Source organism: Trichoplax adhaerens, genomic scaffold, assembly GCF_000150275.1.
Source record: "Trichoplax adhaerens TRIADscaffold_3 genomic scaffold, whole genome shotgun sequence".
Taxonomy (NCBI): Eukaryota; Metazoa; Placozoa; class Uniplacotomia; order Trichoplacea; family Trichoplacidae; genus Trichoplax; species Trichoplax adhaerens.
In genome coordinates, this window is record NW_002060945.1 from 781,945 (window position 1) to 854,033 (window position 72,089).

General features: G+C 33.8%; 12 protein-coding genes across 12 annotated transcripts in view; 7 read left to right on the forward strand and 5 right to left on the reverse strand.

The window, feature by feature from the left end:
• The window catches only part of TRIADDRAFT_23332 (uncharacterized protein), a gene marked incomplete at both ends in the record, with an annotated part of 3,544 nt that extends 3,264 nt beyond the window's left edge, over window positions 1-280 (forward strand). The window contains 2 exons of the mRNA XM_002110232.1: window positions 72-119; window positions 197-280. Of these exons, the coding sequence (XP_002110268.1) occupies window positions 72-119; window positions 197-280 (132 nt within the window). The remainder of the gene's footprint in view (window positions 1-71; window positions 120-196) is intronic.
• Window positions 281-4,699: 4,419 nt separating this feature from the next.
• TRIADDRAFT_54093 (uncharacterized protein) lies at window positions 4,700-7,573 on the forward strand (the record flags this gene model as incomplete). Its single annotated transcript, XM_002110233.1, has 3 exons — window positions 4,700-4,790; window positions 5,332-7,218; window positions 7,512-7,573. The coding sequence occupies 3 exons, from the start codon at window positions 4,700-4,702 to the stop codon at window positions 7,571-7,573; spliced, it is 2,040 nt and encodes a 679-aa protein (XP_002110269.1).
• Window positions 7,574-8,076: 503 nt separating this feature from the next.
• Window positions 8,077-9,145, reverse strand: TRIADDRAFT_54094 (uncharacterized protein; the record flags this gene model as incomplete). The annotated part of the gene is made up of 5 exons (XM_002110767.1): window positions 8,077-8,174; window positions 8,216-8,305; window positions 8,347-8,436; window positions 8,621-8,696; window positions 9,101-9,145. The coding sequence occupies 5 exons, from the start codon at window positions 9,143-9,145 to the stop codon at window positions 8,077-8,079; spliced, it is 399 nt and encodes a 132-aa protein (XP_002110803.1).
• Window positions 9,146-14,439: 5,294 nt separating this feature from the next.
• Window positions 14,440-22,813, forward strand: TRIADDRAFT_22292 (uncharacterized protein; the record flags this gene model as incomplete). Its single annotated transcript, XM_002110234.1, has 7 exons — window positions 14,440-14,548; window positions 17,413-17,517; window positions 17,826-17,954; window positions 21,131-21,241; window positions 21,330-21,440; window positions 22,284-22,400; window positions 22,542-22,813. Coding segments are annotated over 7 exons (954 nt in total), but the record flags the coding sequence as incomplete, so codon positions are not given.
• Window positions 22,814-25,583: 2,770 nt separating this feature from the next.
• Window positions 25,584-32,167, forward strand: TRIADDRAFT_54096 (uncharacterized protein; the record flags this gene model as incomplete). The annotated part of the gene is made up of 22 exons (XM_002110235.1): window positions 25,584-25,740; window positions 26,113-26,324; window positions 27,003-27,212; window positions 27,383-27,786; window positions 27,898-28,026; window positions 28,101-28,203; window positions 28,331-28,418; window positions 28,843-28,898; window positions 28,995-29,059; window positions 29,174-29,228; window positions 29,346-29,434; window positions 29,708-29,825; window positions 29,908-30,006; window positions 30,131-30,304; window positions 30,405-30,491; window positions 30,584-30,661; window positions 30,808-30,907; window positions 31,098-31,182; window positions 31,275-31,401; window positions 31,470-31,544; window positions 31,850-31,999; window positions 32,135-32,167. 22 exons carry the CDS (start codon window positions 25,584-25,586, stop codon window positions 32,165-32,167), a joined length of 2,694 nt encoding a protein of 897 aa, XP_002110271.1.
• Window positions 32,168-33,720: 1,553 nt separating this feature from the next.
• TRIADDRAFT_22905 (uncharacterized protein) lies at window positions 33,721-39,815 on the forward strand (the record flags this gene model as incomplete). The annotated part of the gene is made up of 23 exons (XM_002110236.1): window positions 33,721-33,906; window positions 34,142-34,416; window positions 34,774-35,005; window positions 35,253-35,509; window positions 35,595-35,741; window positions 36,050-36,181; window positions 36,283-36,385; window positions 36,475-36,562; window positions 36,767-36,822; window positions 36,903-36,967; window positions 37,069-37,123; window positions 37,229-37,317; window positions 37,413-37,530; window positions 37,658-37,756; window positions 37,925-38,098; window positions 38,197-38,283; window positions 38,383-38,460; window positions 38,537-38,636; window positions 38,729-38,816; window positions 38,915-39,041; window positions 39,141-39,215; window positions 39,414-39,485; window positions 39,573-39,815. The coding sequence occupies 23 exons, from the start codon at window positions 33,721-33,723 to the stop codon at window positions 39,813-39,815; spliced, it is 2,946 nt and encodes a 981-aa protein (XP_002110272.1).
• Window positions 39,816-40,188: 373 nt separating this feature from the next.
• TRIADDRAFT_15044 (uncharacterized protein) lies at window positions 40,189-41,569 on the reverse strand (the record flags this gene model as incomplete). Its single annotated transcript, XM_002110768.1, has 2 exons — window positions 40,189-40,457; window positions 40,930-41,569. Coding segments are annotated over 2 exons (909 nt in total), but the record flags the coding sequence as incomplete, so codon positions are not given.
• Window positions 41,570-43,019: 1,450 nt separating this feature from the next.
• On the forward strand, window positions 43,020-45,233 carry TRIADDRAFT_54099 (uncharacterized protein; the record flags this gene model as incomplete). The annotated part of the gene is made up of 7 exons (XM_002110237.1): window positions 43,020-43,048; window positions 43,612-43,787; window positions 43,913-43,997; window positions 44,272-44,411; window positions 44,519-44,756; window positions 44,867-44,976; window positions 45,115-45,233. The coding sequence occupies 7 exons, from the start codon at window positions 43,020-43,022 to the stop codon at window positions 45,231-45,233; spliced, it is 897 nt and encodes a 298-aa protein (XP_002110273.1).
• A 4,654-nt stretch (window positions 45,234-49,887) lies between these two features.
• On the forward strand, window positions 49,888-50,280 carry TRIADDRAFT_22373 (uncharacterized protein; the record flags this gene model as incomplete). The annotated part of the gene is made up of 1 exon (XM_002110238.1): window positions 49,888-50,280. The coding sequence occupies one exon, from the start codon at window positions 49,888-49,890 to the stop codon at window positions 50,278-50,280; it is 393 nt and encodes a 130-aa protein (XP_002110274.1).
• A 1,124-nt stretch (window positions 50,281-51,404) lies between these two features.
• On the reverse strand, window positions 51,405-52,489 carry TRIADDRAFT_54101 (uncharacterized protein; the record flags this gene model as incomplete). Its single annotated transcript, XM_002110769.1, has 3 exons — window positions 51,405-51,644; window positions 51,745-52,055; window positions 52,267-52,489. 3 exons carry the CDS (start codon window positions 52,487-52,489, stop codon window positions 51,405-51,407), a joined length of 774 nt encoding a protein of 257 aa, XP_002110805.1.
• Window positions 52,490-56,664: 4,175 nt separating this feature from the next.
• On the reverse strand, window positions 56,665-58,986 carry TRIADDRAFT_54102 (uncharacterized protein; the record flags this gene model as incomplete). Its single annotated transcript, XM_002110770.1, has 2 exons — window positions 56,665-58,313; window positions 58,593-58,986. 2 exons carry the CDS (start codon window positions 58,984-58,986, stop codon window positions 56,665-56,667), a joined length of 2,043 nt encoding a protein of 680 aa, XP_002110806.1.
• A 3,535-nt stretch (window positions 58,987-62,521) lies between these two features.
• On the reverse strand, window positions 62,522-66,976 carry TRIADDRAFT_54103 (uncharacterized protein; the record flags this gene model as incomplete). The annotated part of the gene is made up of 2 exons (XM_002110771.1): window positions 62,522-66,679; window positions 66,764-66,976. 2 exons carry the CDS (start codon window positions 66,974-66,976, stop codon window positions 62,522-62,524), a joined length of 4,371 nt encoding a protein of 1,456 aa, XP_002110807.1.
• Between the last annotated feature and the right edge of the window lie 5,113 nt (window positions 66,977-72,089).

The window sequence follows — 72,089 nt, forward strand, 5'->3', positions numbered from 1 at the left end:
GTGTATTAAATAGTTAATTTTTAGGGATATACTGATACTACGATCAATACTGTTTTCATGTATTAACGTAGGTCATACATTTTGATTTACCGACAAACATCCACGAGTATATTCATCAGGTAACGTTTACCTATTATCATTAGTAACCACATTACTATAGATAGTTTAATTGCAATTTTTGGATACTTCCAACCAGGTTGGTAGAACTGGCAGACTTCATTCATTGGGATGGGCTATTAGCTTGATTAATAACGACAGTAAAGATATCCTTTTACTATAATATCTAAAATTGTAGTAATTTCTTCATTTCGATTTTAACGACATGTGCTACCAACCGCTTTGTTTCCTTAACATCACTATAAGTATTTTCAAGGACCTTGTGGATCTCATGCAACCCCTAGATGTTCGTTTACCTCATGAACTACTAAACTCCCCTTATTTGCAACAAGCTCGAAAGAAAAAGAAGAGAGTGCAAGATAAAATCATCGATAGGTACATAGCTTCCCTGATATGACTAAATTTTTCTATAACATAGTTTGAATAGACGTTTTCTTTAGTAATGAAGTGAAAGATATTGGTTAATAAATACCCTACAGGGCCTTTACGTAACGTTACTCTAATAAAATCAATAATTCTATTTCTATCTACTTCTGATAACTCATAAACAGTCAGAATCTTATGGAACTAATAAGAAATTCAAAGAAGCGCAAGTATCATAAGAAGACGTAATATAACAAACTATCATAAGATTGGCTGCAAATAGTTGTTAATAGAGAATTTGTAAGGAATTTGCACTTTTTATTGTATAATATATGATAACGCATGCATCATCAGAAGATGTAATGTATTAGACCATCACAAAATTCATTGTACATAGTCATTAATAGAGAATTTGCTAGAAATTTATATTTTTTTTGTATAATATATGCAGCTTCCATCATAAGATTTTAAATGATTTAATCTTGTCTAGCTCTGATTATATTTTGATATTGTACACCAGATTGGAACTGATGCTACGCATTCATGAAATAATTTGATATACAATTGTCAACACTGCTGCATAGATGATCATTTACGAAAGATACAAGAATAAAGATAATTTATGTTACTATGATGTAAATTATCTCTCTAACTGTACAGTAAAGGAAATAAATATTTATGCTCTTTGATTTCCTACGATTAAAAATACAAACCGTTAATAACTTATCAATTATTCTATACTACTTTCAAGTTGTGCTGCATTAACAAAATAATAGATAAATCTGTAATGTATAGCACTATAACTCTTCTAAATGTAAGCCATTTAAATATTAATATGATATATGTATAATGATCTATCTGTTTAACTCAACTCTTACGTTGGTTATACGCCGTGTTTACTATCATTGGTGATGATGTACGGCGCGACAATAGCAAATCTAATCAGTGATAGTAAATAAGTCTTATGCGGGAGTAAATACCCTATAGATGGAGAAGGTATCAGTTATGAATTACTTGAATTACTAACACAAATTTAGCTATATATTTACTAATTATTAATCGTACGATTGCAGAAAAACTTATACGGCAATAAAACTTTAACGGACCTAATAAATAAGTTAGATCTCCGAATAGTTGCACAACAAACATTTGAAATACACTGTACGCATTTTTTCAGGTAATCCTATTGCAGGTTAATCATATCAATTATTATTACCGAAATAATGCTCATATTAGCTTAGCTTTTAAATACTAGTATGAATAAGATCAATCAATTTAATACTATATTAGCACAGTAGTGTATTGTCTGCCTACTCTGGCGTTAGTAATGTTATCAATAGTCCCAAGAATAATCTTGGCTGGTATAGTTTGAGTTATCAAACTTACAATGGTAAATAAGTAAGTCGAGCCTATATAATTCCGATGGCATTCATATAGGCCATTCTTTGTAACCCATTACCTCTCGTATGGTATTACTCAAAGGCATATAAAAGCGTTAGGAGAAGGAGCTATATACGCATATACAAACGTACAGTCAAAGCTGATCTTGATACCGTGAAATAATTTTATTAGTTTATTGCGTATCAACAGATCATTTCGGCGCCTGGAACGGGTAGAACGGATACAGATAAATAGCTACGTGAAAACATAGGTAATCCCATCATTATCAAGCTTGTAAATATGTTGACCAATTATAAGAATGGAATCTCTTAGAAAGTTAAGGGTGTTGTTCTGTTATAATAAAGACGATGATGGCGTACAGTAATTATTAACAATTTTACACCATAACAATAATGAAGCATATCATAGTCGATGCTATTATTTCAGTAACCTCGTGAGGTGTGTTCCATTTCAGAAGTACAATTGTAATCATTATCATAACATGCTGAATTATTTTATAAAAACATCTTTTGATGGATAATTGTTTACTCTTCTCTGTTTATTTCATAATTGTTAATAAGGTATGGAAAACCATAATTTAAGTTAGAATCGTCATATACATGGGTACGGTAAATATCCGTTCCCTGAATTGTCAATTTAGGTCACCAAAAACAGTGTACATAGAATCAATAAATCGTTCCACCATTCTTATTCGTAGGGAACCTGGTACGCTAACAATCACGCGATAAGCAAATTTCTGCAAACTAAAGAATGCTAGTTATTTAATAGGGTAGTAGGTACCTGTTGTAAAAACTCTATTGAGACCAAAGTTGATTGCAATCTTAAGAATTAGGATCAATTACTTATCATGAAAATTTTATGTCGTTATAATATTTCCTTAACGGCAATTGATGGAATACCATATACTGCAGTGAAGATTAATTACTCTAAACACATAATTTTTAACACATTTGTGTCGTGTCTGATTTTTGTTCCTGATTTACCTTGTATTTTCTTATCCTGAGTTACTGACTTATTGTCATCATTTAGCTAAGAAATAGCTAGCTAATTATCTCGTTTTTAACAGTCATTATTGCTTTGTTAAGAGGCGGAGATTGCGTTAATTACTTGCGTGATGTTGATATTGGTATGAATAATATTATCTCGTTTTTAACAGTCATTATTGCTTTGTTAAGAGGCGGAGACTGCTTCAATTACTTGCGCGATATTGATATTGGTATGCGTAATAGTATTTACTTAACTAACGATGGAAAGCTATGCTAATCAAATAGAGTAGAATATTTTTCATAACAACCTATGACATTGATGAAAAGAAGGGCGGTGGCGGTTATTATCTTAATTGCGGATGATCCAATAATTGAATTACAGGGAAATTAATAATAATAGAAAAGATAATTTCCCTATTTAATCAATAGAAATGTAAATTATAATCCTCTTAATTAAATATGGTAATGAATTAAATTTACCAAAATATTCTGCTTATTAGTCACCTTACCAGCTACTTAATTGGCCGTTAATGCAACGCCCTGATTGAGTCAAGTTCATTTCGATCATCGACGAAGAAATAAGTGGAAAATCTCGAAGAAGTTATAAGTAAGTTCATTTAAATCTTGTCTTATTTCAAATTTTTAAAATAAATCTTTCATGCATGGCCTGGAAAATTGTCATGCATATGACTCTATAGTTTATTTTAGTAGAGAAATTTCTTTTTGAGGATTAAGATAACTTTCACAGCAGCTCAGAATGTCTCTATCATTCCCTGCCGTCTAGTCTTATACTTTTATATCCGCTAATTAGCGGATTAGAAATTATAGCAACGCCTTAGATATTATGTAATAACTCTCGACATTATTACCTTGATAGATTAATTTCTCATACCTATAATATACTCAGAATTTGAATATCTATTTGATAAAGTAATAATTAATTAATTGATAACAGAAAATATTAGACTGTTAAAGTTTTTCAATCATGATCTTCAGAGCTCTATTTTTGTTGTATTTCATTCTACAAAAGCACGTTGCAACCTAAATTATAATTATCATGCATATGTCGTCCGACCTATCTACATAATAAATTATCATCAGGCTCAGGATGTTACAATTTGAGGTGATAAATAAAAGCAGAAATATATGGGGCAGCATACGCTCTCGATTAAGACTAAATTTTCTGCAAAAATGCACCAAACAATTATTACATGAAACGGGGTGGCGCACTCCTGCAGCTAAGGTTGAATTTTTCGCCTTTTTTGCATTATTTGCCATCATTTCGCATCAAATTTATTATTAAACTCAAAGTAACAGATGGTGGAGTTCATCGAAACTTATTACGTGTGCGATCGAAATTCGATAACTTAATACCTCTACCTTTGCAAAGTAATTTTACGGAAGACCAGTTTTATCCTATCCTTTTTCGATTTCTCAGCTGAAAATGCAGTCAAATTTTATTAACATTATTAGGTGGACACTGTCAAAACCCATCATAGCTTTCAATTCCGATTAGACGTAAAAAGATATAACCTACTTTTAAGCCGAAAAATTCAACAACTTTAAATTAGCCTTCTTGAACACCTTTTAGAGCAATATTGGTCACGTAATGACACAATTGATTAAATAAATAAGAATAAGCTGTACATTCTACTCTATCTCTAATCGCCGTATTTGCATCTTGCTATCGTTAAATTAGTAGTTAGATATTGAATCGTAACAGTTGCAACGATTACTATCCATGATTGTATTTTAAGTTCGATTATTCTTTCATAATTTTAGAGAACTGAAATTTTGACTCAAATAAGAATACTTGATATTCTGTTGAAGATATGGCTTTCCAAAGTCATTTGGTCAAGATTGCGATTTTCTTGACACTGCTAATCAATTTAAATTCTTCCTTAGAAAGTTTTGGAAAAGCAGGTAACTGTAATAATACTGTCGTACTAATATTACTACTGAATATTAAGACGATTGGAATCGTATACAAATCCTTGACCATAATTTAGTGCTCGATCTTAATTTTATCATCTAATGAGGAAGATAGAGGAATAAAATTGCCTTCAAATGTTTTAATAGTGAGCTTGATTGCCTTACTTTACCTACTGCAAACTCGATATACCGTGTCTATTGCCGTAAATAAGTTTATCAGATATCAAAGTACAGAAATATAACACATAAACCAGTAATATAATTCTTCTATAAACAGTTTGATGATACTATGATTGATATGAAATGACCTATTTTAAAATTTCATCATTGGCGATACGTTATCCATAAATTGATACTTTCCGCAATTTACGGTAACAGTGAGCTTTATCGCTACCTTAATCTTATATCATTACTTCTACTAAAGTGGTATAAATATGAAGTATATTCTAAGAATGATGATAGTGTAGTATAGTATAATCAAAATAGATACTTGTTGTATTTCCAACTTTAAACGTACTTCTAATATCTGTAGGCGATCCAAACCAGGCAACTAGCAATTATGGTAAAACTTTCTATGTTACATTTAATCATAATCCTGGCTCACTGGGTTATCCCATCCTTACTCTTGCTGCCGAAAGTCGTCAGGCTTCCGTAACTGTACGGTGCTTGGATGTTAGTTGTATGTTTCAAGTATCAGTAAGTTCAAAAAATACTACAGATGTTTCACTACCATCGTCAATCCAAACTAAAGGAATGGGTTTCACGAATAGAGTAGTTCAAGTAACATCGACAGAAAATATTGCAGTATGGGGAAATAATTATCGATCTGGAAGTATCGATAGCTTTCTAGTTCTACCACGCCAATTATATGGTAAACGCTATGTTGTAGCTGGTTATAGGCCAACATTGAATTCTCAACTTTCAATTGTAGCAAGTGAACAAGATACACAAATTAATATTACATTCCCAGCTCCGATTACCTATAACGGAACTCATTATGATTCTCAAACACCATTGATGATGATGTTAAAAGCTAAAATGGCATTCAAATATTTTCATCAATTCGAAGATTTAACTGGTACTATGATTACATCATCACAAGATATAGCTGTTTATAGCGGTAATGAATGTGCCAATGTCCCATTTGGGCAACCATTCTGTGATCATTTAATTGAACAACTTCCATCAGTAGACGATCTTGGTACACGTTATATAGTAGCCGGTTTTGGTGGACGCTTAGGTCATGATATTGTACGAATTACATCAGCTATGCCTTATACTATGGTATATTTAGGTAACGGTACATCGAAATCGCTACCAACTCGAGGCAGTCACTTTGAGTTCGAAGTCAATAGCGGTACAGCTATGTATCTTAATTGCAGCCGTCCATGCTTATTAACACAATATACTAAAGGACGATCAGTAGATAGCACTAATTCTGATCCGATGATGATTTATATACCAGCTATTGATCAATACTCTAAAGATTATCTCTTCCGACCAACATTAATGCTTGGTACAGAGATTGTCCATTATATTACAATAATTATCGAAAAAGATCAAGTTAGTGGATTAACATTAGATGGAAATCCAATCAATTCATCGATATCATGGGTACAAGCTATGGGAACTCAATATGTCGCTGCAGCTATTCAAGTTAGCGGTTTAGATCATCAACTTCGTCATAGTAATCCATTAGTGACATTTGCTTTATTAATCTATGGTCATGAACGAGTATCTGCTTATGGTATGCTCGGTGGAGTAAGTTATGGCCATCATTGCAATTTTGCTGGTGTACCAGGTGATCTAATTGATAATGATTGCGACGGACGTACTGATGAAGAATTATATAACGGTATCGACGACGATAACGACGGACGAATTGATGAGGATTTGTATCGACCATTTCCAACGTTGTATTTACCTCAAAACTATACTACCATTACATGTCAACCGATGCAATTTAATGCCAGTACTGAGATTACTGGCATGGCATCAGTAGGCAATATCGATCCTCAATGTAATAATGATACCGATATAATACCCTACTATGATGATACGATGATTATCAGCCCTTGTGGTGTTCAAATATTGCGAAAGTGGTCGGTTGCAGATTCATGCGGTAATGTAGTCTCCGGGCAGCAAAGTATTATTGCTAGAATGGCTGGCCAACAATCCTATCAATTCCCCAATCACACTAGTGGCTCATGTCCTATTAATAGCTCTCTAGCTCTTAATGGCCAACCCATAATTGAAGATCCAACCGATTGTCCAGAAATTCAAATACCCCAACCTAATGTTACCTATCAAAGTATTTCTGTTTTCCGATGTGCTTACTATGTTGAACGTATTTGGACTATCACTCCAGAACTATTATGTGGTCCACGCGCTCAATTCAAACAGTTAATAAGGGGCTACGGTAAGTGTTCAAATAGAGTACAGCCATGCTTTCAATTCAATTCTAGATTAGAACAATTGCTACTGCTACCGCTGCAGAACAACTGTAGCACACATTTGTTGGTTGTATTATGCATCTTCTTCATACGGTGGCCAAAAAGAACCACTGCTCCACAATGCAAGATTTCTTTGCAGTGCAACGTGCCTGCTCCATACCTTCATCTACCCAGTTCGTGATCCGATGTGAATCGCTCGGACTAATGCTGATCACTGCAGCTTTTACGATGAGGCAATTTCGTCTAATCCATACTTTAGACAGCATAGGATGGGTCCTCTTCTCTAGTACGTCTTGGTTGATGTCCCGTTTGAGCTGGTAGTTTGTAGTAGAATTGGAATCAAAATTTGTTGCTGATTGTAATGCCGAATTGGTGCTTTAGACGGCATAGAATGGGTCCTCTTCTCTAGTACGTCTTGGTTGATGTCCCGTCTGAGCTGGTGGTAGTTTATAGTAGAATTGGAATTAAAATTTATTTATTGATGATTGTAATGCCGAGTTGGTGCTTTAGACGGCATAGAATGGGTCTTCTTCTCGAGTACATCTTGGTTGATACCCCATTTGGACGGGTAGTTCCTAGTAGAATTCTATTGATAATTTCTAATCCCAAATTGGTACTTTAGACGGCATAGAATGGGTCCTCTTCTCGAGTACATCTTGGTTGATTCCCCATATGGACGGGTAGTTTGTAGTGGAATTGTAGTAGAATTGACAGTCAGCACTAAGGATCATCTTGAACTGACTACAGGCCAATAATAGCAGTCGGCTATTACTGTTGATCGCGGACTACCTCGAACAGTTTCCATTCATTCATGATACTCAGTGTCACTCACCGCCCGTCTCACTTGACCACGGCTCCAATGATGCTTCACTTCCATGACCAATAATAGGAGTCGGATATGACTGTTGATCGCGGACTACCTCTAACAGTTTCCATTCATTCATGATACTCAGTGTCACTCACCGCCCGTCTCACTTGACCACGGCTCCAATGATGCTTCACTTCCATGACCAATAATAGGAGTCGGATATGACTGTTGATCGCGGACTACCTCTAACAGTTTCCATTCATTCATGATACTCAGTGTCACTCACCGCCCGTCTCACTTGACCACGGCTCCAATGATGCTTCACTTCCATGACCAATAATAGGAGTCGGATATGACTGTTGATCGCGGACTACCTCTAACAGTTTCCATTCATTCATGATACTCAGTGTCACTCACCGCCCGTCTCACTTGACCACGGCTCCAATGATGCTTCACTTCCATGACCAATAATAGCAGTCGGATATTACTGTTGATCGCGGACTACCTCTAACAGTTTCCATTCATTCATGATACTCAGTGTCACTCAGCGCCCGTCTCACTTGACCACGGCTCCAATGATGCTTCACTTCCATGACCAATAATAGGAGTCGGATATGACTGTTGATCGCGGACTACCTCTAACAGTTTCCATTCATTCATGATACTCAGTGTCACTCACCGCCCGTCTCACTTGACCAACGACTCCAATGATGCTTCACCCATGGTCGGATGTTACTGTTGATCCCTGACTGCCTTACAGTTTCCATTCATTCATGATACTCAGTGTCACTCACCGTCCGTCTCACTTGACCAACGACTCCAATGATGCTTCACCCATGGTCGGATGTTACTGTTGATCCCTGACTGCCTTACAGTTTCCATTCATTCAGGATACTCAGTGTCACTCACCGCCCGTCTCACTTGACCACGGCTCCAATGATGCTTCCCTTCCATGACCAATAATAGGAGTCGGATATTACTGCTGATCGCGGACTACCTCTAACAGTTTCCATTCATTCATGATACTCAGTGTCACTCACCTTCCGTCTCACTTTACCACGGCTCCAATGATGCTTCACATCCATGGTCGGATAGGAATCGGCTATTACTGTTGATCCCTGACTGCCTTACAGTTTCCATTCATTCATGATACTCAGTGTCACTCAGCGTTCGTCTCACTTGACCACGGCTCCAATGATGCTTCACTTCCATGGTTCAATCGGCAGTGTTCGCCAAGCGCATTCATCAGCGATGCGTCAACTTGCACATTTACAGTCAGTATATAGCATAGAGGTGAAGAAACATGGTTGATCTCTTACAGTACATTCACCACACTGACCGTCTGACTCACCAACTGGCCAAACGATGATTGACTTGAGTCGTTCAATGTACGCTTTGATGAAGCCAAATGCTAGCAATGAATTTTTCTCTTACGTCAAAGTCACTGATACTAGTGACTAAGGACTTGGCAAGGAGCATGGATCCAGGCCCTGCTACCGAAGACTAATACAATTACTCTTACAAGTTCTTGCAAGTAGTGTGTCAATCAGCTCGATACCATTGCATCATCCATGATGAATCTTGTACTGTTGACCAGCCATGTCACTTGCAGTTGAATGACTCACATGGCTAGGGTGACTCGTTGGCGGTCAGATGGTTTTTCCCCGGCATAACCGCGATTCCTCTACCAGACTTGAGTCGTTGAATGTATGCTTTTGAAGAAGCCAAATGCTAGCAATGAATTTTTCTCTTACGTCAAAGTCACTGATACTAGTGACTAAGGACTTGGCAAGGAGCATGGATCCAGGCCCTGCTACCGAAGACTAATACAATTACTCTTACAAGTTCTTGCAAGTAGTGTGTCAATCAGCTCGATACCATTGCATCATCCATGATGAATCTTGTACTGTTGACCAGCCATGTCACTTGCAGTTGAATGACTCACATGGCTAGGGTGACTCGTTGGCGGTCAGTTGGTTTTTCCCCGGCATAACCGCGATTCCTCTACCAGTCCATCTTCAACGGTAGATTTGAACTCCTAATAACTTAGAGTCCATCATACTTATTCTTAGAGGGGTGCCATTTTCCAACAAGAAACTTGAATTAAATGCAACTAAAATCAGTTGACAACGATATCAAATCGATCTTAGTAGCCTACAGACGCTGGTGCATCCATAGAATATATCTTGCTACAAGCTGAAATGAAAGTTATTTCCAATGGATTGATTGTAATTGTGAGCTGTCAATACACCCCACGTCCATTGATGTTATTCAAATCTCTGATTGCAATTGCTTATCATGATCAAGAGTGTAATAGTCGACACTGATTTTGATGTTGTTATTTTATATTTCTTCAACAGACGAAAAAGAATGCCCTAAGCAGTGCGTCAATGGCGCATCTTGCGTGGAAACTTCAACTGACTTTCAATGTTTATGCGCTCCTGGCTATACTGGACGTTATTGTACAGTAGGTAAGTTGGTATCAATTGCCTATGCCGATAGTGGATGCTGTTGCTTGGAAAAAATGGATTGATTGATTGATTGATAATTACAATCCAAGTTGGCTAAGCTCTACTTTAACATGGATTCTTACCTTACTGTATGCATGCATTACCAACAATGCTTTTATAGTCTTGCACTTGAATCTATTATGGTCAGCAGCATCTGGTCATATTACCGTAAACGGGAGTAAAACCTCTCTTCAATTATACCAGTATAGTGTGCACATTCTGAGTATCACGTTGATCCTACTAGCGTCCAGTCGATCACATTCTAGTACACATTAATACTCAAACTTTTCTATTCACTGTTGCTAAATGATCTACTGTATTTTGGTTATATTGTACGTTAATCCATTCGACATGAATGACTCCAATACAGATGAGATGATTTTGATAGATATATTTTAGATATTACAGGATATTTCGCAATCTTTGCCTGATTTACAGCACTACGTTCTACTTTTTACTTACTGGAGATATTTAAACTGAAAATTTCCCTATTTAATCATGCTAATTGTAAGGAATCGTATTTTTTTTCAATACGATATTGATTGAATCCAATAGATATTGATGAATGCGCATCCAATCCATGTCGAAGCTACGGCCCTGACGCTATGGCTAATTGTACCCAAGGTATTAACTTATATACTTGCTCATGCCCAGCGGATACCTCTGGAGAATCATGCGAACAAGGTATTTATGTAAATAGAAATATGCCAATTATGGACGGTAGATCAACTCTTAATTTTACTGATTGTTCATAACGGGCGGAATGGAAAATCAGCCTGATCGCAAAAAACTTTGAACTAGATGAATATAGAGAATGACACTCTTATACTGTATATAACCATTTTCTTTTAAATTAATGAATAAAAATTGAATTAATTCATAAATAACATGAATGATTTTAATGGATAATTTTTATGCAGATCTTAATAGCTGTTTCAGTAATCCATGTCTTAACGGAGCTACATGTATGAATGATGGTCCCAACAAATATAATTGTACTTGCGCTTATGACTTCTTTGGTCACAATTGTGCATACAAGAAAGGTAAATGAGTTTTATCTGTTATCGCATTGCTTTCTCCTGTAGATTTTCGATGATGACATTATTCGTATATCTTACTCTTAAAAACTCGAATTTTTAGTCGCATACAGTAGAATTAGCAAGCCAATGTCAATGAGAATATTGCACTACAAGTTAATTATGTTACATTAGTTTATTTATTTTTCATTATTAAGTTAGTAAAGATTAAAATATGTACAAACTGTAATTGCCGAGATTGATTGATATAATTATACATAGAACTATTACTCTTATTAATACATATTTTACGCGTATCTGTTATTATTTTACTTAAAGGTGATGCTCATCATATTGGAAAAGACTTCTACATTGCTTTCATGGAAAATGTAGCCGTTTTAGATACTAAACTCAGCGTTACTATCTCATCACAAATGGCTACCACTGTTAGTATTACTTGTGCGGCTTGTCGACCAATCTTTCAAACTACCCAAACTATTAGTAATGGCACTACAGTTACTATTCAACTACCTAATACTCAATCTATTTATGGCGTTACATACAGTCATCGCATTTTCAATATTCATGCTGATCAGCCTATTACAGTCCGTGGTTATACTGCAGCACCAAGATCTACTGAAAGCTACCTCGCATTACCTCTAACCTCATTAGGTCTCCGCTATATTGTAGCATCCTATCCTTCTCAGAGTTCGGAGTTTGTTATTATCGGTACAGCAAATCGAACAAAAGTCACTATTAATTTCCCTACCGATATAAGCTTTGGCGGTTCCAATTATTCACGTAATCAAAATTATACCATCACACTACAACAATTACAAGCTTATCAATTCCAAAGTGATAAAGATCTAACAGGAACTATCATTAATGCTAACCAACCTATTGCTGTATTCAGCGGTGATAAATGTGCTAATGTAGAAGTTAATGCAAGAGCTTGCGATCATCTCGTCGAACAATTAGTTCCAGTACGTAATTGGGACACTCAATACGCTAGTATGTACATTTATGGACGTAAAAATATATCAGCATTATATCGTGTCATCGCGAGTGAAGATAACGTAGATGTTACTATTACCGGTAAAAGTGTAAAAATGATGCAAATTTCTAAACGAGGCGGTTTCATCGAATTCTTGGGTGATGTTAATACACCAGTCGTTATCCGCTGTAGCCAAGTTTGCTCTGTTTATCAATATAATCGTGGAGGAGAATTAGATTTTACACAATATGATCCATTCTTAACAACTGTACCCGGTTTTCAACAATTTTACAAAGATTACCTGTTTAATGGACCAACCATGAGTGGCACTAGCTATATGATATATATCAATATTATCGTCGATACTCAACTATTACAAGGATTACGTTTAGATGGTCAAGCGTTAATGATATTAGATCAAAGCCCTATTCCTGATACTAATTTCACTGGTTTAATTATTAGAGCAACACGTAGTAGCCATTCTCTACGTCATATAAATCCTAACGTATACTTTTCAGCAATGTATTACGCATTCTCTTATGCAGAAAGTTATGGTATGCCATTAGGTATTAATGCAAGGCGCCAATGTGTCATGTACATGAATTCAATGGCTGGAAACGGTATTGACGATGATTGTGATGGTCGAATTGATGAGGAAAAAGCTAACGGTATAGACGACGATGGTGACGGTAGAATCGACGAAGATTTAGCTACAAATCCACCGAAACTTATTATGCAAACTTATGTCGATATTAGAGCATGTCAAGATCCTAACACGATCAATATAAGCGTTTCAGTCATTGGTCAACCTCAAGTTATGACCGATCCAAGATGTAATGTAGCAATGCCGCCATCCTTTGTCGATGTTGATGGCATATCTAGCGTATGTGGCCGTACTGTTCAGAGATTATGGACTGTAAGCGATACGTGCGGAAATAATGCCTCCGCAACACAGACCATCGTAGTCGGTTATCCCGGACAAGTCTATCAACCACCAGCTGATTTCACTTATAAGTGTCCAGCTAATCTTGATCCTGCTAGTACAGGCCAGGTTCAAGTGACCGCGAAAGCACCATGCAGCTTTACTTATCCAGCACCAGTGATTCAATACTCCGATGAGAATATCAATAATTATTGTAGCCCTAGTTATAAACGTACATGGACAATTACACCTACAGCTCTATGCGGAAATGTCACTAAACTTGTACAATACTTGAGACCTGAGAATGTTAACGCGGGTAGGTTGCAAAATACAATCTACGTTCCAAAACATTAGAATATAATGATTTTTTCTCGAAATTAAGTCAGCAATTTAGATTATATACTGTATATCTGTGAATAGGGAAAACTAATATTAGCGAAAATATCTAGATTAATTTACTAATCATCATAACTCTGCTTTATTATTTAGCTCCCGGCAGTTGTCAAACATTATGTAATAATGATGCTCTTTGCTACTATAATAATTCCTATAATGCAAGTAGTGCCGCGCCTTTACTACAAAACTACAAACCTTATGGTTCAAGTAATAACAATTATACCTGCTTCTGTGGTCCAAAATCGAGTGGCTTACAATGTAATACAGGTATGTAGGTCGTCGTACTCTAACTTATTGATATTCGCTAAAATTAATTGAGCAGATTACTAGCAAGTAAGTCTGATATATTGAAGTACTTGAAGCTTTTGTAGTACTTGTTAAACTACTTTAATGAGAAAGTAGCGTAAAGCAGCAACTAATATTTTAAAATAATTTTATAAATAATTTTAGTAATAATAACAGATAGAAATAGTAAAATACTTTTAAATCATTACTTGTGTGTTAAAGAAATATTATCTATCTCAATATAGAGATCCTTGCTTGTCAATCAAATCCATGTGTCAATGGCACATGTATTGAGACATCTCTTGGGTTTGCTTGCCAGTGTTCACCTGGTTACCAAGGGGTACAATGTCAAATGGGTATGTATTGTTGTTATATAACTATTTTCTATACTTGAACTGTTTAAACGTATACATTTTAGCCTATTTCAATACGATTAATTATTAACAATCATTATAACTAATTTTAATTCTATAAAATAGTGAACAGATCTGATATACACAATAGATTTCAATATTTGTCAGTCTTCGGGTAAAGTTGTAATATAAAAAACAAAATATACAAATAGTTAAAATTATCCTACGTTAAAAAATGTTAAATTGCAACGTCATGTTAAATTGCAAAGTCATACGATTTTCGTTTTATATTGAATAATGATATGAATATAAAAATCTCTTAATAGCAGCAATACAGGATTCATTAATTCTCGGTCAGGATATAATCCCATGAGTTAATAATGTTATCTCGTATTAAAAATAAAATACAATTACTCATAAATATTTTTAATAGTGAGCTTGCGATAGTCAACGTTATTTCTATGGTTATTATCCGATACATCTAATACTATAAATGTATCTATCAGATCTTAGTTGTATTGGTATAATATATCTAAAGTAGTGGTTTGCCTTTTGATAAAAATACCAACGATGTTTAATTTGTACGAGATTGAAAAACATATATTGAAATAACCATACTGTAATAAATGTTAGTATAAACCGCAATCTCTTAGGATTCGATAGTTTAGATCATAATGCACTATAATCTCTTGATTCGAAATTATTATCTTTTCTTTTACTAATGCATTACGAATATTAATATATTTCGTTTTCTGATGTATCATAGGTGATTCAAACATACCAACCAGTAATTATGGTAAAACTTTCTATGTTACATTTAATCATAATCCTGGTACAGAGGGTTACCCCATCCTTACTCTTGTTGCCGAAAATCGCCAAGCTTCCGTAATTGTGCAATGCTTAGATGATAGTTGTATGTTTCAACGATCAGTCGGTTCTACAAATACCACAGATGTTTCACTACCACCGTCAATCCAAACTAAGGGAATGGGCTTCACGAATAGAGTAGTTCAAGTAACATCGACAGAAAATATTGCAGTATGGGGAAATAATTATCGATCTGGAAGTATCGATAGCTTTCTAGTTCTACCACGCCAATTATATGGTAAACGCTATGTTGTAGCTGGTTATAGGCCAACATTGAATTCTCAACTTTCAATTGTAGCAAGCGAACAAGATACACAAATTAATATTACATTCCCAGCTCCGATTACCTATAACGGAACTCATTATGATTCTCAAACACCATTGATGATGATGTTAAAAGCTAAAATGGCATTCAAATATTTTCATCAATTCGAAGATTTAACTGGTACTATGATTACATCATCACAAGATATAGCTGTTTATAGCGGTAATGAATGTGCCAATGTCCCATTTGGGCAACCATTCTGTGATCATTTAATTGAACAACTTCCATCAGTAGATAATCTTGGTACACGTTATATAGTAGCCGGTTTTGGTGGACGCTTAGGTCATGATATTGTACGAATTACATCAGCTTTGCCTAATACTATGGTATATTTAGGTAACGGTACATCGAAATCGCTACCAACTCGAGGCAGTCACTTTGAGTTCGAAGTCAATAGCGGTACAGCTATGTATCTTAATTGCAGCCGTCCATGCTTATTAACACAATATACTAAAGGACGAACTGTAGATAGCACTAATTCTGATCCGATGATGATTTATATACCAGCTATTGATCAATACTCTAAAGATTATCTCTTCCGACCAACATTAATGCTTGGTACAGAGATTGTCCATTATATTACAATAATTATCGAAAAAGATCAAGTTAGTGGATTAACATTAGATGGAAATCCAATCAATTCATCGATATCATGGGTACAAGCTATGGGAACTCAATATGTCGCTGCAGCTATTCAAGTTAGCGGTTTAGATCATCAACTTCGTCATAGTAATCCATTAGTGACATTTGCTTTATTAATCTATGGTCATGAACGAGTATCTGCTTATGGTATGCTCGGTGGAGTTAATTACGACCATCATTGTAACTTCCCTGGTGTACCAGGTGATCTAATTGATAATGATTGCGACGGACGTACTGATGAAGAATTATATAACGGTATCGACGACGATAACGACGGAAGAATCGATGAAGATTTATCTATACGATATCCAACATTACACGTACCTCAAAACTATACTATCACTACATGTCAACCGATGCAATTTAAGCCATCTACTGATATTACTGGTATGGCAACAGTCGGTTATGTACACCCACAGTGTAAATCCAATGAGACAAACATAAAAGTGACTTACAACGATACAATGATGACTACAGCATGTGGCGTTCAAATCTGGCGAAAATGGTCGGTTGCAGATTCATGCGGCAATGTAGTCACACGGCAACAAAGTATTGTTGCTAGAATGATTGGTCAACAATCGTATCGATTCCCCAACCACACTAGTGGTTTATGTCCTGTTGATAGCTCTGTAGATGTAAATGGCCAACCGACGGTTCGAAATCCAACCGACTGTCCAGCAATTCAAATACCCCCACCCAGCATTACTTATCAAGATGTTTCCGTTCAACGATGTGCTTTCCATGTTGAACGTACATGGTCGATTACTCCTACGCCACTATGTGGCCCAAATACTAAATACACGCAATTAATACAATCAAGTAAGATGAGAATATAGTAATATATTTTAAGTTATAAAAATTCTGATGTAAACTATATATCTTATATATATACACACACATAACATTAATATCACAATAATATTTACTATGCTAAAATCAGTATTATCTGTAAATTAGGAGCTAATAGATAGTCGTTGGTAACTGATGTAGATATACAGCAGCATTAATTTTAAATAATATTATATTACTTTAATAGATCAAGCAAGTTGTGCTAGACCATGCATTAATGGCGGAACATGCTTGGACACTCCAACAAGTTTCCAATGCTTATGTTCTCCTGGCTATACTGGACTTCATTGTCAATTTGGTAAGTCGATATTGCAGCATAACACGAGTTCGTATTTAGTATGATTCTAATATTAGATGATTTTTGAAAGGACTTAACTCTAATCTACATAGATTAGCTTTATATATTGCGTTTTCTACTAGACGGGATTATTTCTTATGACTTCATAACAGGATCGAGTGTTCGCATAATTTACTTCTATTCAAATCATTACTTTATTACAGATTTTATTGCATTAACAGCCAATTTTTATATCTACAAAGTATTCGAACTTTTTTAATTATACAATACTAACTAAACTACGCTTTTTACATTTTTATTCCCGTTAGATATTAATGAATGCGCTTCTAATCCATGTAAAAGCTATGGTCCAGGAGCGATGGCTAATTGTACTCAAGGAATTAATTCATATACTTGTTCATGTCCATTAGATACCACTGGAGTATCATGTGAACAAGGTAATTATGTAAATACAATATATCGCTATTGGAATATCTCAATCTTTATCATTTACTGATACTTCAACATACTCTATAAAATTTAAAAAATCAATCTGATTAAAAATTGGTATCACAAATCATCTATTAATAATATAATATATGTATTTTCTCTCATATAGATCTTGACAGTTGTCGCAGTAATCCATGTCTCAATGGAGCCTCCTGTTCGAATGATGGTGCTAATAAATACAATTGTCTTTGTGCTAACGGCTACTTTGGTCGTAACTGCGCCTACAAGAAAGGTAAAAATCAGCAAATACTATTAGATTGCTATCTACTACATTTTCACATGTTTTTCTAAATATCTATTTATTTAAGTTAGATAAAACAATATGATTATAAATAGTGTAGAAATCATATAAATTTTACGTAACCGATTATTTATACAGTATATCACACAACCCTTTACGATTTTTAGTGATAAAATGATGGATAACTTTATGCAATAAATTCGTTCGAATAAATATGGTTAAGAATATTATAGTTTAATGGTTTAATTATATTAAAGTTAGAGTTTTGGTTTATCATTTTTAGCGTGTAAAGATTAAAATAAGATATATACTGTAGTACCTACTACTAAAACAATTTACTTATAATATGTCTTAATACCCTACTTTAAGGTGACGCTCATCATATTGGAAAAGATTTCTACATTGCTTTCATGGAAAATGTAGCCGTTTTAGATACTAAACTCAGCGTTACTATCTCATCACAAATGGCTACCACTGTTAGTATTACTTGTGCGGCTTGTCGACCAATCTTTCAAACTACCCAAACTATTAGTAATGGCACTACAGTTACTATTCAACTACCTAATACTCAATCTATTTATGGCGTTACATACAGTCATCGCATTTTCAATATTCATGCTGATCAGCCTATTACAGTCCGTGGTTATACTGCAGCACCAAGATCTACTGAAAGCTACCTCGCATTACCGCTAACTTCATTAGGCTTCCGCTATATTGTAGCATCCTATCCTTCTCAGAGTTCGGAGTTTGTTATTATCGGTACAGCAAATCGAACAAAAGTCACTATTAATTTCCCTACCGATATAAGCTTTGGCGGTTCCAATTATTCACGTAATCAAAATTATACCATCACACTACAACAATTACAAGCTTATCAATTCCAAAGTGATAAAGATCTAACAGGAACTATCATTAATGCTAACCAACCTATTGCTGTATTCAGCGGTGATAAATGTGCTAATGTAGAAGTTAATGCAAGAGCTTGCGATCATCTCGTCGAACAATTAGTTCCAGTACGTTATTGGGACACTCAATACGCTAGTATGTACATTTATGGACGTAAAAATATATCAGCATTATATCGTGTCATCGCGAGTGAAGATAACGTAGATGTTACTATTACCGGTAAAAGTGTAAAAATGATGCAAATTTCTAAACGAGGCGGTTTCATCGAATTCTTGGGTGATGTTAATACACCAGTCGTTATCCGCTGTAGCCAAGTTTGCTCTGTTTATCAATATAATCGTGGAGGAGAATTAGATTTTACACAATATGATCCATTCTTAACAACTGTACCCGGTTTTCAACAATTTTACAAAGATTACCTGTTTAATGGACCAACCATGAGTGGCACTAGCTATATGATATATATCAATATTATCGTCGATACTCAACTATTACAAGGATTACGTTTAGATGGTCAAGCATTAATGATATTAGATCAAAGCCCTATTCCTGATACTAATTTCACTGGTTTAATTATTAGAGCAACACGTAGTAGCCATTCTCTACGTCATATAAATCCTAACGTATACTTTTCAGCAATGTATTACGCATTCTCTTATGCAGAAAGTTATGGTATGCCATTAGGTATTAATGCAAGGCACCAATGTGTCATGTACATGAATTCAATGGCTGGAAACGGTATTGACGATGATTGTGATGGTCGAATTGATGAGGAAAAAGCTAACGGTATAGACGACGATGGTGACGGTAGAATCGACGAAGATTTAGCTACAAATCCACCGAAACTTATTATGCAAACTTATGTCGATATTAGATCATGCCAAGATCCGAACACGGTCGATGTAACAGCTTCAGCCATTGGTCAACCTCAAGTTATGACCGATCCAAGATGTAATGTAGCAATACCGCTATCGTCTATCGATACTGCCGGTGCTTCCAGTCCATGTGGTCGTACTGTTCAAAGATTATGGACTATTAGTGATACGTGCGGAAATAATGCCTCCGTAACACAGACTATCGTAGTCGGCTATCCCGAACAAGTCTATCAACCACCAGCTGATTTCACTTATAAATGCCCTGCTAGTCTTGATCCTGTTAGTACAGGTCAGATTCAAGTGACCGCGAAAGCACCATGCAGCTTTACTTATCCAGCACCAGTGATTCAATACTCCGATGAGAAAATCAGCAATTATTGTAGCCCCAGTTATAAACGTACATGGACAATTACACCTTCAGCTGTTTGTGGAAATGGAACTAAATTTGTACAATACTTGAGACCTGAGAATGCCAACATGGGTAAGTTTGAAGTGCATTCTTTTTACCAATATAATCGAATATAACTATTTAAATGTTTTTCATAAATGTTAATTAAGAATAGGAAATAGTAAGCATTAATATTTAGCAAAAACTTATTTGTTAAATTGCTTTATAATCTTTGTCACGTTTCTCTATTATAATTATTTAGCTCCTTATAGCTGTGAACCTTTGTGCTATAATGATGCCCTTTGCTACTACAATAATTCCTATAATGCAAGCACTGTTGCGCCTTTATTATCAACTTATAAACCTTACGGTTCAAGTGATAGTAATTATACTTGCTTCTGTGGTCCAAAGTCAACTGGCATGCGTTGTAATACAAGTATGTTGGATTTAATTTTGAAATTTATTGTTACGCTTATTTTAAAAATTAATAGAGCAAAGTATTGGTAAATAAATCAGAAATGGCAACGAATTCGTACCTTTAATTTAATTGTTTTGTTACAAATTCAGTGCAATGGAATTATGCTCGCTATATTTCTAAACAATATTATAAACATTTATTTATAGATAATTATAACAACGATCACTGGTCGATATAGTGTTAAGCAGGTTTTAACGATAATTTGCACCCTAAAAATTATTATTATCTCAATACAGCAATCATTGCTTGCCAATCGAATCCATGTATCCATGGTACATGTAGTGAAACTGCTGCCGGCTTTGCTTGTCAATGTTCACCTGGCTATGAAGGAGTACAGTGTCAATCAGGTTCTGAACTTGTACATGTGAAATGTATTCTGTATCGACTACCTAAGATTTAGCTAATATTAATGTAATAATTCTTACTCTAACCTAGAAATAAACGAATGTGCTTCGAACCCTTGTTCTAATGGCCAGTGTATTGATCTATTCAGCAAGTTCGTGTGCCATTGCAATTACGGCTATTCAGGACCATTATGTAATCAAGGTAATAATTTATAAGTCGTATTTGTAGAAATTTTACCAAGGAATATTTAAAACGATTCTATCATCAACAATCGAATTATTCACTCCTTATTCGCTGAAATATTAGCGATTTCCTGTTAATACTATTATTTCGGGGATTATTACATGTAATTACAAGTAAATACGGTAGTTTCCTTAAACTCAACTGGTTTATTTGTTATTGATCAAGTTTTTATCTTAGCATTATTGGAACTTTGTTAGCGAATACTACTTCTGTACTAATACAAATTTCATTTAAATATTTTCAAAATAATTGACTAATTTGTTTTTTCTATACTTAGAACAGTTTGAAAATATCATAAATGTTTTTAATTACATGTATATGACAAATTCTCTGCAGGACCGGCCTATACACAATCCATTCGACTTATTAATGGTGGCAGAAATGATACAGGAGCTGTTCAAATCTTTTACAATAATGAATGGGGAACTGTTTGCAATAAAGGTTTCGATACACTAGATGGCAATGTTATTTGTCGCCAGCTAGGCTATCGAAGGATGCTACAGCAATTAAACACTAGCGCTCTTACTAGTCCTGTTACAGGACGTATTTGGTTAGCTGGACTGACCTGTTACGGTTATGAAGTACAAGTCACAGAATGTGGTCATGGTGGATTTGGTCAAACTGGCTGCCTCCATGATCGCGATGTCGTTTTGAGATGCTACGGTTAGGATGAATTTAATAGACTACATGACGTTGTTTAAAAATAATACAGTCGGATAATATCATTGCATTCAAGATTATAATAAGTGTATATGTGTAGTAGGCACGTATAAGATAGATATACCTCTGTTTCAATCTTAGATTATAACGAATGCGCATCCAATCCTTGTGTCAATGGCTATTGTTCTCATTCTCCAAATGATAATGGTTATACGTGTTCATGCTTTGGTTCATATACTGGAACTAATTGTGATGCACGTAAGATCAATTTACTATAAGTGTTAACGAGTGACTGCTTACTATAATAATTTTGTATGAAAACGAAAATTCATTCCCGTACATTGTACAGGGAGAATCGCCAACGTATAATATCTCTAATATTTTTTTAATCGTTGTTAGCCCTATCCAATTGCAATTCGACTTTGTGCACTTTCGGAACTTGCATTCCTACCGCCAATTCCTTCACTTGCAATTGTGCAAATGGGTTTAGTGGCCAACTTTGTGATACAGGCAAGATAGCAGATACATTATTTATTTCAATTCTACATTATGACAACAACTTTTTGAATTTTAATATATTATCACCTTCAATGTGTAGTAGGGATCGCTTATGCTTAATAATTAACAGTTTCTCTAGCGTTCCACCCTTAAAAAGCATGTTATTACCATGATAATGATTGCAATCATTCTTGCTTACATTTTAGCAATATGGAGCGAATGGGAGGAAACAGCTTGTAGCGTTAGTTGCGGTCCTGGATTCAAAAATAGAACACGATCGAAATGTGCTTCGCCCAATGTACCGTCCAGTTGTGAATATCAATCTCAAACGTTATCCTGCAATTTAGGCGCTTGTCCAACTACGCTACCACCACCTACAACGGCATTACCAACAACTCAAGCCGTAACCCCTACAACAAGCGGTAAGTGAAGTGTTGCCTTTACTCGACCAAATTTTAACCTACATGATAATATCACTTTACCCTTAACTTATTTTCTATACTTTGTCTAATCTTTAGGTACAATCTCAATTCATATGTGGTATAGTCAAGGAATGCTCTTGATGTCATTCATACTCATAGCGCTCATATTAGCTATCTAACATTTATACTGCGTAATGAATGTCCGATCTTTAGATAAGATATCTTTAACGTAAATTTAAAAATACTGACGCTTATGTATATCCTACGAAGATATACTACGTCATCGTTATCCCTGTAGATTACTAGTTTTATCAAATATAACGTATTCGTTAAGGTTAATTTACTGAGTTGCTGTTTGCTATTTAGTTTTATTATACAGAACGTAGGTACGTACATACGTACATACTATTTAGGCAATAGCCGCCTATTGATGTTTTACCGAAAAAAATCAATACAATACTATATTGCGACACTTTGAAATGGGCAATATTTTTAGATCAATATTTTTGATTTTGTATTGAATTTTGTTAAATAAACGGTTTTAACGATATAGCGATCAAAGTCTGAGAGTAGTCAATGTGCCGTTATATAGTGTGCCATGTTGTGACCGTATGGACGTAAAATTATCGGGAATAATATAAAATTATGAATTTGGCGTAGTATCTTTCTTCGCCGAGGGAATATGTGTTCAGTTGCTTGGAGTAACTATTATTGTCAATAATTTGTATTTGCTGCATGGGCTACAGTATTTAGTGAAATATATTCTTGAATTTATTGCGGTATTAGCATTTGATTTCTACTGGAATTCGCTAAAATCTAAGGGATGAGAATTGTTTTGTATGAAACGTTGAAATAGGTATCCTCTATCTGTGGATAAATTCCATTTAATTGTTTAATACCAGTTATGAATAGAGCCAAGCACGCTAATAAAATATAATTATAATCATTGCTAGGCTGATTAGCTTTGCTAAAGTAAATCGCCCACGTATTACTCCAAACATTTTATACAGTTTAATTAATGCAATTAGAACTCTCGCATAATTCACTTTTGTAACTACTGACGCTGTTATCTTGTACCGACTAGAAATATTATTTTCCTAACCGAGTCAATAGGAGCGGAATATGCAATGATTTGAGGCACGTAGAATGGTTCACGATCATGCTAAACATGGTATTACAAGTAATTACACTATAGTTAACGCTCCTTGATTCAGGGATTTATTATTAGGCGCTTATATGATCTTGAAATTGGGAAGCCACGTGTGTCCGCTTTCAGTTGATTATTACCATCTCTATCACCATGTATATGTATCAATCATTATGCAAGATTGGATAGAAATTGCATCATCAGCTATTGTACAGTATTATCGTTGATATACAAACTGCAGTAAAAGTTCGTCCTACTCGCTGGCATGGACCACTAGAAGAATAAATACCTCGTGGTTCAAGTCTCTGACTGAGGACTTGTTAGCTAATTAAACTGTGTCGCGTATATATACGAATAGAACGAAAGCACAAATTTAAATACGGTACGATAGTCTTTCTAAAATATTAGTGTGCAGCTTATTATAATTAAAGGCTATCAGTATCTGAGGTGATTTTTAGTTATTGCATCTAGCTCTGTTGAAGCACGGCATCATGATAATTATCCGTTTTATGGCCTGTTTATAAGCTACCACTACAGTGCTAATCTATTGGAAGGGCCTGGCCTCAAGTGCTCGTCGGTGGTGCATTCTGTAATCGTGTGTTGCAAGGCTGCAAGCTATCCATTAGGTCATCGCATATTGTAGAGTCAAAATTAAGGGAAATTTGCAAGATGTTACCTTCTAAGATTTAAGTAGTACTGGTGCTATAAACATTAAGATGAATAATGAAGGTACGATCTTACTCCATTTCCTCTCAAAATCAACTCTTGCAGCGGCGTCAGCAAGCAACAAGAACAGGAGTGATCTGTTCATTGGAGCATTTCCAGCATCTTTCTGTCTGTATAGACACATCCTACAGTACATGGTACATTTGTACTGTACAATGTAAGAGCTGCTGCCGCGACCCTAGCTAATGTCCCTAGTATCAGTATGTACAGTGTACAGTACTAATCGTGGAAGGCGTTTTGTACTGTACGGCATGCTAGAAATCCCTGCGTGATTGAGTTCATTCATGTGCAAGCGGAAACCAATCGAGGGCGCACATGCTTTGAGGCTTTACAAGATGGAGAATATCAGTAATGGACGGTTGAGAAAGCCATTCGCCACGGCTAGTAGCTAAATTAAAAACCGTTAGAATCCAGTTGAAGAGATAGAAGCCCTTACAGAGGGTCAATTGAGAATGACAAGTGAAATTGTGCATGTCAAATCATCATGAGTCGTATTATGTTCATGAGAAGCTTGAGCTGTGCATTGACCAGCAGATCTGCTCTGGCCAGTGGCCATATCTGGCATGATTATTCATTAATAGCGCGTCGATATTCCATGCTAATCAAATATCCAGCACATTTACTCTATCCAAGTCTTGTTTCCACCCAATGGGTTGGCTTGAATATGTTGCAAAAGAGAGAAAGAAGTGGAAAAGGGAAAAATCGTTTCTTGAGAAGATCCGATATGCGTCTGTCAAGAAAAGTAAAGAAAGGAGAAAAAAGGAAAAACCAGGAAAAGGCCAGAAAGCAACTCGAATTAAAACAGGTAAGATACCAATATGTCCACTAGGTGGTGTGTCAATTTGTAGTTTACTAGCAGCATATATATATATCTTATCCGTTGTCAAGTACACTGACTGCCTCATTCTCTGCAATCCATTCTCAAAACATCGACATGCAGATTCATCTGCTTGCTCAAATGAATTCTTTTTGCATTTCGCTCATCTGTAGTGGATTTTCAGCTTGTTATAATAGATTAACTGTTCCATCAATGATACCTATTAGCTTTTCTTTAAAAGACGTGACCTATCAAGTCATGTGCGTGTGATATTGTCTACCAAATAAATAATGTACGGCTAATCCATGGCTTGTACTTTTTTACCTTTCGCTACCCTACAGAGACCACTAATTGATCTAGATACGAGAAAACAAGAAGTTATTGCATCTCTCATTCATCAAGTCAAAACTGAACGCAACAGTAATAGACAACACCTTCATGACAGTGTAGTCAATGATATCCATCAAATTGTAAGAAATAGTCGATCATTGCAAAAACGTCAGCGTCTGGACGATTTGTATAAAGAGCAGCTAAACGAAACCCGAACTACTCCACATTATCAGCAACTTTTAGTAAGTATTCCTTACCCTTTAAGACATTATGATGTGCAATATTTACAGCGTATTGTATTGGCTTCTCCTTATTAGTGAAATTGAAGTAATTCATCTGTTCAATAGCCTCAATATTTATACAGTGTATACTACGAAGCAGACTACTTATTAATGTAATATATTGACATCATTTTATTCGATAATCCAGTATTAGATTTACATCCTGTCTAGACCTACCGTATAGATGCCCATGCATAGATACGTCGTTTTTGATATATAAAAGTCATGAATGAATATGATAAATATACTGTACCAGAAAAGTCAACGTACAAGCTTGATAAAAGTATAAAATCCAGAATCAGGATAATATACTGTATATGCCACCTGATAAACATATCCTTGGCTCAATATTTTACTGTACTATCGATATAACTACGTACTATAGTTTATCTTACTTTAATTTTTGCCACCTTGATAAAGTAGACATAGCAGTGCCTAATGTAATATATGTTCTATGTCTAACTCTAATTATATATATATAGTTCTGTGCAGTGATAATCTCTTCTTGCCTTCTTAAATTTAATAGCATGCCTGATTGCTACTACACTTATTAATAGACAATCACAATGAAAGTAGACATAGTCCCTGAATAATGCAATATGGTATTGTTGTCTATGATTGATATTTTGTTTTATTTAGGATGTTAGAAAGAAACTTCCAATATTCAGTATGCAAAATAAAATCCTCAAGTCTATTCGTGATAACCAGGCTATAGTAATAAGTGGCCATACCGGATGTGGTAAAACCACGCAGTTACCACAATTTATACTTGATGAAGCTATTGATAATAACAATGGGTCGTTGTGTAAAATTTTATGCACACAGCCACGACGAATTAGTGCTATATCTGTAGGTAGCAATAAATGATATATTTCATTGATTAATTATAATTCTTATAATACAGTATATTGAGCCCTTAAACTAATTAATATCTGGCTCCGTTAAAGTGACAATTTTGATTCATATAGCCTTTATCAAAAGCAATTAATAATATCATGAAGTTCATTTTAAATTCTTAGGTAGCCGAACGTATTCAAGATGAGCGTGGAGAGAAAAAGCAGCCAGGTTCTAGTGTTGGCTATCAGATAAGGCTTGAAACTAAACTACCGCGACGTTATGGATCAATAATTCTTTGTACAACTGGCATCTTATTACGTAAATTACAAAGTGATCCGCTACTTTCTCAATACAGTCATCTCATTATTGATGAAATTCACGAAAGAGACGCTATGTCGGATTTTCTGCTGATATGTTTACAAGATATATTAGTTAAAAGGCCCGATCTAAAGGTTATCTTGATGAGTGCTACCCTAAATGCTAAAAAATTTTCACAATACTTTAACAATTGTCCTATTATTGAAATTCCTGGAACTCTCTATCCTGTTAAACACTACTATTTAGAAGACATTATCACTTTCTTGAAGTAAGTGTCAACTTAAACAGCAGAAAAGCGTGATAAGATTACAGCTTGAATTATTTATGCTGTGATTATATCTTCAAATATAATGTTAATTTTAAAATCTGTTCATTGCAGTAATAGAAAAAATTATTATCAACCAAAAGTAAGAAATCCACAAGACAGTGGTGAAGACAAAATGAACAATGAGATCATTTCTTCGGAGACTGATGCATGGTATAAATATTTAGAAACCACCTCGAATAAGTAAGTGAATGGCAAAATTACGCTCTATTATTATCCTGATAGATCGTTAAGTTTGGATAATGTCTATTAATTAGGTATTCTCCAACAGTGGCCAAATCGATAAAGCAAATGGCATTCAAGAAATTAGACTTTACATTAATACAAGATTTATTAATTCACATTAATAGTAATATGGAGGTATAGCATGGCTATATTCTATGTTCATCTTTTCTTTAAAATATAAGCATTGAATACGTAAATACGGTATTTCTGCATGTTCTGTTGTACAATTTCGATCGAGTTAGCTAACTATCCAATTTTATAGGAAGGTGCAATTTTATGTTTTGTTCCTGGATGGGATGATATTCGTAAGTTGTATGAGACATTGATAGGAAATCCACGTTTTTCATCAGGTTTGTAATATCAGAGTAGAAGGTAGTTAGTTACTTTCGGCTATATTGACAAAGAACATAATGAAAAGATCATAACACAGAAAATATCGATAATATTATGTACGAGTATTGATGTATTCGCGCTTTGAATCTTAGAATAAACATGACTTACAGTTAATTCTGTTCTGGCTGTGCTTAAAGTAGTAAATCGTCCAATAGGATCTGTGCATTCTCCTTTCATTACGGGATATGAAGCTAAATTTTACTAGTTTATTGGAGAATATGAAATCCTGTATTTCGCAAACGCCGCTTCGATAGTTTACTTCTATTTTATACGCTTCTGCGGATATAATTCTTATAATGTATCGGCACATCCAAGTTTACAGTATTGTAATTATCTCTCTTAACATAATATAAAAGTTTTGTTATTGCATTCTTTTAATAGATCAATATGTAATTCTTCCATTGCATTCGCAATTATCGACTGCAAATCAGCGTAAAGTAAGTTCTATCATGCATACACCAAAGAAAGTGATAGTGTTGACTCGCTTTATAGGTAACCGAAGATATTTTAATCCGACTTATATTTTTAATAAGATTTTCGATAAGCCGCAACAATCAGTTCGAAAAATTATTATTGCTACCGATATCGCCGAAACAAGGTTTATATCGTAATCGTTTAATGATGTTAGCACTAATCACAGAAACTTTTCGGTTAGAGTTCTAATCGATTGAATTGACGCGTATGTAATGCGACGGCATTTTTTAAATTTTAGTATTACTGTTAATGACGTATGCTTTGTGATAGACTGTGGAAAAGTAAAAGAGAAAGTAAGTGATAGTAACTTTGTTGTAAACTTGAACGTATTTCATATTGATCATTATGTCAAAGGAATTAATGTTAAAAATGTCATTGACTTAATCATGCTACGTGCATACGATTAATAGCTCTATGATGCGGTCGGCGGCTTTGAAACTCTGGCTCCGGTTTGGACTAGTAAATCATCGGCACGTCAACGGGCCGGTCGGGCTGGAAGGTGCAATAGTATTCCCAACTAGTATCGTGCCGTTAATAATTAAATATGAATTTGATAGCTGTCACGCTTACTCATAGATGTTACATTATTACCGTTACTAACTTCTTATCATACATTATTATGCTGTAGAAAATTGACAGTAGTCTACTAATAAGTTCATTAACAAAAAATAGGTTTACTAACAAAATTTGTATCATTTCTAACAGTAATATTTATAGATTTGTATGTCTTAATTCTAGTTTTAATACATTCGATTTTGCTTTGTTCTTACAGAGTCCAACCAGGCCATTGCTTTTACCTTTATCCGAAATTCATAGCACAGCATATGCAAGAGTACAACTTACCCGAAATACTAAGGACTCCTTTGGATGAACTGTGTCTACAAATAAAAGTTAGTCTATACACGATGAACATATCATTGGTATCTATATCATTGTATGCTGAATAATAACACGAGGTATATTTTTACGAAGAAACTTAACCTAGGCATGATATCACCTTTCCTATCAAAAGCGTTGGATCCTCCTGATGATGGAGCCGTTGCAAGAGCGATACATCTATTAAAAGATTTGGTACTACAACTATTAGTTTAGCTATTAGTACTATCAAATACACAGAAATAAAATAGTAATTGTTATAAGAATGGAACCTTGTATAACATTTGCGTACTAAATTATCTATCTTTACGAATGACAGAACGCTATGAATAGTGATGAATCATTAACACCTCTTGGCTATTATCTTGCTACATTGCCTGTTGATCCCCGAATTGGAAAGATTATTTTATTTGGTGCTATGTTCTCATGTTTATATCCTGCGGTTGTCATTTCGGCATTCTTAGCTACCAAAGATCCATTTATCTTTCCCATGGTATGAGTTTGTTATAGCTATTATTAGTCTGATAGGCAAATTATGATTTGATTTTAAGATAAAAGTAACGCACTATTAATTATAAAATTATAATTTCAAGGATCGTAAAGCTGAAGTGTACAAAATTCGCAAAAAATTTTCTGGCAATTCATTTAGTGATCACTTGACATCAGTTGTTGCATTTTACGTATGTGACAAATTGTGATATAAATTGTGATTCTCAAGATAGTTTATTCAACTACTCTTTCTTATTGATTCAAATTTATACTATCCTCTTAGACATGGGAAAAGGCTATGCAAAGGAAAACTGCAGCTGAATTCTGCCGGGACAATTACTTATCTCAAAGCGGCCTTCGAGTAATGTTAAAAGCGATTAGATATTAAAAAATATTCTTAGTTAATGTATCAATGACTTCTTGCATTTCCTAGAACTACTCTTAATCACTTTGGATATCGCACTGAACTAATATTTGATTACTTGTATGTGCACTTTTAAAATATAGACTATTCTTGGATTAGCTCAACAATTTTGTAATCTCCTGTATGAAATTGGTTTTGTTGACACGAAAAACATTAGATCGCAAAATTATAATTATAACTCAAGTATGGGCAGCGTTTTAATTTTAGAGTTATTAAAATAACTACAATAGGCTTTAAGTATGACATATACTTTAAGAATTATCTTTCAAGTATTTATTTATCCTTCTGGGACATTTTAAATTATTATTAAATCTATTTCTGCTAGATCACAGTAGTTAATAAACTGATTGACTGATACTGTAATCTATGCTAGGCAATGAGAAACTTCTCAAAGCAATAATATGTGCTGGTCTATATCCTAGTGTTCTCCAGATAAAGTATAGAAATAATAAGAGAAGGTAAATTTTATGTAAAATTTTATTTACTAACATCTTAGTTTCAAATTTTGCGTCAGCTATAATAAGATTGAACGATCGCCGTATTGTCGTAGGTCGCCTAGATTTTATACTCGTTCCGGTGAGCAAGTTAATTTGCATCAAAGTTCTGTTCTCAGTAATTATAGACGGTTTGATAGCGATTGGTTAGTCTATCATAAGAAAATGAAATTAGGCGAACAGGTAAGGATACCATTGCTTGCGTGACTTAAGACCGCATTGTATTTAAGGACATGACTTTTGGATTAAAGGTTCATGTATTTGACACGACGATGGTTTCTCCTTTATCATTACTCTTTTTTGGAGGTGATATTGATGTAAAGCAGGTAATCAGTTAAATCTATTATGTTTTATAGTACTGACAAATGAACTGCATGAAAGAAAATAATTTGATCTCTTCTATTTAAAATTTTACATTATTGGACTACATATGGCAACTCATCAAGGTTCATGTTATTTTTATCATTTTAGTCAGAAAGTAATATTTCTATTGACTCTTGGATCAATTTCGAAGCTAATCCGAGCCTAGCAAGAATTATTATGGTAGCACTAAATATGATACTAGATTGATTAATACTGAAGCCGAAAGTTAATTATTTCAATAATGTTTTATGTACATTTGTCTCGGTAGCAATTAAGACGTCAATTGGATAATTACTTGGAACAGAAAATTAATCAACCGTCATTAAAACTAACAGCATCAGAAGACTCTTCTGATCTTAAAGGGAGATTATTACATGAAATCATTTCCCTCATAACTGAAGAAAATGTATCTGAGCAGGTTAACTTTCACGATTAAGTATATATTTAACATTCGCATTTATTATTATATCTTTATATTAAAAGTTCTCACTTTACTACATAGTTCAATGGTAACCCTATAACTTGTAATATAAATTTTATCTTATTAATTTAGATTAAAAGAAGGAAAATTTATGAGCCAAACTGAAATCATCAATATTAAAGTTGATGTTAAAACTATAATTCCATATGTTATTATCTTTACAATAAGGCTATTAATTCTATTAAATTAAAGAACAAATTTCACGCTTTACTGATCGCTACTACTGAATATTTATGCTATACTATACAGTATAATATCGAATTATTAGTATAAATCATTAAAGAGGAAGACAGTGTTACTAACGTAGCAAAAGATTTTTATATATCAATGCTTGATCTAGTCTAGAAATCTGCTTTATTCGTATTTGTTATTGTTTATAAAGTTTCTCCTTGTAAATCATATCCGAATTGCGAATATTTTACGATCTCTCGGAAGTATTTTATTACTCAAAACTGAATGCAATACTTCTTGTAAGAATGCAATCGTTCAATGATCGATTAGCTTTTTTTCTGACTGCTATATTTGAATGTACCGTGCAATAATATTGATGAATTATCTCTATGTTGTTCAGTCATATGCTAATAGCTGGTACATACATAGATTTAGCAATTTTTTTTGGTAGTACAATATTTTACTTTTATACTTGTACTTATCGTATCAAAGTCGATAATTTACCGAACTGCTAAAGTAATATTACATTAAGATTGCATAAGTCATTTTCGGCATACTGCACGGATTAAACCCTTGCTACAGCTTGTAATAAATACTAAGTCTATATCTGGTAAGAATGCTCATGATGCGGAACTAGTTATTACTTATTCAGTTGAATTAACTAATGATTAGTTAGCTAATCTAACAACTTAGCATACGGGATGTGATTAAGGCACAGCAGTACAGTATACTGCACCCTGTAGAACACTTTTTTTTTTATCTATAACCACTGCTGCATACAGCAATTCGGTAATTATAAAAGTATGAATGCAAATGCATCCAAGGTAAAGCTTGCTGATGCTCAGACAATTTTAAATATGACTATGCAGATAAAATCTGTATCGACTGCTGCAGTGATCCACTTGCTTATCACAGATACAGCGAATGCTTACTGTAAAAACTTGTATTATTATTAATAGCCCCTACAGGAGCCTTTGTTGCTCTATCATTCCACTGGAAAGCAGAAATTATTGTATATTACTGGGATAATCTTTGCCCATTTTACTGCGATCCAAATGCAGTCGATCACGGGCAACTTTCCTGAATCCTGCCTGACATCAGGTTTGCCGGATCAGTCTTAAAGCGACCGCACCCAGCTTTCCAATCTGTACTGTACAGTGTACAGTGCTGAAGAGAGACTAGCATCCGTCTGTCTAGAGGTCTTGGAACTATAAGGCTTAGTATGAGACCCTTTCGTATCCGGGAGTGATTATTGTAAGCTGTATAATCAATCCATCCTACAGTGATTAAGCTATTAACTTCCGCCAGGATCCATTCAACACAGACAAAAAGTCAAGCTCAATTTCATGTCCTGCTATCCCATTTGGTCGTATACGTCTACTAAATTATTAACAAGGACAAAACTATACCAGTTTAGGCATTTGTATAACACTTCCATTAAACTTACTTCATCAGATGATAGTGAGTATGTGTTAAAAGATCAAGGAATGGACCGAGGACGAGGAAGAAGCTTTGGACGAGGTGGTGGTGGTCGAGGTAGCTATCGAGGTGGCAATCGAGGTGGCGGTCGCGGTGGCGGCGTAGGTAGACCACCCGGCTTGTCTGGTAAGGAAATTGGCATGTACTATGCTAATTTAAGTCGAACAAGGAAGAAAGAGAAGGAGAAAATAGAAGTAAGCCGTCTTATAACTGTAATGACTGTTATATTATAATACTGGAATACGTAGTATGGCAATTGCATTTTACTCGATGCTTTGCAATCTCAGTGCTACAGTTACACAAGCAACTGTCCAAGTGTCTATTAATCTAATTTTGCTTTTAAGTATACTTAGTTGGGCAATGTTGCCTATGGAATACAGTTAAACTGCTATAAATAGGATGTAAATAAAACTATATCTCCTATTTTAGAGAGCTGTCATTGAGTTAGATGACGGTAAACAGCATGCGATCGCATCGATCGTAGATCAAGTGGAAGCCAGTTGTAGCCTCGATAACGAATCCAGCCATCATGTAGATTCTGATCAGCAATTTTCTGATTCGATTCAATTCTTACAACGAGATCCTCATCTTGATAATAGATTAAAAGAAGAATTAGAAACGAAATTTAAAGATCCAAGCTATCAAAAATTGCTCGTGAGTAACAGTATCTTCTACACTGCTACATTTATATTCGTAGATACTCAGTAGCTCAAATGGCTTAGTCAGATATTCTACGCGTATCTTGCAGTTAGCCGCACACTTTGTAAATGCACCGCAATTGCTAACCCATTTGTTTATTTACTATCACTTATTGAAAAGTTAAAATTAGCTGTTGGCTTACTGTAGCAAATGCTACTATGTCAATTTCGTCTACAATTGTTAACCAATTTACTTATTTACTATTGCTTATGGTAAAGCTAAAATTGGCTGTTGGCTTACGATATGAGCACACATGCTGTTGAGCTAATGTTACCATGGTGTTATGGACATAGTAATAACGTAGCGACTAGTAGTTAATTTATATAAATAGATGTTCTTACCACTATATTTTAATCTAACAGTAAATTCAATAATTCTTGTCAGGCTGAGAGGCAGAAACTTCCGATTTATGCAATGCACGATGATATTATGAATCTCATTCATAGTAATCAAATCGTAGTTATTAGTGGTCAGACTGGATGTGGTAAAACTACGCAGTTACCTCAGTTTATACTTGATGATGCTATTTGCTCCGGCAATGGATCATTATGCAAGATTGCTTGTACACAGCCACGTCGAATTAGTGCAATATCGGTAAGTTAGTGCCTTAGCTATAAGTTTGAATGCTGCGTCTTATTCTGATCTATGATAACGTGTATTTGTAAATAGGCTAATGAGTATAGAATATACATTTATAAATACAAATATGAATATAAGTATCGTAAGCTATCCTGATTTTAAATACGATTTATAAATAAGTCTCTTTGGACTATAACAGCCTTCATCAAGCTATACCACCTATACAATTCTCTTATCAACCAACACTAACTGTATGATTAAGGTTGCTGAGCGTGTTCTTGATGAACGTATTGAGAAAAATCAACCCAATCCGAGTGCAGGCTATCAAATTAGGCTAGAAAATAAGCTACCGCGAAATCAAGGGTCAATGATCTACTGTACAACTGGCATTTTACTCCGACAATTACAGAATGATCCGTTACTTTCACAATATAGCCATCTTATTATCGATGAAATCCATGAGCGAAATTTAATGTCGGACTTCTTATTAATCTATTTAAAAGATATTTTAAGCAAAAGGTTGGATAAAAGTTATTTTAGATATCATAAGAATAAGAACTCCATTCAATCTCCGACTAATACAGAACTTATTAACTTTTCCTAGGCCCGATCTAAAAGTTGTTCTAATGAGTGCTACGTTGAATGCTGCTAGCTTTTCTTCGTATTTTAATAATTGTCCAATCGTGGAGATTCCCGGATCGTTGTATTCTGTTAGACATTACTACATGGAAGACATTATCTCGATGCTAGGGTAAGTCCAAATTACAGGACGTCGTGCTGTTATGATAAAAGATAGTACCATTTCATTTTTAATTGTAGAAAATGTACTAAGAGAATGAGTAGATAGCATGCATAACATAGATTAAATACAGTAATGTACTGTTCTGTACGTACATTAATTTCAAGGCTAATATTACTAAGGTTGTAGATCTTCCATACGCTCATATTTTCGATAATAATATATAGCTTATACAGTAGTTACATGATTGAGAACAGAACTATCATAGCAATGGGTTTCACCAAATAGCAAGTATTGATAACACTTACTTCATGTTACAGTAATCAAAAAGTATACTTCCAGCCGAAATCGAATACACGTAATAGCACACGAGGTAGGAACCGACCATATAGAAGTAAAGAAAGTGTTGAAGACAACGATTGGCGCGATTTTTTAGGATTCATTTCGGATGAGTAAGATACCGCGAATTGCTGCAGTATATTGTCGATGTAACAGCTCACATTAAATTTATACTATAGTATTAGATGAATAGATCTATTCTTGTACGGCCCAGGTATTGCTTAAGAACTGCACAGTCTGTGGAACGAATGGTTTTTGACGATTTAGATTTCGAATTAATTGAAGATATAATAACTTACATATCAGATCACATGGAGGTAGGTCGTTCAACCTTTTCGGCGGTAAAACGTGAGGATATCCATCTCTTGCTAAGCTATATTTATACAAACAATATCCGACCTTGTAGAAAGGTGCTATTTTATGCTTTCTGCCTGGATGGGAGGACATTCGTAAACTTTACGAACGATTACGATTAAGTCCCTATTTTTCGTCAGGTATTTATATAATTCTAAATTGTTGACGCGGTTGATGCAATGTACAGTACACTATACTGATTGCGACTGCATTAACGATATTATCTGTATACTTCATGAGTTATAATTTACAGCAACAATTCCAGCACTTTATTTAGAAGATAATAGTTATTATTATTAAGGTGCTTACGAAAAACTTATAAAACTTGGTTTTAAACTAAATAGGGAGATACCTAATCATCCCGTTGCATTCGCAATTATCAACTGTAAATCAAAGAAAAGTAAGTAAAATGAACGCTAACATTGATCTTAAGACTTTTCCAAAAGAAATTTTTTTATGATGCTAATCATTTCTTACAAGATATTTGAAAAACCCCTACCTTCTGTTCGAAAAATTGTTATTGCTACCGATATTGCTGAGACAAGGTTACCACTTACAGCAGTACTGTACCCATTTTCAGCTCAATTAGTAACGTTATTTATTTAGAATTAAAATTATTTTATTAATTATAGCAATTTTATTTCAGTATCACCATCAATGATGTATCGTTCGTAATTGACTGTGGTAAAGTAAAAGAGAAGGTAACATACTGTCAGCTTATTATTGCATCTGTTAAATAAATGATGACAGAAATTGATTATTTATTGTATTTTGCAAATGATGTGTCATGTAATAATATTAATTAGGCCTATGATCCCACCAGTGGCCTAGAAGTTCTTTCTCCGGTCTGGACCAGTAAAGCATCAGCACAGCAAAGAGCGGGTCGAGCAGGAAGGTACGTGTATTTCATGAAAAAGCACCTTTCTGATAGGTTAAGCTTGCGATCAAGGCGACTATATGTATGACTTTATCATAACGATTTACTCTTAGAGTAAAAGCTGGGCACTGTTTTTACCTTTACACACAATTTCATAAGTCGAAAATGCAAGAATTTCAGTTACCAGAAATGTTAAGGACTCCCTTGGAAGAAATATGCTTACAAATTAAAGTAAATTCAAGAACTCATCAATATTTTATGTCATCATTTGAAATTTTAAAATTTGTTAAATCCAAACTTTGTACTTCTGTGGTAATTCACTTTCTGTATAGATCACTATATTACATTATATTTTTAGAAGCTTAAATTAGGTATGATAGCACCGTTCCTATCGAAAGCAGTGGATGCACCGGATAGTGAAGCAGTTGCTCGAGCTATAGCTCTTTTAAAGGATTTGGTAATGATAAATGATCAATCAAGAAAAATTTTATCTTTAGACTTTTGAATGATTAAATATCGCATTTTATAAATATTTGTTTTACTATACTTTAGTATGCGTATACGTAATTAATTATTAAAATATTTTCTAATGTTTATCTAATGAGATTTAACGTTATTGTTTTAGAATGGTTTAAATGATGACGAATCGTTAACTCCACTCGGACATTATCTTGCGGCACTCCCACTTAATCCTCGCTTAGGGAAAATTATTATATTTGGCGCACTGTTTTCTTGTCTATATCCTGCTGTAATAATATCGGCATTTTTAGGTCATAGGGATCCTTTTGTATTTGTTATGGTAGGAGGTTTTACGTAGTAAGCCTTTATGCTTACATCTAGTAATAACAGAAAAATGAATTTATCTAATTATGCTGTTAAATCTATTATTCATTACAGGACGATAGAGAGGCCTCAAGACGAGCACGTAAAAGCTTCGAACATGATTCAATTAGTGATCATTTGACACTGTTCAATGCCTTTAAGGTTAAGCAAACTTTGCGCCTTGAAAATTGCATGATTCACATTAGTACTAGTTCTGATATGTTTCGTGCTGCAATTGCAATTGACGATTTTATCCTTTAGTCGTGGAAAAAAGCTAAATATAACCGAAATGATTATGACTTTTGCCGGAGTAACTTGTTGTCTGCAAGCGGCCTTAACGTAAATGCTGTTTCGATAGTCTACAACTATAACGGAGCCTTGAATAATTAATATCAAGTTGTTTATATTACATCAGATGGTTCACAAAATGGCAGATCAATTTGGTGATCTCTTACACGAGATTGGATTTATAGATACCAAGGATATAAAGGCAAATCGTTATAATGTTAATTCCGGTAATTATCATTAACAAATTTTATTTTTATTTCTATATGCAATCTATGATTGTCGGTAATTAATTTTAACTCTAAATTAATTCATTGTCAAGGCAATAGTAACCTTGTTAAAGCAATCTTGTGTGCTGGGTTATATCCAAACGTTATTCACGTCGAACATAGACAAACAAATAACAAGAGGTTCAATTTCATCCGTGCTTCTAATTAAATTTGGTTAGAATGCTTAGCAACCGTTATGCATACTTATTCTAACTTGTATTCTATAAATCATAATTTAGGCCTCCTAAACTTTCAACGAGACACGACAGAGCAGTGTTTTTTCATCCCAGCTCGGTCCACCATAATCGAAATTTTTTTAGTAGTAAATGGTTAATATACCATAAAAAAATGAAATTGGATAGTCAGGTAGGACAATTTTCCAAGATTTACGATACTGTACTTTCAGTTATTATACTTTGGTAGCTAAATTTGCCCTATACTAATGATACTATCGACTAATTTCAGATTAAAATATTTGATGCCACAATGGTTACTCCGTTTTCTCTATTATTTTTCGGTGGTGATATTCAAGTAGACGAGGTTAATATTCCTTTAAAATTTTACATAGCAATTCATTATCCTCCAGCTAAGTATTAGTAATATTGTTAAATTTCATAATGGGGTATCTTTTCTAGAAATGAGGTTGATAATTTAAACATACAGTATTTATTGCGACAGTAGCTAAAAGAATGCATTCTTTGACATATTGCTATTCAAATGGACACCGATGCCGTATAGTCTGAAAACACTATCTCAATCGACACATGGATTAAGTTTGTTGCTGATGCTGGCATCGCTAAATTAATGAAGGTAATTAGAACGTTCTACTCGTACCAATAACTCAACGCTTTCCATATGTTAAGCAATAGAAAAATTTTTTATTATTTTTGTTGACAGCAATTAAGACTCCAACTGGACAACTGTTTAAAGCAGAAGATTAAGCAACCATCACTGCAATTAACTGCATCAAATGATCAGTCTGATCCTAAAGCTAAATTGTTCCAGGAGATTATTAATCTTATTACACGCGAAGATTTATCGCAGCAAGTAAGTAATAGTCATTACACGTATGTATATTCATACAGTAGTCATTTGAAAGAAATGTCTTATAAAATTTTTGTCGCACGACTCGTAAGCTAATCATTGACATAATGGTTTATTGCTAAATAGGCAGAGCGAATAAGAAGCGCTCAATCCTTACGGCTTTCCGATGTAGCTGCAAGTAACGACTAATATGTGTATAAAGGTTTTGATTACAAACTAATGTCCTATTTTTAACTTGATTAAATACACGTATGCAAACAGCATCGATACGAGCTTTGGTTTATGCTATTTATACTAGAACGTGATAATATATTCCATGTAGCCATTGTAATGAGATAAACAACTTTAGCCATTAAAAGATATTTTTGAAAGCATCGAAGAATTGTTTTACACCAGCATCCTGGCCTTGATTGGATTGATTTGATACACCAATTTTATTGATGTCTAATCTGGCTACGGCTGGATACTTTTTTTTAACTTTCTCCATTTCACGATTTAAATCGAAACGAACGGTTTGCATTTTAAGTAGTGGGACATGCATATTATACTTATCGACATTTTCGTTAATCCTAATAGTTTGTTCTTCAACAAATTTTACAGCCCTTTTCCAATTTAATTGCTTCTCGTTGCATCGGGGCTTTTTTTGCACTTGTTCAGCTCGATCTTCCAGCCTGGCACGTAGAAATTTTTTGTCTTCACGTATTTCTTTCCCAAGCAGGATCCAGTTGGGTGCATAACCTAATGATACAATACGTGTAGATAGTAGTAGAGTTTATTTAGTCAAATTGTGTTGTGAATTATTGTATGGCAATTATTTTTACAGTATATTAACAATATTGCTAAGTATAGTATTAAAGAGGCTATCAGAATTCAGAAGGAGAATGATACGAGTACGGCAGAGTAATGTGTATAATCGAGATGCAACATTTAGTAGAATTTGCAATTATAATTGTAAGAAAGTGTCATCGCTCAAGTAAGAATTATTTTCAATGAGGTATGTAACCTGGAGAATTGTATCTTACGATTAAAAGGTTACTACTTCAAGGAGAATTTAAAGTAGATCGCAATACGACATGTAAAATAATTGCAAAGACCCTACATAAGTTTCTTACAGGTTTATTGATAAGCAATGAAGTTGACTTGGAATGATAACTGCATCCTATCTACTATAAATTAGTAAAGCAGACCTAACTATTTGATATATACCAACCTGAATTGACAAGCATTTTATTTAAACGATATTCTGTACCATCCAGCAATCCTTCGTGTTCCTCTTTTAAAGGTTTTCCATAACCCTCTAATTGATGTAAATTATCAAATTGGCCTCCCTGGACGGCCTGTTGGATAAAATCTTCAGCAATCCGATCAATACTTTGCACGATTTTCCCTTTTCTACCAGGTTCTTGATACTTTTGTTGGATATTCATTTCAACAGTCATATTATCAACTAAACGGACATGATAATCAGCAGTTTCTTCAACTGCTTTATCCATACGTTGCCTAAGAGTAGCTTGTTTCTCTTCTGGAGAAGCCGTCGAAGTCGCAGGATCAGTGGATAATTTGGTACGATGTTGTAACACCTTATTTTCAAATTCATCCAATTGCATATCACGCGTTAGCTCTTCAATTTCATCAGGATCATCTAATGCCTGAGTTAGTATTGTTTTGTAGGCATTTTGAACTTTTACAAATTGCGATAAATTGGCTTGACCTGATGAGCTATCAGGATGCAATTTTTTGACCAAATCATGATAAACACTTTTAATATGATCTAAGCTATCATCTTGTTTTACACCTAACACTTGACAACTTATTTGCAACAATCTCGATCTATCCGTATGTTGATAGCGCATTGGACCATGGTGAACGCCGATGATGGTTAATCTTGATGGGAGGCCATGATTGCAACATCGCTTGATGGCATGGTGCAACATGATTAGCTTGTAAAACTTTGGAGAACAATCCAACTGATTGGTAATACTTGTAATGAATAATTGTCTTCTGCCTCTAGCCCTACAGGTCTAGAAGAAAACCTTTCGATAGCAATGATTTTAAAGTAAGCCTAATCAATTAAGATATTGTCTCCGATGATGCCAGAATGAATAAATTCATAACAACATTAATAATTATTTCGACACGATGGGAAGACAGCAGCTATGGCTCCAGTGGCCTTTTACCACTTGAATCTTTCAGGACCAAGCTCAGGTCTCAAGTCTAACCAATAGGACACTCGCTACTGTACCAGTAATGGACCTGCACTGCGCACAACAACTTCACGCAGTACCGTACCGATGTCACGGCGATGATGTAATGCTTGCTCGCTTACAGTATAGGTACTAGCTCATACATGAACATGGTATAGTGTACACTACAACATGTCGATCGCTCGATGATAGGCCCTCCCTCATCTAGTCATACGGCTCTTGTCTGTCCTTCTAGCTGTCCTTACCGGGGAGTAGTACTCAGGCAAGACTGCAAATTTTCCCTTAACTTTGGAGGAAAAATGGTCACTTAAGGCTTTTGAAGGGAGAATTATCGATGGTAGATGCTTTCATTACTACTGTAGAATGGTCGAATAATAAGCATTGCACTAGACGCCACTCCTCGCTCTTGTCTGTCTTTCTCAGTAGCCCCTATGACAGAACTAGTGTTATTTATTAGTGTACGTATATCACGAATTAATCTGAGCTACTGTCATGGACTACTCTAAATAGTTCTCTTCTTAATAGTTCACGAATGATACATACAGTCATGGACTAGTAGAAGTTATTACTGCATCGACTACTAGAGTAGTAATTTCTAGTAGTCCATGGCACAGTGTAGAGGCTAAAGGGATGTCTTGCAAAAAATTGGGGCCAAAAATAGGCTCCGTCAGGGCACGAACCACTAGAAGCAAACTTTTAACCATTTAATATTAGCTAGTATCAGATCTCGCTCATTCTCCCAGTTACGGTGCTCATGATGATACACAGAGTAAAAGTAGGACTAGCCATAAAGATGATCAACATTTCTCGATTTGCTACTAGATATTACAGTAGAATACAATACTGTCATTAAGAGAATTACGAGAATTCCTTGCTCGATCACGAATTAATCGAGCTACTGTCCTAGATCTGAACTACTCTAAAAACTTCTTTTCTTAGTAGTGCATGAGTGATACATATAGTCATGGACTAGTAGAAGTTATTACAGCATGGACTACACCAAGAAACTCCCCATTTTTCGGACTAGACGAGTAACTTCTAGTAGTCCATGACACCGTGTAAAGCTAATGGAGGTTTTGCAAAATTGGGGCCAAAAATGGCTCAGTCACTGGCCACGGTCAGTCAGTCAGTCAGTCAGTGATGCATGCCAGACATGAACGAATCCGTGGTCCGTCAACCCGTCTATCTGATGCTGTAGTATTAGATCTCGGATCTGGCGGTCCTGGACGTTACGGTAGAACACCACTGTAATGCTCTTAAGCTTCTTGGTTACATATTTACTAGTGTAGAGAGAGTAGAAGAAGTCGCACAAGTCCATGGGATAGGAGAAGAAATGGTGTTAAAAAATCACTACAACAAGTTGTTTTGATAATCATTTGCACCAAACTGAGGAAATCTACCTGCCGTCCACTGCACAACGTGTTATTATCGAGTTGTTGCTGATTCATTTCAGTAGTAATCACTACCTGATTGGGCCTAAGAATAGTCAAGTTGATCTTACTCAGCTCAGCTACAAAACTAGAGTTATATCCTGGTTAGCTTTGCAATCAAGGCTGCGAGCAGGTAAATGTTGCTCATTGGCAATGGTTCTATGTAGAAGTAACTAGTGTGCTTGTTGCTGAAATTCGACTACAGCACATGAATAGCTAAAAGAATCTGTTGTTTCTTTCTTGCCATTTCTTTTACAGTCAATTCTACACAATCTCGGTTGCTAGCTTGGCTGTCGTGTTTACATTCCCGACCTGGATTAGTCTGATCGGATCAACTAGCGAATGGCAAGATAAAGCAATGTCAAGTGTAATATTTGATAGCCAACACGCTTGGTTTTCAAGTAGTGTATCAATCGATTATACCAACTGTTGGGGTAAGGATTGATCTTGCTTCCCTTCAAATGCATTCTTCCACGCTATTTTCAGTCTGTCATTTCAAATCTGCTTATAATCAATCACCGCCTTTTCCTAATTTCCAATTTTCTTTTTCGCCTATCAGTAAAGTATGGTGGCAAGATTGTTGATCAGTGGGATCAAGCTCAATTTCTCTTCAGCCTTGATAAAACATTCCAAGATACTGCATGGTAAGAAACTACTACATGTTTTCAACTGCTACAGGTATTATACTGTAATAATGTAGGCTTCATGGAGCCCTTTATAGCAGGCTAAATATCGCACATTAATAGTTAGAATACTGTACAGTACTAACTCATGAAAAGTTTTGACAATACATCCCTACCTATAGTAAAACTACTCTTTACTAACATTTCCCTCGTTTACAATAGTATAAAATATCATCAAATCAAATGATACTGGTATGTTGAAGGAATACAACTTATTATTATCATTCTTTGACAGCTTGTATGATACTGACGAATTTCGTAAGAGAAGATTAACGGTTTTCGACCCGAAGCTCATATTGCATGCTAAAGACGAAAGATCTTTGTGTGATATTGACCTAGGCAAATACATTTTAAACACTCCTAAAGAAACTGAAGGTATGACAGCTATTTTCTGCTTCCACATCATTTGTAGTTTAAATCAACATGCTCTTATTCAAGAATTAAATTATAATGGAATGGCTCAAAATTTTATCTATCCCCAGATTTTACATACAAAGTATACCATCGAATAGGAGCCGATGACAATTTATCGTCCGTTGAAGATAGTTCTGACGTGCATAGTGCAGACGAAGTTTTTATTGCAAAAAGAATCCTCTTGCGTAATAAAAGAAAGCAAGCCTCCAAATTACCATTAGCTGCAATTGCAAAAGAAGCATCTTCATCGACTACTTCAACCTCAAAATCACGCCGCCCTCCCCGTTACCAAGCCACCAGGGCTAGGTAGACACCTATGATTTGAATATACAGATTTAAAGATGACATTAGTTCTAGTAAATTATTATAACCCTTACAGGAAAATATTTTTTTCAATTTACATGGATAACGGATAGATTAACAAGGAAAGCGAAAGCTGTAGCTAAAAAGAAGATAATAAAGAAAACACCTATTATGCCGGAAAACTGCGATGATTTTACATTTCCAGAGAATGTTGTTATTAAAGGTATTTCATTGAAATTTGAAATGTAGAAATTTTTGTATCAATTTATAATTTAATCACCTTACCCAACATTCACGATATTATCGTCTCAAGGCATAGCAAATCATGTTCGTTAACTACTGCCCCCATCTATCATTGCAGATATTGTACATATAGATGAAATTACCATCGCAGATCCTCAAGTTAATATGGAATACTTCATACCAAATTGCAACAAATGCATGGTTATAGGAAAAGGATCGTCTTCTTTGAGTTCGTAACTTAAAGCATCAAAACTTTTTCTCCTATGTCTAAAATCGATGTAAATATTATTTGGCGATGCCTAAAAATTGTAAAAATATTATTATACTTGTAGTAGAGTAAGTAATCACGTTTCTTTCGGTCTCTTGCAAATGAAAAGACGACATTTTATAAAATGTCGATCGCATGGAAGAATGTAAATGAACTTATACCATGGAGTCAAAGGGCAATAAAACGTTTTTTTAAAGCTGTTTTCAAATTCCTATAGTATATGTGCTGGTTAAATTGATCTTTTCCCATGGAATGTATATTTTGTACAAGGTAATATTTTAAAATTACAGGCAGCCGGGTATAAAGGCATGTTTATGACGCCAAAAATGAGTGAAATATCGATATGGGTTGGACATAATTGGTCATTTATGATTAATTGATTAATCCGCCTATTTTAACGACATGTGCTAAGCTGACATTTTAGACTAGTCCTTAATTAGGCTTTCTATTATTTACGATTATCACTTCGTTATTCTATTGTAATCTTAATAATAATTTTACATTTGGCAGGTGATACACGTACTGCAAGTTTTAACCTCCCGATGATACTTCCCTCATTTATTTTTGCTCCACTGACTTCATCGAGAATATCCGCTCTTTCAGATCCGTTTACATGAGCAAATGCAAACGAGGAATTATCTTTTAGATAATATTCCAATCCTACAAATTACTGTGTGATCTATAGCTGAACACCTTGACAGATTCGATCATCGTTCTTTAAAACCCGTTCACATGAAAAAATGCTAACGAAGATTTGTCGTTTAGATTGTACAGTAGTCCAACCCTATAAATTACTGTGTGACCTTTACTGCATACCTTGACAGATTCGATCATCACTCTTTAAAACCCGTTCACATGAAAAAATGCTAACGAAGAATTGTCGTTTAGATTGTACAGTAGTCCAACCCTATAAATTACAGTGTGACCTTTACTGCATACCTTGACAGATTCGATCATCGCTCTTTAAAACCCGTTCACATGAGCAAATGCTAACGAAGAATGGTCGTTTAGATTGTACAGTAGTCCAACCCTATAAATTACTGTGTGACCTTTACTTTATACCATGACAGATGCGATCTTAGCTCTTTTAAGTTAAAGTGAAGTAACATTCGTTCATCTGAGCCAATGGTAACGAGGAATTATCGTTTAGATTGTAGTCTAACCTAACAAATTATTGTGTGATCTTTACTGCATACTTTGGCAGATTCGATCTTAGCTAACTCTTCAAGTTTTAGTTAAGTAAAATTGTTCCATCAGAGCCAATGCTAGCAATTAATTGTCGTTTAGATTCTAGTCCAACCCACCAATTTACTGTGCGATCTTTACTACACACCTTGGCAGATTCGATCGTAGCTCTTAAAGTAAAAATTCGTTCATCAGAGCGAATGCAAACGAGGAATTGTCGCTTAAACTGTAGTCCAATCCTAAAAATTACTGCATGAAATTGCAATATTCGATAGGAGTTGATTAGTGTAGGTCCAAAGCTGCATATTGGTTTAATTTTCTATATTCTGGTCCATAATATGGGCTGTTGCTGCACTTTCTTTTTCGGTCTTTTGTTTGACTGTTTTGTATACCTGGAACAGTAAAGTAGTATTTCTATTTCATACAGATTCAAAGCTTTACTAGAGTTGAATATAACTTTGTATACCGATTGTAGCACTGACTGAGGGGTACAGGTGTAGCCTAGGCGCGTATTAAAGACGGCTACCACAGCCAGTTCTAATGCATCAAGAAAAACAAAGGCATCAAGGCCAAGCTAATGGTGCTGCCCCATCCAAAAAAGGAAGAATCCTCAAAACGATTGATTTATAGCATTCATTAGGTGAGTAGAAACCCTCTAAATACGAAGAGGGATGGCTACAGCATGTATAGATAGTTTAAATTAGCTTTCAGTATTACCTTAGAAAGGGTAACAAGCGATAGAAATGGAATCCAATATCGTCAACAGTACAAAGGTTCAATCTTTGATTTTCATCATTTTCTTCTCTAGCCTTCTTTATCGTTAAATTTTCATCGTGAATTCATGCAATAGTTTCGACACAAGTGTGATGATTCGATAGCATAGATAAGAATTTTGACCATGGATAAGATTGATTGATGAGACCATCATCAGTTAGATAAATCATTGATCAACATCGCCTATTGTAAATAACATCTTGTTCTATTTTATTTCAAAAATGGATACAGATTTTAATCATGGCCAACGACAACCATGGACGAGTAATTGACCAGCGTTGGAAGCAGAATACAGTAGCCAAAGATAGCAACGTTACCCTTCTGAATGTCCGTAAGAATGGTAATCGGACCTATCCTTATCCATATTGTCGAAGGTAAAATGGATAAACTAGACGTGTAAATAGAATTGAAATTGGGGGTGTTTTACAATATCGTTCTTACTCGCACCTATCATGAGCCTGGGGGGAGGGGGGTTAAAGTGTTGATTGTGATATTCTAACGAATCTGTGAACAAATTGAGACATTGCAATAATGTAAAATACCCTCAAATTTGCTATTTTGCTTCTTTCCTCACGTTATTTATCATGATATACGTCATAATCACTATCTCTGTAGATAACAATCCTACGTCAACAGGACTTAAAAAAGTTTTAGCGAGTAAATGCCTAATTCTTATTTCATGAATTTTTATTGGTTGTCTTGCTGTTATCCTACCTTTTATCATCCATTAATATGTTGCAAGTTCTCTTTCTTATGATAGACTCGTAAAATGATTTTAGTTTATCGTATACAGTAGTATGCATATAAGCATAAGATGAATTGTAAAACCAAACTCTTGTACTATACTGTAATAATTAGAATCGAAAAGGAGCCTACAACATGAACGAATACGTAACATCAATTATCTTGACATTCCATCCTTCATTTCAATCTTTCATCAATACGTTAAAACTTATATCTTTCAACTGATTATAAGTTCTTCGATTAATTATGAATTAGAATGCCTGAGAGAGCTACCATTTGTCTCTTCTACGAGATTTACTCAAAATCAAAGTCTTTACTAACGTAGCACCCGTAAGAAATACGCGTATAGGAGAGTTCCATGTAATGATAATGTATAACATAAATGGATACGATTCTTAATAGTTATACAGTAATTGGTTACCAGAGTTATCTTTCCTATTCGACTCTTCTTTCGGTATTTATCAACCAATTAATAGTTTATAATTCCTATCTTTTGTTGGTAAGATAGTACCATGTTCTACAGTATACTTTATTGATTCATAACAGTTACATGTACTGCGTGTACTTGATGTTTATATGGTCCATGATCTATCAACTAACTTTGAATTTTAATCTCTACAAAGATAATCATCGCATCTGTTAGAATGAATTTGTCAAATATTTAAAATCATTCATCGCTGAATTAATCCTTCACTTGGCACTGTATTTAAATTTCTGATGACACTTCCATACAGTCCTTGTGATGCGTCTATAAAATTGCAGCTTTGAAGTAATCAATCAAGGCTCGAACTGAAACTTAGTTTTGTTGTAAGTTAACGTTGCAACCCTCGGAATTGCTGGTATACCCGTACAAGTTAGTAATGATGAACGAATTTTTCAAGGCTATAATAACCTCAGTTCTAATAGAATTACTTACTTAAGTATATTAATATCAGAGCTATTTAAATTCAAACTGCTCAATTAATTGAAGTGATAGACTAAGTTTATTGTCAGACTGTCTTGAAATAACGAAAATTTTTGTAGCTGTCACACCTAGAGATACAAAACAACTTATCTTATGAAGCACTTTCGCTAAGCAAAATTGCTCCCATTTAACCCTATTTATGACTTCGACATCCCACTGTTCTTGAGAAAAACTTCTCAGTATCTAACTATGAAGGGTGATCGTTAGTGTACTTTAAAAAATAGCAATGAATTTACGATATTTTAACTTGGTAATCCATTAATAATTCGAATTATAATACTACTTCCTCATAGATTGGCCTGCATACTTTGAAATACGCATAGAATTAACATTAACACAGTAATATAGCATCAGCAGACATTGCACCATCAATTGACGTTTATGTAAAACTATAAGTACTGGTTCTGTTGGCTAGAGTTAAACATAACACCTTTCATTTATGCTCTTGTGACAGTAAAGGTGTGAAGGAAATAGAATGTTTATAGCCAATGATCAATTTTTAACATGCTCTTATTTACTAGTATTACAAATTACACGTACATATGTTATAGTATTATAAATTATACGGACTGTACATATGTTATAGTATTGTATTTAATTAAGTCAAGTGCAAAGTACAATTTTTATCATTAATAAGTACTTTTTTCAATTTTAGACAGCATAGCCGAAAATTTCGTAATCATCGGGAATTGGCGAACTGTGCAGAAAATACGATTAATGTCCAAGATCACAACTATCAATTAAATTGCAGTTATCCTGATAGTATGCATAGAAATCACCTCAGTACAATATCAGATAGTAGCAAAGCCGATGAGCAGTTAATGAACTCCAATAAGTGCACAAAAAATATTGGCTCAAATATGTTAATCTACCGTCAAACATCTCCATTGGCTCAATATGCAGGCAAAGTAACCGCCATTCGCCGTACATGTAAAGTAAGAGAAGATTGTAATCGAATGCCTACATCAAATCACGATAAATACGCCGCAATCCCTCCTGAAAAACCAAGTCAAGTCTTTTGGGAGAAACGATTGCAAGGTATTAAATCAGCTGATGCCAATAGTCTATTTAATCTTTCGCAAGCTATGAAAAAGTACGGCCCTAATTATGATGATTTAGCCATTATTCAAGGCATGACAGCCTTATTATATCATAATAAAGCACCCGTTATAGGCCAAATTAATCATCTACAACTATTACAAGCAGATCCTCATGTCTGGAGAGATTCAAATCAACCATTATGCCCCAAAATTGTTATCTCAGAAGGTGATATTAAAGGGCAAGAAGATCGTGTAGCACGAACTAGGAAGAAATTAGCTGAGATTCTCGCTCAATGTAAAGAAGGTTGAATTTAAATCTCGATATGTATCTTAAAGTGAGCGATACTGACCAACGTCAACACGACATTAAAATCATATTACGAACTAATTCTAATATATATCGGTTTCTCATTTATGGATAAGTCAAAATATTCAATTGTATTTATAATATGCCAATTTGTACACTTGGCCATCGATACTTAAATGTGCATTACATATTAAATTCAATATTTCCTTAAATTATATGATAAAACACGATGTACAAACCCAATTATTGCAAAAGTATACGAATTCATGAAAACTAGTTGAGATAGAGTGCCGATCTTTACATTTCTTTACAAAAGATTTCAACATGATTCATCTATTCTTTTTAATTAAACAATAAATTATTAATTGTTGTTAGTCTAAAGTATAATCTATCAAGCACATACGTTAAAATAAAAAATTTATTATCTATATAATTTTGTATTACTTGACGTTTGAATGAATGCCATTCCATAGGCAGCGTATCATATATAAGTTTAACATATCTCATACATGTAATGGTAGAACTACAACGATTGAATTTTAGCAGTTCAATTTGTCAGGCAAAGGCAATCCATCTACTGTACAAAGATATAGCACACCAACTTGGTTCAGTCCAATCGTTTTAATGTATACCGTACTACTTGCCTTTAACTTCTACAACCTAACCATAAAATACAGCAAGCTTCATTTCTAACATAATTCCTAATCATTAATACATTATAAAAGTCTAAAAATTAACCTTTTAACATCAAGATTTAGCCGTAAAAATAACAGTCTAACTACTTAACAATCAACATAACCTCTGCCGTTAATAGTTTACTGTATACGAGCATAGCTATCGGCTATCATTCTCCTATCCTTGAAGCTTTTGGTATTTGTTTATTTCATTATATCAAACATATTTTGCACGCGCAATCTTTAGTAACATTATCGGATTTTCTCCCCACTTTTGTTTCAAATCACCATAATAGCGTTAACAATTCCAAACGTTCGCCAAGAGATGGATCATTTTCTTTTAATAGTTTTAGAATAATTTTCTTTCTGTAACAGCAATCGGCTATATTTATTATTTTTAATGCAATCAGTGGATAAAATATACCTGAACCTATTTCATTTTAAATGATCATTCAGATGCTTAATTTTGGTGATTTTTCTAATAGATATTTTGAAAATTGATCGAAGGTACCAAAAGTCGCTAAGTGTAGCCCTACCTGGCCATCAAAGTGTTCTTTTAATTCTTGTTTGGATGTTGTTATAAAATCATTCCTTATGATTAGAACTGATGATAATTTATCCATTTCCAAAACTTGATTTCTAATTTCATAATATGGACTTTGAAGTCTACTAAATTTTAGGTTATATGGCAGCTGAAGAATTTTTGAAATCCTTTAATTTTTTTAATCTGAAATTATATCCTCCATTTCCTTTTCCAATACTTTGAAAAAAGGTCTTAGAAGTACTTCTTACGCTTCCGTCTGGCGAGCCAGTACTGTAACTGTATATTTCAGGTAAAATTCTTCCCGAATCTTCATTAATATCTAATGCAACGCCAAAGTTTCGACTAACTAATTGATTTTCACATCCTTGTAGTATCGCATCTAGGACTGCTGTTTTAACGCAACCATTTTTACCGGTAATGACAGCTAGCGTGGGAATGCTACGCCAACGGAATGGTGCATGAAGATTTTTAACGCTAGCAGCACCGTTAATTTGTAAGTTAAATAAGTATCCTGGCTCTTTACACGCTTTATCAGATCTATCTTCGTACATCCTCGTATCTCTAAATTGAAAATTACTGTCATGACTTTTTTCAATATTAACCTCTTTCAAATACTCGTGTACGATCGCCCTTACCATTTGTTCACTTCCTAGAAGCGTTGCTTGCGTGCGTAATAGCCTTGATAGCTTTGAGCATCCATGTGCCACAAGTATAGTTGCATTTCTGGTTTAACTCCGGCATTGATAGTTTGAAGATATCGAATTTCTTACCACTTCCATCAATGATTTGTTGTACAACCTGCGAATTATCTTCATGTGTTGAATGCGAATCAAAATAAATTACGAAAGGTTTCTTGGCTATAATTTTCTCGATTACCATTACTGCCCGGTGATTATCTTTCATTTTGATCGGTACAACGACCCAGTGTTTATCCCTGCATTTCATAACCTGACTCATTGCGAGTCTGGCTGAGTCAGGATCATTAACATCCATCGTTGATAAATGCCATAAGGAACTACACTAGTACTTAATAAATAATCTACAGTGGGAATGGTTAGTGATTTATTCAGACGGTTCGAATTAGTTTCCTGATCGCTGAACTACCTTTGCTGAGCAAGATAATCTTCATAAATTTCATCAATCCTAATATTCTTTAAGGACTTATAAACATATCCTTTTATCTCTTCTTCAATTGTACTAATTTTTGCGTTCATAATGATTTCAATAACTTTTTATCGTCCATGTACTAGAAGTAGCTGTCTCTTTCGGCTTGAACTCTTCCGATGGCAGACGCCGAAGACCGAAAAAACAAATCTTCCTCGTGTAGTTGAAATAAAATCTTCTTAACAATTCTTTTCGGATCTATTTCTGCTACCAGTCAATCAAAGTAGTAGGACGAGTATCCTCTTAAAGAAATCCTACGGATAACCAATACAAACCAGTGCTTATGGGTTAATTTGACAGGTGAAATAATAAATCTTAATTTCGCGGGATTGGCCAGTAAATCAATAATTTTTTTTATAAGCAATTTATCATTAATAACTGCTACTGGAAGTAGTAGGTCATTTTTACTTAATTGGCATTCCTCTTTTAATAAACATTCTACTATAATATGACTAAGAAATCTTTGACTAGATATTTTCTGGCAGTTACGGCGATGGATTCTGTCAATATCAATCTCCTTTTATTTTAAGATATCTTGCATAGATTTCTTAACCTGATTCACGTCATTTGGATTATCCCATCTTGCTAGCATAATAGCTTTAATCGCTTTTAATATCCATGTATCACAACTAGTGGCATCAACTCTCTATGTCAACTCCGATGATGATAAATCAATAATATCCACATTATTCCAAGATTGAGCGATAATACTCTTGATAATATTAAGCTGTTCATCGTTTGGGCCCAGTAAATTAAAAAGGAATGCAGATAGTTCCGCTTTAATAATTTGATCAATTACTAGCATAGTCCAATGATAGTTTTCATACCGGATAGCAGCAACGATAAAGCATTTATTCTGGTTTTATTTGGTTGGTTAGTCAGTAAGCTGTCACAAATATCTACTACTGGTGAGTGATCATACGAAATGAAATTCGCGTACTCCATGTTTAATAAATGGTCCATAGTGTCACCGAGTAATGCACTTGCATTGCTCGGTGGATTTAGACAGAGTTGTCGCTGTAAATTAATGTTATTGTTATGATCTTTCCCGATGTTAATGTCAGTGTTTGTTAAAATATGACGAATTCAATCGCTTATATACTGGTATCTACTATTTCGGTCATTAGGTTTCAGTATCATTAGTATCACAGCATGAACGGCCTCTAGCATCCATGTACCACTAGCGATTTCATCTTTTTGTGTATCTCTGTCGATGATAAATGAGCAATTTCGAATTCTTCAAAGCATTGATTGGTGATATTTTTAACAATATGTAAATTTTCTTCACTTAGACTAAGCGAATTAAGAATAAATACATGTGGTTTTACTTAAAATTTTAGCTCAATTACCAATCCAACCCAGTTGTTCCTTTCAAACAAGATAGGTGCAATAATGTAGCGACTTTTACTCTTGATTGATAATTTTATTCACTTGATTAACAGGTCACTATTATCACAAATATCAATTACCAGTAAGATATCATCGAGTTGATAGTCTAGATCGCCTTTGTACTTGGTATATAGCAAATAGTTGATGTCATCCTTGCTGAGCCATTCATCTATTTCTTCTTTTCCCAAAACTGATTGATGATCGTCAACCATTTCCTAAATACAAGTTAAAATAAATATTGGTCTGTAGACATATGTACCAAATACGGTGGGCTGTCGTAGTAGAGCTTGTGTTGATTAAGCTTCTCCAATCTAATTGGTACATAAACTCCCCTTCACTAGCACATGATCCTGCCTATTTTATATCCAGTTGACAAAGATCGATTCAATATTTATCATTCTCCAGAATTACCAGAGCTAAAATAAAAAAATTAGCATTTTATTAGGTATTGAAATAATTTAAATTTCAGTAGAAATTTGCATCATATGATGCAGCAAGATAGGATATTAATCCGTCGTTGTGTTTCCACTCTTAGCCGTTAACGTTAGCGCGAGGAACTTTGATAAACTCCTCCTAGCAAGCTTACTGAAAGTCTCTTTTATTTAGGATTTATCGCATTTAAATAGTATAGCCGTAATGACGTATTGTACCCTGATTTTAGTAATTCATCACCTTACCTTATGCTAACACGTTAGGTGCAGTACAACAGGTTACTGTATCCTACATACATAACACCCTTTTCAACCCATCTCAATTTCATTAGATTGTTAAATTGATACATATATGTATATTTGTACTGCTCTACCGTACATAATTAATCACCAAGGGAATGACTGAAAAAAGAAGCAATGGCGAAATTTAGTTGCTCTGCAACCTCTAGAATATCTTATGAACGACTTTACTGTCCAATTTTTATAATACGATAACATTTTTTATTTTCTTTATCGCGAATCAATGATTCTAATTTATGTTTAAAGAATCTCATGGAGACGCTCTGGTAATGCTATAATCGTTTGATTACAATTTATTCGCCTGTTTTGTAAAAATATTGGTATTGGTTGTGAATCTTCTCGCCTTTCTTGGGTTCCCAATCAACTGGCGGTAACACACAGTTGAATATTATGCAACGAGTTGAACTAATGTTTATACAGAATTAAGTATTATCCAAATGGGTTAAAGGAATGTTTACATAGCTAAGCTAGAAATATGTTAATCATTGCTCGAATAAAATTAGGTTTTCACAATTTGTTTAAATCACTATATAGTGTAGCCTCAAATAAGCTTTAATGCCAAGATTATAGGATTGTACGAAAATAGATAAATTGTAAGCGAGATTATAAGATTGTCTAATTGTCTAATTTAGAAGTGCGAATTATGAATTGAAAGCGCTATAGTAAATTTAAATATGATCTTGTAGTTTTATCGACTACTTTAACCTAAGGCGAACCTGATTTCATGTAATAAAGTGAAGTTTACAAGAAACTGTAGTTGTTGTTATATTTTGGAGAAGATACTTTATTACACACTAGCTAGACAAGCATAACAGATGTTGTGCGAGTGCAGTATAATAGTACGAGATAACATGATAGTCCGGTATCCGCCTTCCCCACACAAGTGTTCATTAATCATAGACTAGAATTATTCATCTCTCGCTTTAAAATCTGTTTTGGCCGGAAATATCCAAAAATTCACAATAAAATATAATTTACACAATATCCTCAAAAACATCAATAACATTAGTGTGACTAGATATAACGAATGATTCACTAGAAAATAAAGTAATTTTTTATTTCACGCAATCTCAGCATATGAATACCAGGAAGAATCACAAACCTATTTGAAACCCAAAATATTTATGAAATTGCAAGAAAACGTTCGATTTAGAAAATTTCAACATTTTAAAAATTCTGGTACAAATCCATCGCTAATTGCATAGTAAAATCTACCACATAGGCAACGCGCACACATAGAGAAATTTTGCATCAGTCGTTTCATTTCTGTTATTAGTACAGAAACTAAAGATGTCTTACTGTAGTTAGTAAACCTTTATATTTTGAACTTAAAAAGATTAATCAGATAGGTGGGAGTAATTCCTTTATAGAATATGTCATCTATCACCTTATCCTAAAATTCTGCAATAAAAATCGATGCTATTCTGAATCAGCTTAAACGAGGCTATTACCAGCATCAAAGAATCATTTCATGTGAACTAAAGTCTTAGTTAACGTTTTATTAAATCATGAAAATTTCATGGTAAAGACATTAAAATTAGAGATATAAATTCAAAAGTTTACATAGACTTATTTAGAAAGCCGGGGCCTGAATAAGTAGCCCCTTAAAACTCTCCCAAAGCTTTTAATTCGACCTGTTAGAGCTGCATCGCTCTATTCCTACGCTTGATGCTTATAATACTTCTTGCACTAAAATAATCATATCGCTTACAAGAGTTAAGTTAATTTCATCTCAAATTTTATCTGCTCAATCCTGATCAATTTGCATATTTCTTTTCAAAACTTGCATTTTTTTATGAATCATATTTCATTATCGTTCTATGTTGTTGACTAACTTATATTCCACAACTCTTTTATTCGGTATCGCTCATTTGAAATTTCAAGTTAAACCGAAATATAAGAAGTCTGTAACTCTTTAAGAACTTCTACCAAGTCAGAAGGAATCAAAAAATTTTGGCTTTGAAGGAATCGGATCATGTTCTTACAATTCTCTATATTTTTAAATGTTTCTTTATAAAACATGACTAAATCGTGTCCTCTCATTTTCAGTATTACTATTGGATAAGAAACAGTCACTTTACTTTCAAGAGATATATCACTCTTGCTAAAATCTAATTTAGAATTATCTCCATTTCTCAAAAATTGATTTGATTTTAATCTTTTAATGGCATCGGTAATTTCATCTGTATATTTGCATAGATTGCGTAACCTTTCAGTCAAAGTATCATATTTTGTGTTCTCGGTTTCAAGAGTGATCTTAATCTTACGCATTAGCTGGCCATCAATGTAACTTTGTTTATCACTTTGATTGATACCTTGGTCGTTATGTTGGACACAAACCTGATCAGTATTCTGAGAGTTATTTTGAATATAATTTTGGATATTGCCTTGTCCATTGCTTTGCTTGCTAAATTGGTTACTATTCAATTTATATATACGTTTTAATTCTTTCAGATCTTCTTTAATTTCTTCGCCAATCTTCTGATATTCGTTTAATTGATCATTCATTCGCTTTAATTTATTTAAGTGCTGTTTCAATTTTGAAACGAGATCCTTGAAATCTTTACTTTCACTTAACCTGATAAATCTTTCTATTGTTTTAGCCAGCTTATCAAATACATTGTCGATAATAGCTTGTAATATATCGATCTTCGTTTCAGTCCCTTCTAAAAAGTCAGACAAATGATCAGGATGATTTTGTAAACAAAGTTTACTATTTATTTCCTCTTTAATTTGCGATACGAGTACTTCACCTCTCCTCAGTAAATTATAATATAAATATACTGGATCATAAATATAATTTTCTAAGCTGTATCTTTCTTTCAAGCATGTAATGTTATTTATTTTCGATTCGCCCTTATTATCATTATCAACTAGGCCAAATATAAATCCTTTTAAACTATAATCATCACACTCGTCGGCGACTTTGGGGTCAACGCAAAATTTGACAAGCCTTTCTATTATCTGTCTAGATGAATCTTCGGTAGTTATATTGCCACACTCATCTGGGGGATGTTTTCTTAGACTGTAACCATGAGATTTAAACTTTAATGGTATACTGGGCATGAATAAACGCTTATAAATTATTTTATTCATGATCATTTGGTAAAACATTTCATCATCTGTACCTTCAACAAATACTAGCCTAAAAGGTAAATTAAGATGCACAAATTCTGAAGTTAATAACTGTATGGCTTGCCCCTTGCTATCAGCCTTACATATCTTGACAATCTTTGCGGTGTTGCCAGTATCAGTTTCTGACATGGCATCGATGTTGTCTTTGGTTACAAGTGGGTTTGAATGTTTAGTAGGCGTACGGTATGTATGTTCCGCCATGACATAGACACAATTATTAGGTACTAGACTAACAGTTGTTGGACAATGAGTGGTCATAATAACCTGCATACCAAGTTCTGATACCAATCTAGTTTTGATAATTTCGATTAACTGTTTAACAAAGCTGGTATGAAGATGTGCATCTGGCTCGTCTAGCAAATAGACGGCTTTTTTTTTCTCAGTCTTATCCGTTTTTTCTTTGTCAAATAGCCACAAAATTGATAATAACTCCAAAGACTCTCCAGGAGATAATTGTATATCACTCGCACCAGCCGAATCACCGCGTTTTACACATTATGCTTTCTCTCCTTTTTTGCCTTTTCTTACATCGTACTTAAACCCGTATTTTTTTAAATGTTGATTTATAACATCAATTTCGACACCTATTTTTGAGCGTATTAAATTTCTCACGAGGCTGTTCCATGAGCCAAAATTTACATCGGAATGATCTTGGCCATTTAATAGCCGAAATTTACCTAAATCTTCGTTTTTTCTAAAATTAGAACTGTAGTAGTGACATTTCGGAACTTCTGTAGCATATTTGATGGTAACACCTTTAAAACTTCTGTAGCCTTCTTTGCTTGATATTTTAGAATTTTTGCTACTTTGATTTTCTTTTTCTTCACGAAATCCTCGCATTATAGCTTCTAAAACAGCTGTTTTACCGCAGCCGTTTTTACCCGTTATGACTGCCAGCATAGGAATGTTACTCCAGCAGAACGATTGATCAAGATTTTTAAATCCATTACCAGTAATTTTTATTTCAGTTAAATATCCTAGCTTTTTACATTTTTTATCGATTTCATTGTCATAATGCTCTTGATACATTTCAGTCTCATTCCGGTTATGTGGCCGTTGGAAACTAGCCATTTTGATATTGAATAGGATAAATCCTGAATGTAGCAACCTGTAACACTGTATTCACTATTCAGACAAGTCAAGAGACTGGCGTATTTCGTAAATCGTATTCCTTTATAAGAACTAAGAAGATACACCTAGCTAAAGTTATACAATCTACTGTAATATGAGAACGTAATATCATGGAATATTCTAGAATTCACAATTGCCCTTGCGATATACTTGTATGTCAATAAAAGAATATTTCACCTGCAATCGTACATAGCAAGACACAGGAGTACGGAAAAGTTAAGTTACTACTATCGATGAACTCTTGCATGCTACACACTGGCGGCAGAATAGCATTGTCAACAGCTAAATGGCGCTCACATTCAAATAGTCTTATTATTAAGATTTACGTAGATATTATTTACTCTTTATTTAGCGTAATTATCTAAATATAGTAATTTGTACTAAATATGAGTATATAAAAGAGACAGTATTCAAGGCTGTATAAGCTAAGTACGAGAAAGAGAGTTAGCGAAGAGTTATTGTTTAGATCTGATCTTATTAATCGTTGGTAACATATCGCTATTGAATTAGCTGTTGTTCAGCTACTCGTTTATAACTTCTATTTCCTAACTAATGAATTAAACATGTAGCCAGATCTAAAGTCTATTCTTTGTATTATTAATTAGTACTACATCCCTACACTGTTTACAGTAATACATCGCATTATTATGCGTCATAATCTAACAAATGTAACATAACATATAATAAATGTTACATATACACTGTAAAACTAGAGGGCGTAACAATAACAGTGATGAAACTAGTTTAGTTGAAGAGTTCTCAGATTTTACAGCTTATCCATTTCTTTAATCACTACTCATTGCAAATTATAGAAATGCTAAAGAAGAACAGGCATATCGCTAGTGATTTATAGTTACTACTAAAATTCTTGACCAAAATGCCTCAACTGGATGAAATTATTTTGAAACTTAAGATTGAATTAAATTAAGCTGTACGAGTACGTACTTTAGGGAAAGGTAGTTATAAAATGGTAACCGAACTTATAGGTACGCTTACAGATTTCTTAGCATAATCGATTAGCTTGCCTTCATTATAAATAAGTATACATGTAGTTTCCAAATTGTCCATTATAATTATCGACTCCTTACTTAATACTCCAGGCAAGATCTTTACGTAGTGTTTTCAAGCTTTTAATAGCTTCTAATAGCTTGGCTAATGTATTCTGCTTCCAACGCTAGTCAATTACTCTCGTCCATGATTGTCATTGGCCATGATTATAATCTGTATTCATTTTTTGAAATTAAACAGGACAAGATGGTATTTGCAATAGACGATATTGATCAATGATTTATCTAACTGATGATGGTTTCATCATCATCATCTATTTATCAATGGTGAACATTCTTTTTTATGCTATCGAATGAAATATTGGAAAAGGAAATTAAATAATACCATTGACAATATCATATTTAGAAATTTAAAATTCTGAGTCACAAAATTTCATGTTACTTGTATAAAAAACTACTGGTACAAAAAAAATAATAACTACCTCCATGCAACACGTATATACAGATAGAACATTGGATATGAATCATTTTATTTTGTGATTTATAAGTAAGATTTATGATTTACAAGTAAGAATCTGTAAGATTAGTTGTTCGTACTGTAATCGAAGATGTCTTGCTATATCCACTGATTGTTTATTATTTTAAATTTAAAGTAAGTCAATCAGATCGATGTAAGCAATTCCTTTGTCCAATACTATCATATTATCCGAAAATTCTATAGGAATATCCAATAAATTCATGAATTAAAGCAAACGAGATTATCGCCGGCCTTGTAAATCCCTTCATATCGACTACTTATAAGGTAACGCCTTTGTTCTTATTGTGAAACTTTTAGGGATTTAATCTGAAATAAAATCTTTTACACGGTCTGATTTTGAAAAGCCTATGACTAGAATAAATATACTGTTTTTAAAATTTAATTCAAATTTTAATTCAGCCCAGCTAACAATGTATCCTTATATTCGTAAGCTTAATTTCTATATTATTTCTTAAAAGTAAAGATAGACTATCAGGGTTCGAGGATATATTCTGGGCATAAACCTTTCTACTCTTTGTAACTAATTGTCAAATACCATGTTGACATTTAAATTTGTAATACTTTATTTTTTCTTTCTTACATAATTATATAAATAAACTGGATCACAAGTACAATTTTTCTAGCAGTATCTTTCTTTCCAGCCTTTGAAGCTATTTGATTTTGATCTGCACCTATTATTGTTAATAACTAGACCGAATACAAATTTTATCAAAGTATAATTACGACGTTCGTTGACGACTTTAGAGTTAGCACAAAATTTGACAAGCCTTTTTATGATCAATCTAGATGAGTCTTCAATAATTATTTTACCGTCCTCACATAAAAGGCGTTCTCTTATACTACAACCATGAGATTTAAACTTTTAATAGTGCATTAGGTATGAATAAACGTTTACGAATTATCGTATTCATGATGATTGGATAAAATTCTTCATCATTTAATAGCTAAAAAAATACCAGCCTTAAAGGAAAATTAAATACAAAAAATTCTCAAGCTAACAACTGTACAGTTCACCGCCTGCCAAGAGCTTCTTTAATTTTGACCCCATATTCTACAGAGTCATATTCTAATATAATTTAGAAGCTTTCTTTAGGCACAAGTTTGATAGTTGTTAGATTATGAGTAGTCATAATTTAAATACCAAGCTAGGATATTAATTGTGTTCTTAATTCATAGTTTCATTAATTTCTTTAATTAAACTTGGATGAAGGTGTGCGTCCCGTTCAACCAAAATAATTTCACCACGTTTCATTTTTCCAAGTTCTTACTATCAAATACCCATGACATGGACAACAATTCTAAACGTTTACCAGGAGGTAACTAAACTAAGCATTTAGTTTATGCTGTAATAAATTAACTCCTAAATTATGGCCTCGAAGTTGCTATTATAGTAATTAGATTCAAATCTTCTCAATTTCACTCTCTTAATATAGATATCTAGGGTATAGATAGACAATTATTTTCGAGATCTCGGATATTCAAATCGCTAACCAGTAGCTTTATGTCATACTGCAAAATGTAAATTTACAAAGTCGTATATCTATTTAGTAATTCTTACTATTTCAAAACTTTACGGTAGGTAGTAGTAATTAAAGTTTTATAAACTATAGATGCAAGGTATATTATGATCTTAACAATATAGTACTAGGATAAGATATGAATATCTTGTCATTAGCCTTCTGTGTATGTTTTGAGTATCCAGGACTTGCTTTGGCACTGATTAGAGGAATCACATTCTTTTCTCCTATTTTGGTGTAGACTATTTCATCAATTATATTTATGCCACTTTTATTCTTTCCTTTAATATCTGAATGATGTTTTTTCATAAATACAGGTATCTTCTTTAACTGCTAGAGTTGGTCTCGGTAATGGCTTTTCGTAATTCTATTATACTATCCAGTATTTACTGCATTGAAACCTTCACGTTGTACTAAACATGAGAAGTCTGCAGCTCTTTAAGTATCTTCACCAAATCGGATGGAATCAAGAAATTTTCATTTCTAAGGAACCTAATCATGTTACTAGCATTTGGCATAGATTTAAATGTTTCCTTATAGAACATAACTAAATCATGTCCTCTCATTTTTAATATTACTTTAGGATAAGATAAGATTATCTTTTTTTCAAAACTTATTTGAATTCTATCAGGTATTAGCGTATCCCCATCCTCCAAGAAACTATTTCGTTTTAATCTGCCAATTGCCTTGTTAATACTATCTGCATAGTCGTATAGGCCTTTTAGCTTGTGATCAAAATCCTTACATTCTGCGTTCATGTTTTCAAGGATAATTTCAATCTTGTGTATTAGCTGGCCTTGGAAATATCCTTGTTTATTGCCTTGGCTATTACCTTGGGCCAAATTTTGGATATTATTTTGGTCGTTGTCTTTCTCATAACTTTGATTATTGTTTAGCTTACATTTCTGTTTTAAAATTTTCATATCTTTTTCAATTTTTTGAGCGAATTCCTCATTTTCACTTAATTTACCAGTTAACACTTTTATATTATTCCGGTATGAGATTAATTTTAAAGCAAGATCCGCGAAATTTATCGTTTTATTTAATAAGACAAATCCTTCTATTGTTTTAACTAGCTTATCATATATGATATCGATAATGATTTGTAATACGCGAGTATTAGTTTTGGTATCACCATCTTCGCAATATTTCGACAAGCGAACAGGATGACTTTTAAGTCCAAGCTTGCTATTCACTTCCTTTTCAATTTCCACTAAGTTATCTTTCTTTCTAAAATAATAATATAAATAAACCGGATCGTAAATATAGTTTTCCAAGCTATATCTATCTTCCAAGCATTTGATGTTATTTAATGTAGATTTGCCCATATTATCGTTATCGACGAGCCCGAATATGAACCCTGTCAAACTATAATCTCTATTTTCTTTTGCAATTTTTGGGTCGGCACAAAATCCAACAAGTCTCTCTACTATCTGCCTAGATGAATCTTCAGTAGTTATGTTTCCGTCTTCATCGGGAGAATGCTTTTTTAAACTATAACCATGAGAATGAAACTTTAATGGTATGCTTGGAATAAATAATTGTTTCTGAATTAATTTGTTTACGATCATTTGGTAAAAATGTTCATCATCTGTAGCTTCAACGAAAATTAACCTAAAAGGTAAACTGACATGTACAAACTCTGAAGTTAATAGCTGTATCGCTTGCTCCTTGCTTTTTGCCTTTTCAATCTTGACTTGTTTCCTTCTAGAGCTATCTTCAGAAATAATATAGATGCTATCCTGAGGTACAAGACTGACAGTTGTTGGACTATGAGTAGTCATAATAATTTGAATATCAAGCTTAGATATCAATTTAGTTTTAATAGTTTCGATCATTTCTTTGACTAAGCCAGGGTGGAGGTGAACATCTGGTTCGTCCAGTAAAATGATTGCACCTACATTACTTTTTTTCCAAACTTTTGTTTCAAATCGCCATAATAGGGTTAGTAATTCTAAACGTTCACCAGGAGATAGATCCTCACTTTTAATGTTTTTGGAATCACTCTCTATATTTAACATTAACTGACTAAACTTATCATTTTCCAAACAATCATTAGATAAAATATATTTAAAACCATTTCGGTTTAAATGATCATTTAAATCTTGTAACTTGGTACCATTTTCCAGTAAATATTTTGGGTATTGGTCCAGAGTGGCATAGGATGTTAAGTGCAAGCCTACTTGGCCATTAATGCACTCTTCTAATTCATGATCAAATATTGTTTGATAATCGCGGCCTAAATTCTCAATTGATGAAAATTTATCCATATCATCAACTTGTTTTATAATCTGGTCAAAAAGACTTTCATATTTTGGAAATTTCAAAGTGTATGGCTTTTGTTCTTTCTTGGATTTATTATAAAAAATTAAATCCAAAGCTAGGTCATTTGAGTTCTCGGATGCCTTGTAAGAATCTCCATAAGTTCTCATACTACTGCCTACAAATTTCGAGTCGGCACTATGAGCATATATCTGAGGCAAGTTGCATCCTGAATCACCGCTAACATCTAATTCAATACCATAATCTTGTTTAACTGATTTATCAGTTTTAGTATCATGTCCTTGTCGTATTGCATCTAGGAGGGCTGTTTTACCGCAACCATTTTTACCTGTAATAACGGCTAGCTTAGGAATGTTACGCCAACAGAATGGGGCGTGAAGATTCTTGACGTTAGTCTTATTATCCATAAATTGCATTCGAACCAAGTAGCCTGGCTTTCTACACTCTTTGTCCGAGAAGCCTTCACATAGCTTAACATTTTTAATTTGAAGGTTATTCTTATGAATTTCTTCAATATTCTTCTTAGCCAAAGACTTGCATACATTGACTTTTATTATTTGTCCATCTGTTGGCCCATTCGCTACTTCATTGATAATACAGTTGATAGCTTCCATCATCTGTATACCACAAGCGTAATTACAGCGATTATTCCGTTTGAATTCTAAGACAACAATATCAAATTTCTTGCCATTCTGATCAATATTTTGCCGAATATCACGTAAATTATCTTCATATGTTGAATGTGAATCAAAATAAAAGACAGAAGGTTTGGCTCCAATATTTTGCTTAATCACCAATGCTACCCAGTGATTATTTTCGATTTGGATAGGCGCTATGATACAGTGTTTATCGTTGCTTTTCATTGATTTTATAATTAGTTTGGATAAGTTGCTGTCTTTAACAGTCATTGCTGACAAAACTTTATACGGAATCAAACTGGAATGTAATAAATGTCGTAAATCATCTATGCCCAGGTAACCATCATTTATAACATCTTTATCTTTTTCATCGCTATACTGCCTTTGCTTCGTAAGGTTATCGATATGAATTTTGTTTATGTTAGCCATCTTTAAAAAGCGATGAACAGAATCTTTTACCATATATTCAGCTTCACAATTACCACTTATTGCTTGTATCATGGCCTTAATAGCTTCTAACATCCACGTACCACAAGTTGCATTTTCTTCCTGTTTTAGCTCTTCTGATGACAAGTCAATGGTATTCCAATTGCGATATTTTTCAGTCATAAACTTCTTAACGACACTTTGAGTTTCTGTACTTTGCCCAAGTGAATCAAAGAAGTACGAAGACTGAGAATTCTTATCGATAACCAGTGCAACCCAGTGATCATTCCTCAATTTGAAAGGTGAAATAGTAAAACGCTTTCGCTTTATGCGGGTTGGAAGATTATCTTTAACAAACGGTTTCCCGTTTACAACAATTACTGGTAAGATGTGGTAACTATCTGATTGATCCCAATTTGCTAACAAATCCAGTATGGTCGTATCGTTAAGAAATTTTTGATCTGGCTTTTGGGAAACTTTACTTATATGGACGTTAAGGGAATGAACTTTCTTGATCTGAATTTTCTTCAAACAGTCACCTACAATCGTCCTAATTTGATTCTCATCAGTATTGGCCTGTCTTGCTTGTATAATGATTTTAATCGCTTCTAATAGCAGCGTACCACAAGTGCTATCGTTACTCATTTGCTTACACGGCACCGTAACCAAGTTAATAAGTTTGGGATTGCTAAAGGACCGATCAACGATTTCTTTAACAACACTAAAGTTTGGATCCTTCTCGTCTAGCGAGCTAAAAACGAATACACTTTGTTTCGTTTGAAATATTTGATCAATCACCAACACACCCCAATGACGATCCCCAAACCGGATTGGGACAATAATAAAGCGTTTATCCTTATTATGATCTTTGATTTGTAAGCAGGCTGGTAATAGAATATTAATCTCTACTACTGGTAATAAATGATACGAAATGAGATACCTGCTATTAAGAGAGTGATCTATGGTATCTTTGAGCAAGCCGTTGTTCGATGAATTTCTTAGGATTTCCTCATGATCTCCCTTGATATCAGAGTTCTTTAAAGCCTTGCAAATCGATTTCTTTACGTGATTAATTAAGTAACTTTCGTCTATAATAGCGTGAATAGCTTCCAGCATTCGTGTGCTACATGTACTTTTATCTTTCTGTAATGGCTCGGTAAATGATAAGTCGATAATGTCTGATTTAGGTCCAGCAATAGCTCGTTCGATGATACTTTTAACTACCTGTAATCTATTTTTATTTGTGCCAAGTGAATCAAAATAGAAAAGTAGTGATTTGAACGGAAAATTTTGCTTGATAATTAATACCACCCATTCTTTCGTTTTAAACACTATAGGGGCAATGATGAAGCGACTTTTACTCTTGATTGAAAATTTTATTCGCTCGACTAAAAGATTCATTTTAATATTATCGGGAGCATCAACGGCTGGTAAGATATCATCGAAGCTGTCATTGAGAAGGCCCTTATACTTGGTATATAACAAATAGCCGATATCATCCTTGTTGAGCCACTCGTCCATTTTTCCGATGGTTTATGTGCAGCCTGAACTTCTACACCTGCCTAAATTAAATGGCGATAGGTATAGTTCCAATACTAATTCGACTAGATTGTAATATAAGAGTATGTACTCATATCAACAATTACTGTATAATTATTTAGTCTTTTCATGACTTTCATCAACTCTGGTGATGCGGTACAGTAGAATCAATTAACATTTACATCTGAATTGATCCAATCAATGATTGGAATCACGTGCTAGATTACCCGCGATTGTCTTAACAAATCTCATCGTACCGTAGATCAAAATTAATATTTACATTTGAATTAATTTAGTGTAATGATTGGTTAGCATATATCATGTTATTCAATAAATAAGTAAAAGTACAAAATAATCAATATGTCGGTGCCTTTAAATAAGCACTTCCATATCGACACAAATAGTTTATATGCAACCATTTAAGAATGTCGATGTATTAACGTAGATCTCCTATTTCTATTTCTATATGACATAAATGAATTTATCATCATTCTTCATAACTCGTAATTATAACCATCGATTAGTTTCGAAATTTTTCTACATTAATGAACTGACAAGAATAAAATGTACGGTCGTAGCCTGGAAGCGTAAACTGTTAATCAACAAATAGATATATATAATGTCAACTATATATAAACTATAAATCTTAAACCTTTACAAATCTCTGAACTAGTTTAAGTAGTTTACAGTAGGATATTCATAGTTATTTGTAAACAATTCTTGAGATATTTAAGGAAAGCCAATAGTGAAATGATTAATTATTCCCACGATAGTCGAAAATGTCTTGCTGTGTCGTCTGATTACTTATTATTTTGAAATTTAAAATAAATCAATCGAATTGATGTAAGTGGTTTCTTTATTAAATACTATCACATTATCTGAAAATTCTATCAGAATGACCGATAAATTTATGAATTAAAGTCAATGAAATTATTGCTGGCCTCATAAATCGTTTCATATTGACTACTTGTAGGGTAAAGCATTCATCTTTATTGTAAAACTTTTAGGGATTAAATGTGAAATAGAAATTTTGCAAAGCCTAATTCATATTGCAAAAGTAAAGAGAAACAATTTTTATATTACTTTTGGATCGCTGGTCAGTTCATTTGGTGTTATTTTTTTAGTTCAATATTTAAACAGAGGCGACACAAACAAGATTAATTGCTGCTAGGCCTTCGGGAATAATAGGATGGCAGATGATAATGTTACTTATAGATTTCAGTAGGAGTTTAATCAATGCCGTTCCGAATCTTTCGTAAATATTACATTCATCACCCATCTATTTACATATATCACAATTCAAATCCATGGTTACTTTAATTAAAAAATGGTGAAACAGATCTTACTAAGCCATGAAGAGATGGGAAAGGAAAAATGTCTACGAATTAATAGAAGATAAAGACTGTATATTTTGAAAAAAATATTACGTAATCTTATCCTAAAGCGACATGAAACATAATAGTTAAGCTCTATAAGTTGATCTTTGCAACCTTATCAGACAAAATAAAACAATTAACGATTTTCTTTAAAGAAGCATTTGTGATGCCTATCGAAGTAATAAACTTATTTAAGTAGCTTGTAAAATCTGAAATTTACAATGGCAATCCATCAATGAACTCGAAAAACGGAAAGGAACAACCGACAGCGAAGATCTTCCCTCTGCACGCGAAAGTAAAAAACTAAGTACTAGTTTGATCGATGCGAATAACACTGAACTCGTTGTACCTGCAGATATTTTTATTCCGTCAAGAAATAGGATGCATTATGAAATAGACAATTATCAAAATGAAATTTACTAAATTAAGATAAACTACTGATACAGCTTTGTTGTGTTTGGCTGTTTCTAATTAAGCTATTCCCAGTTCGTGTTGCATTGCCTTTTCAATCTTAATCTTATGACAGCGTTCCCGTACCCAATATTCTAACATATATAATTACATAACGATACTTTAAGGTTTCTAGTACCCTCAGATATGATAGGCTTACAAAAGATTCTTTATAGCACTTCGTAAATGAACAGCAAAAGTCTAACATATGTAACTTAAAGCAAATCCTATCGGTAACTGTTGTACTCCAATATTAATTGATGCTTAAGATCAAATACGTTTTAATGACTATTTGAAGTGATTTCTGTGTTATCGCTTTCTCATTATGACGAGCTATTAAATACACTTTAATCTTAAGAATTCCACTTTAGTCTATGGAATTACTGAAAACAATACAGCAGTGTAATTCAGCAACGAAGCTATGATTTGCGTGGTTAACAAAATACAAATAATAATGTTTAGCCGGAAAATATCCAGTCTTTATTAGGCTTAACTTATCCATTAGCGCAATGATAAATCTACATAATACTGTACCTTCATTAAACTATTAAAGTAAGCGAAATTGTAATAATATATTAAGGACATTATATAATGAAATTAATACGACATAATATATAAACTGCCATAGATGACTTGAGTAATTGATTATTGGGTTTTATTAGTTGTACGTTGACTTATCAAAGTACATTACATCAAATTAAGTCCTTAATTTAACGGCTTGGAGTTTTATAGCTAGTGTTATAGTAGGTATTAGTCAGTCTTATAATGGAGGTCTTACACCAGTTTCAAAGCGTTTCTGTAAATCCAGAAGCCATAATATCGATGCAGATATTCATAAGTAAAAGGAGAATTCAACAAAAACAAGGATAAATAATGCATCTTATGCGTATATGTTAAGCATAAATTTTGGTTAATGGATGGAAAAGGCCACTGGCTTTAGACTATCAGTAAAAATATGCTAACCAAGACTCACTTTTCAATCTTATTTCTATGTTACTGTATCCGGTATCAAAGGGAAATCAAAAACAATTGCAATGCTGCGAGGTGCGATGCAAAACACTAATGCATAGTACAACATTCTATAGCCAAAGACTTTTTTCCATACAGTGGTGCGAGTAGGAAATTCTTGTTGCACTCAGCTGCTGCAGCTGCAAGTATCCATCCACATCTTCAATTCAAAAATTAAAGGGAAAAGTATGTAAAATGTATTTCAATCCTTTGCCTACAAATCTTTTCGCTCTATTTTACAACAAACTATTCTTTAACAATCTTACTCCTGTAACAGTTCTGTAAGGATTATTTACCAAATTTTGTTCGAATCCTTGGAGTTTTACTTAATAGGTTTAACTTACAATTGTAGCTTCTAGTGTTTTGCATTTGAACAAATGCAGTACACTGGTAGCTTCTACTTTGACGATTATAACACATTTTAATTACACAAATTGTACTTTCTCAGTTCTCTCGTTGGGCATGATCTTATCCTCAAATAAAAGTTGTACACCGTTGTATCGTGAGCTATTCTTGGTCTTATAAAACAATGTAAAATTGGTTTTCGTCTCTGGATTTCTATAATTAAACTAGCTCTCTAGTTGTTTATTATAAGCTTTATTCCAAAAATGGATACTACTAATCTCTCGTACACTTACATAAAAGGCAGTTAAAAAGCAAGCAATCACCTGCCTAAGAAGCTATAATTAACAATCTAGCAACCCTATCACTTATATAGATAGAGATCTACTAGCACAGTAGTCTACATGCTTCTATTACGATGTAGTTGAACCATGATAATTAGATTGAATCAACAGGCTCTTATTTTAAAATTGTAAATCAAACTTATCGTCCTTTTGTACTCCAGAAAGTACAAATCAAAACTGAGGTATAAGAATAATAATTCCTGGACTATAGCTGTTCATAATAAGTAACTTGAATATATATTTCCAATTTAGTTTATAACCCTTGCCTTTACCGCTACAAAAAGGTGAAAATTATTAGTGACGAGTTATCAATTATGATATACTGCCTCATATATAGTACTCAGCAAATTTCGTTAGTCTTTCTTACTGTTACCTAAGAGTAGACGAAATTTCGGTTTAGTTCAGCGGCTATCTCAATGCATATAATGATTTAAAGGAATGATTAAGTAACGTAGCAGGATTTAGGTGTAAGAGAAGGTTATCAATAAAATAGATGATTAGTTATAAATTGTGATTATATTACATAATGCTCAAGCTTAGCTTACTATTAGTCTTCTATTGCTATCTGAAAGAAACTTTATAAGTGCAAGAATATTTCGACTTGATATTCTGCTACTAAACTGACTAGTATCGGTTGCTTAGGTGGCACATACATATATAATAGCGAAAACTTTTATCGAGTAGAGAGTTCAGTAAAGCGGTTGGTTATCATATTGACAGTATACTAATAATATGGACAATAATTATCGTAGAGGAGTTAAGTAAATCTAACAGTTTCAGCTTGTGATAAATTAATTAATAGTATAAACAAAGAAATTATCGGAAATTTGCACATTGTATCAAAATTATTCCTAGTATATTAATAAAAACCAACAAATTTATAAATTGAGTTTATAAATCTTCAACTTTGCTTATAATTTTCTATTCTATTCAGTATCCGTCGCACCACTAAAATGGTCATTGATGAATAATGGAAAATTCTGTATGGTGTAAGTAGTTATAGCAAATACTAACGATGCTATTAAAACGAAACGTAAAATCTCTAATTATCAAAATTATGTTATCAGTACACGGATGATTAACTAGTCATAAGTCAAATCTATCTCGCTATGAGATATTATGAAATCTAGCTGGTATACGGGTATATGATATGAAATAATAATGATGTCATTACTATACGGTATAACAATAAAATAAGCGAGTCTGGTTCAAAATTGTCAGCAATCAGTTGCTTTAATATAACATTTAATGATAATTTTCTATTTTAATTTACGCATAGTGATATGTATGCTTTTGAGAATTAAGCTATATGTTTCATTAACTTTGTAGAGCGCAATGGGATAGACAAAATTAAAAATTTAATTTTCTTCTAGTTTTAGACAGAGAAACAAATATACTAACTGCACCATCTGTACGTATACGATAATACGCATCGAGTAGATTAAAAAATAATTAATTACGATTTTTCTCTTTTATATTCTCTAAAAAAGTGAAAATGATATCACAATGAAAATTAATTAAAAAGCTTTTAGTAAATAATATTAGTTACGTTGCTGAAGGATAGAATAGAAAAGA